Below are 56693 nucleotides of genomic sequence, written 5' to 3' on the forward strand. Positions count from 1 at the left end.
AGGATCTAAGATTTTGGGGTGAGTATATTCTCTTGCATGCTGTCTGATGGTTCTCCCAGCACTACTCTGAGCAGAGCCAACACCACAAGATCACAAACCCCCCCTGTAGGAGAGCAGGATTCTGCTATGGATTCATGACGTAGAAAAGGCCCTGTTTAAACTCCCGCACTTGTCCCATACTGTGTGCTGCTACAGATGGGTTTTCCCATTCCACGAGAGATGACAGATCCCAGCTACCAGGTAAGGATCTTCAGGTCTATCCACGAGGCTGGAAAGCAGAAAAGACTCTCATTAAATAGGGATTACGGCTCTGTCAGCCTGTTTAATTAGTCTGGTCTACTTGAAAAGCGGATGAGCGGCCGGTTATTTTCACAGCGTGTTTTCTGCTAGGCTGTGCTTTGCTGGTGCCGGGGAAATTCACTGGAACAACGTCTACAGTGCGGGTAGACACAGAGCGACCAGCGTGAGCCCTGGGACACTGAGGGGACATGTGAGAGCTGCGGGGACACGTAGAGCTGGGTACACTGAGGGGACATGTGGGAGACACGGGGACACTGAGGAGAAATGTGAGAGCCATGGGGACGCTGAAGGGACATACGAGAGCAACGGAGACCCTGAGGGGGACACCAAGGGGGGATGCACACACGAGCTGTGCAGACACCAAGGGGTGCACTGAGGGGACATGGTGGGGGAGCTCCAAGGGGGACTTCAACGGCAACACGGAGTGGTTGAGGGGCGCACGTGAAAGCAACGTAAGCATCAAAGAGAAGACTGAGGGAATTTGTGAGGGGGCTTTTAAGACGGCCCGGGGACGCTGAGGCAACATGAGCGCGTCACTGGGGGGCGGGACGGGGACGCGCTCGAACGAGGGCGGCCACAGCGCTGAGAAAAGCGGCGCTCCCGGCGCGGTGCAGCCGCTCAGCCCCGCCGTGCTCCTCCCGCCCCCCGCCCGAGCGCCGCCCTCCGAGGCCGGGCCTGGCCGAGCTCTGGCAGGTGGGGCCTGGCAGTAGGGGGTGGGCGGCTAGCGGGACGCAGGCGGGGAGCGAGCCGGCAGCATGGAGACGGCGGACAGCGTGGAGAAGGGGGACGGCGGGGAGAAGGCGGGCAACGGCCACGCGGAGGGCGCGGCGGCCGGCGGCGGAGGGCGGCTGCGGGGCTGCCGGGGCTTCCTGCGGCGCAACGCGCTGGTGCTGCTCACCGTGTCCGGGGTGGTGGCCGGCGTGGCGCTGGGGGCCGCGGTGCGCGGCGCGGCGCTCAGCCCGGCGCAGGTGGCCTACCTGGCCTTCCCCGGGGAGCTGCTGCTGCGCATGCTGCGCATGGTCATCCTGCCGCTGGTGGTCTGCAGCCTGGTGTCCGGGGCCGCCAGCCTGGACACGCGCTCGCTCGGCCGCCTGGGCGGCATCGCCATCGCCTACTTCCTAGGCACCACGCTTCTGGCCTCCGGCCTCGCCGTCGCTCTCGGCTTCATCATCCGACCCGGAGCCGGCGCCTCCGCCCTCAACGCGCCCGGCCTGGGGCTGCCGGGCGCCGTGCCGGCCACCAGCAAGAAGACGGTGGATTCCTTCCTCGACCTCGTCAGGTAGGGCCGCCCCGCTGCCTCCCGCCCTGGGAGGATGATGACAGAGCCGGCGGTGTTGCACGCTGCCGCGGGGGACAAACCTCCCCACCGCCTCCTTCCTGCTCCTCCCTCGCCTTTTGCCGGCTGCAGCGCTCTGTCCCCGCGGTGTCGGTTCCTGCGACTCGGGGGCTGCGATGCAGTGCGGGCTGTGGAAGGTGGCCGACGTGTGGGGAGCTGGATGGCTGTGGAGGAGGCAGGGTTAGGAGTGTAAGGCATCTGCGGTGTGCCAGCCCGGTGGGTAGGATCGTGCTCAGCAGAGAGTCAAACTAAGTGGGGGCTTTTTGCTTCGGAGCTTTGCTCTTTCAACTGAGAGACTTATTGGTGCATCTGGGTAAACTGATGTGACAACGAGGGTAGAAAGTCTTTCTAAAGAAGAAAAAAGTCTGTATTCAGAAGTCCAAGCTTATGCCCTTTTCACCCCATAGAGAAATAAGACCCACGGACCCATCCGGTCACCCATTGGCAGCTCTGTATTTCATATCCATACCCTACCTCTGTTACAGCTGAGCCTGACGATTCTCGACAGACCATGCTAAGAAGTGATAGCAGGACAGTGTGAGTAGGTGGCCTGGCTGCAAAGGTGACCTGGAGCAGATAAGCAGTGTAGGCAGGTGAATGTAAATGTCAAAAGGAGGAGTAAAAGCAATGGTGACAGCTAGGAAGAAGGTGACTGTGGCTGTCCCAGGTGTATCCTAATACAACTGCTGTAACTGGTAGCTCTTTTACCATCCTGCACAGAGTAGGGTAGGAAATGGGACAGGGATGCTCCAGTGACCCTCTGGGTGTGGTGAGTTTGCTTCTTGCTCTGGTCTGTAAATACAGATGGAGAAGTGTTCTGCTGGAGGTGGGGTTGCGCCCCAAAGGGACACTCAAAGTGATGAGACTTGGGTAAAGTGTTCAGGTTGTCCAGTGATTTCCTCTGAAAAGCTCAGGGCCAGGGGCCCTCCCCCAGTGCATGCATGGTGACCTTTGAATTCAGCTTTCTCTTGGAGCTTTAGGGATAGAGAGCCATCACCGTGCCATCAGCTCTAAAGCTTCTGTCTTAACACAAAGCTCTGATGGATCTGGGGATGGAATGAGCTGTGTGTCTTCTGGAAATAATACCTACCTCTCCCTTTAAATTCCTTCTTTCTTTTCTTTCTTTTTAACCTAATTGTTCTTGAAAAATGTGGGTAGTTTGGTTTGAGTGCTGATCTCGGTTCTTGCAGCCTTGTCTTCAGTTAAGGAGGCCTCAGCTCTGCAGGGCAGAGACGTTGCCGTCTGCACATGTGGATTGTGCAGCACCCTGCTCTTTGCTTTTCTGTTTTGCTTTTGTTCCTCAAGTTTCCTATCGGGCACAAGGAAACTGTTTTTGGTTGTGTCTGAGGCTCTCTGTGTCCTTTGAACCTTCACTGCTTTCAGATAAAAGACGGACTGACGGCACAGGTGGGCAATCTGAGTCCCACAGCCACACTGAAAACACGCTGGACTAAGTCTCAGCTGTGAGTAAGAGTTACCTTGGCTTCTGTAGAGGTGACACAGGTTGCCCTTTGCAGATGCTTTCTGCTTTCAGAAAGTTCAATAATGAACGACCAAAGCCATTGCTTTCCACTGTCACAGCGATGTCTGGAGGTCATTTGGATACTTGGCTGCTGCCGAGGTACTGGGGAGGGCACACCACCAGTCACCAGCTAACACATCGCACTTTATCAGAGGGCTGTGGAACAAGCAAGAGCAAATATTTTGCAAGAATCTGTACTGATTTGTCCACACTTCTGATGGGTACTTGTCAAGACTGCGTGTTTAAATAGGGTCAGAGTTTGGCTTTGGCTTCGATTTTTATTTGCTTATTCAATGAAATCAAACAGTTTTGGAGGAGCTTCTGGTTCTGTCGAAATTTCCAACAGCAGATGAGCCTGGCATTTCATCTTAGTGAGGTCAGTGTTTTGATGTAACTTCATACAAAGTCTCACTCATCAAAAAGGAACGTTTCAACAGACTATTTTACAACATTTTCAGTGGAAGAAAAGGTCTCAGACGGTGCCGTTCCTTGCCTTATTTTGGGATGAAAGCATGTTTTGAAACCATGGGATTGTCTTTGGGTTGGGAATTCTGTTTTTGTTTGTAACCTGACCCTAGCGGTAACGTTGTGAGAGGGATGGGTGTAGCATCATTTGCTTTTTATAGGTACGCGGAGGTCCAGATGCGTGCCTCCTGCAGTAATGTCAGTGTTTCTCAGGATGACAGATGAGTATGCAGCATTTGCTTTTTTACTGCTCCTTTTATTGCTCCTTCTTGCCCTTTCTGTCTCCCTGCCAGAGGTTACCAGCTGGGCTGCCAAAGGGAGTACCAACAGCGCTGTGAGCAAGCCCATGGATTACCTCCTAGTACCATCAGAGCCAGAGGGAAGGCACACAGGAACTTGAGCACAAGGAAAAGCAGCGGTTGTGTTCTGCTGGCTGGGCTGCAGAGCTGAGGGCCAGGATGGACTACAGGGAAGGTGGGCTCTTGTTCAGACACCAGTCACTCCAGTAGCGCTTGCTGCTTCAAATCATGGTTTATCAGTGACTCACCCAAAGCAGCATCTGCGAAGGCGGTCTCAGAGTATGCTCTGAAGTCCTGCTCTGGAAACAGAGCAAAACTGTACTGTTAGGAAAGGAGGGGGAGATGTCACCTTTGTAGTGATAACTAGAATTAAGTGGTGGCTGGGAGCAGCTCCAGTTACACAGAGACAGACTAACCACAGTACTGTAGCTGGATGGCTGAAACTCAGGGGTGCTTGTCCAGGACAAGCGTAGTACATCCACAAAGGTATGAAGAAAGCAGATGAGGAGAAAAAAAAATTATCATGTGGTAGTGAATGAAAATCCTGAGAAAGAAGGAAAAAGAGCCACTTAGTGGAGCAGTCCAGGCTGTGATGTGTTCTGGCAGATTTTCAGATGGCAGTGAAGTTACTGTCTGTGGGCACTAAAAAGGCTTCTTTGAAAAACAGGAGATAAAGCAGCTCAGAATATTTTCCTTATATTCACCTCATTTAGTCCAGACTTCCTCAGAAAAATGTTTTCCGACAGAAGACTTTTGGCCTTAAAAGTGGAACCTTTGTGTAAGAAGCAATAGAAGAGGAATGCATGTTATTGTAGGGTTTTGTTCTGCTTGCCTGGATTTCCCTTCGTGGTTTTGCTGCCAGAGCGAAGCTGTTTGCAGAGCTCTAGCAAAAGAAACATTTAGAAACAGTGGTTAATAATAATCCCTTATACATGCAACAAAGAAGTTCCTGTGCCAGCTTTACTCCACAAGGTAAGGAAGAGAGGAATTTGATTGTAACATCGAAGTTGATAAGGATGGAAGCTGCACTTGCACATTTGGGATGTGCTTTGTTGCAGAATGATAACCCCATTTGTCCTCTGTAAGAGCTCTGGCATGGCAAAATGTATCTGTCTTTAGCATTTATATGCTGCTCTTTACAGTAGCCAAACAAAATATGCAAATCCTGAAACTGCCGCAGCTGGTACTGTTGCTGTATGTGGTTCCTATTTTAAGTGGATTTGAGATGGTGCTTTCCTGTACTGGGCAGTGTGCAGGTACACGGAGATCTCGTTGTTCAGCCCAGCTGCTACTCCAGCCCGAGGATGCAGCTGTTTTCTATGACAGCTGTCTGGTGGTCTGTCTCTCTTTGTGGTTGTCTGCAGCTCAGAGAGGGGTGTGCAGTCTCCCTCTATCGTGTACCTCAGCATTAGGCTACGATGGCTGTTGGGTGTCTGTAGGTGGTGTGTAGTGCATTGGTGCAGCCGAGGTGCACACTGCCATGATGTCAAATCTTGCTACATTGCATCATTCTGCTGCACTCTTTGTGTCACAGCCCTGGGCTGCCTGATCCCAGACCCTGTGCAAGGTTCCTTAGCACACAGACTCAGGGTTGCTGTGTGGGTGTGCTCGTGCAATAGCACAAGTCTGCTTTGGAGAGCTGACCATATTCTTTAGCACGGGGCACGACGGTGGCAGGACTGTGAGAAACAAGCAGCAGTAGTCAGCAATCTCGTGATAGAACTATGCTGATTTCCAGTGTGAAACCTGAAGATTTGGTCTGTGCAAGAACACTGACTGGCAGATACCCGCGTTTAATTTGCATGCACAGTTACACACCCTATCTGCTTGCTGGTTAACCTGGCCAGGAGGGTGTTTGCACTTCCCCGTGCGACTCCTCAAACTCACCTGTGGCTGCTGACAATAGGGACAGAGGTCTGGTTTCCTGCGGTCCTTGAGCTTTGCTTGGCTGCACACACTTGGTGAAGCCTGCGGGCATAGACGAGCCCAGGCAGGTCAGCAGCCAGCTTTTGGCTCTCCCTGAAGCCAGCGGCATCCTGGCCTCTGTTTTTAGGCACTGGGGTGGTGTTCTTGAACAAACCCGTCTCAGGCAATGAAGCTGAAAACCTGCGGTCTGACTCACCCGTAATTAAGGCTTAATTTAATTTGCACACTAAGTGATCTTCGTGAGTGATGAGCATAGTCTGTGCAGGACTTGTGCCTCTGTGATAAGCTGTTTATTTGCTGATTGCCTTTTATGACCTGGAGCGCCTTCTTTGTTGAGCTTCAGGGTTTGAAACAAAGAGGAGCAAACTGTTTCTTTACACATCACTGTAAATGAGAAGTCAGGTGTGCTTAAATCTAGGCTGGACAGAACACACAATGCAAGGGAATCTTTGGGTCCTCCTGGGCTGCTGAACCAAAATCCAAATGTATGGCTTGATCAACTGTCAGAAATGCTTATTTCAGTTCTCAGAAACAAGTGCAGTGAGCAGTGCTCCAAGGATGGGGCAGAGTGACGGTGATACGCTCATGTTTGTATAGCACTGTGTGCTGCTCCGCGTTGGAAGAAGCAAGAACCTGCCCCTTGCTTTCATGTAGCGGGGTTGCTGGCATCACTCAGCGTGTGCCATAAGTATATGCTTGCTGTGCAGTCAGTGTTTAATTACTGGGGCCCGTGCCTGGCGTGCTGTGTAAATTGTGGGCTTTTTGGTTCCTCGGCCGCATGGAAGCCCTGGAGAAGCATATTGTTTAGGCTTTGGGGTTGCTTCTTGTGGTTTTGTTTTGTCGGGATGGAAATGCTGATTTTTTTAAAAAAGTAATTTGATTTCTGCTAGTTTTTCCATCTCTTTATTTTTTTGGTCATCTTTGCTCCTTCAAAAGCCAGACTGTTCTCATAGGGGAAAGCTGAAGGGCAGTGTTCTGATTGCTTTTTTTTCCTCTTGTTTTTTTATTTCCAACAACATATTTTCCTTTCCCTTTATTTTTCTTGGGGGGGATTAGCAGGACAGAGATTGAAGGGAACCTGAGCTTTCTTGGAGGCTGTTTTTATGCAGTGCGTGGAGCAAAGGGTGAGAAGAAGCTTCCCCAATTCTTTTTGCAACAGATGATAGGCTGTGGGTAAGCTCTTCTGTTTTCTTATCAGGAGGATTCACGTGACTCCTTATTGCACTCAGCTGGCAGTTCAGTTCCTACCCCCTGAATTCCTGCCCTTGCCACCTTGTCTCATCCGCCCAGAGGTGAGCTGCTTCCCTTCCCATTTTGCTTTCTGACCCAGCAAAACAAGATGCTGTTTGGCCAGGAGAACACATGCTCTTTACCCACTGCAGGGGGAGAAAGGAAGCGTAGCAGTAGAAAGAACTGGTGAACTATAAAATACAAGAAGCCAGCAACTTTTTTCCTTATGTGCCCCAGTTAATTATTTTTGTTTTTTCTGCCCGTGTTGCACCCAGTGTAAGCATTTGTCAGGTTGCACACTGTCCTCTGCACAGACCTGATGCTCTGTTTGTGTTTGTATGATGGCACTGCTGAATTCAGATGTTGCAGCTTTCCGTCTGAGCTGCCACTGCTTCCATCCATGCCATTTAACTGCTTCATTGCTTGCAGACGGCTCTGGCCCCTGTTCTGCTTTGGCCTGGTGTTCAGGGAGGCTGACCTTGTTGCGTTGAGGGCTTAAGCTGTTCTCTTAGTTGAATCGTGCTGATTGGATTGTCCTTTGTGGTCATGCTGTGGGCAAATGATAATCATGCGAGTAATGTTAAAAATCTGCCTGACCCTGGAGGCCGTAAGCTGTTGCTGCAGCTGGTGTGGCTAAGCCAGGTTGGGTAGCCACTGGTTGATGTGTTTAAATAGCATGGTGTCTGATTACCTCCGATTTCCAACCTAAACGGGGTTTGGAGACAAGTAGGGACTTCTTGTATGAGCAAGAGGAGATGTGGAGATCTCACAGTGCTGGAGAAGTGATGAGCTCCATGCTGCCAGACTGTACTTCACCAATGCCACTGTGCTTCTCTTCGCAAAAGGAGTTTTCTGAGTAAAGCAGCTCGAGGAATTCATTTTAGAAGCTCTACAAAAAAACATTTCATTCTCTTGTTTGTGTTTTACAGGAACCTGTTTCCTGCAAATCTTGTTGCTGCAGCTTTCCGAACGGTAAGGAATGCGTGTGAGTTTTGGATGTGTGAGGTACACTGCGGGCAGACCGAGTGACTTTTGCTATTAAAAAACCAAACCAAAATCATATAAAGATGGTGTAGAAAATATCAAAAGTCATACTACTTCTGGTGGCTGGGACTGTTAGAAGCACCTGACGTGGTAATACATAGCAATTCCACAGTGAATGGGGTGATTTTGAACAATACTCCTCAAAAAAAGGCATATTCATGGCCAGCGTTTTGTAGCTGCGCCAGAAATGTTCTGTAGGCTGTTCCACTTTGAGCTCTGCTTGGGACAGTGATGGCAACTCTCTGCTTTGCACCCAGTAGCTTACGCTATGCCGTGGCTCGCTGGCAGAGCCGTACGAGGCTGTGTTTTAATGTCTCTCTCACCATTTCTAATAGTGGAATAGTGCAAACACCACTTGCCTTCCACAGGAGGCAATGCAACAGCACGATGCGTGAGCAAGAACAGGGTAGAGGAAAGGGGAACCCCTTGGCTGCTGCCCAAACCTGGGAGATCAGTGGTCACAGGGCGCTTCTCTGTCCCCACACAGTGAAGGAACTTTATATGCCATCACTCTCCTTTCTTAAACAAAGCAGGTTCATTTTTTTCATGGTATGATCTCCAGCAGAAGTTCCTGATAATAACCTCCTTTTTGTGAAATGCTGGGTGATGCAGTTGCGTAATAATCTGATCAACAAACACTGAGGTGTTGTTTGTTTTCTTGCAGTATGCAACAGAGTATAAGATAGTGCTCAGAAACACTACCTCTGGAAATGTCACTCTGGAAAAGGTAAGGTCACTTCTTAGTGGTTTTTAGCCATAACATTTTACTACCTCACAATCTTAGCAAATACTTTTACTTGTCTGGAACTGAGACACAGCCACAAATCAGATGAGTTGCCTTCAGTCGCACAGGGAAGCAGTGATGGGTAAGAGAGTTGGACTCGACTGAGCTGGTGCTCAATATCTGATTTTTAGGCCATGTAGCCTGAAAATTAGATTCAGCCTCGCTTGATCTCAGTATTGATTAGTCCCTCTGCCTAGAATTTCCTAATAACTTTCTTTAGCCTTGAAATTAAGTAGCAATTAGGCTGACTGAATGTCACCTCACCTTTACACCTTACCCACCCTTAACAATTTGCAGACAATGATCTTTTTTTTCCCATTGAAGGCAAGGTAAGTTGAGAATTTTCTCTTGGTGCAGAAACTTCGTGTGTGTGATTTTGAATTAGTAACAAGTGGTCTGAAGGGATACGAGTTTTAGATAGAGCATCCAAAGTAAGCTGCTATTGCAGCGTGGTGAAAATTACACTGAATGGACAGGACAGGTGTTGCTGAGGCAGTGAGGATTGTGTTCTGTATGCACATATATATATATAGGTCTTGCAGCAGTCTGTTAATGGAATCTTTCCTGCAGCACAGGGCCATCAAGCATCTTTGTTATTGGCCAGAGCCAATATATTATAGATCCAGTAATAATTACATTCACCTTACAGACAGAGTGCTACAAAACTGACCCAGCATCTTGCCTGTAGTGTTTTACCTCACTCCAAATGGGCTTATGTAAGGTTTTGGGGAGACAGAGCTGTGATGGGAAATGACTTTTAAGGCTATTTTATATCTCTCAGATTCACTCTGACTGTGTGAGACACCAGATATACTGCTTTATTTATATCATGATTTGTAAGTCTAGGGCACGTCCTCTGTAGTGTTTGTATTTGTCATGTAGGGGTTCAGATGGGGCTTGCTCTCTGGTTCCACCAGTCTATGTAAAAGGCAATCTGTGCACATCCAGAGGGACTCTGGAGCCAGTCCATTGGTGCCGGATGTGCTGGCCTCATTACCTTCTCTCCACGCATGGTGTGTGAGCAGGCAGTGCAGAGCAGTGTGTTTCCAAACTCTGCTTTCAGCTCATGGGCTGAACTTCTCCCATTTCTGCAGCCAGGGTGGTAGGTGGCTTTGCTGGCACAACAAGAGCTGTGCAGGGGAAAATCAATCCTTGCTTAGAAGCCTATTATCGCATGGTGAGTAGTCTTACTGGGGAAAAAGGCAGCTGCATCTGCCCGGGTTCTGCCCATGCCTGTAAAATCATATTAACCCAGCTCTGCACGCACCCCCTCTGCCATGGGTATGTGGGAATGACTGCAGAGCAGCCATGTGACCCCCAAAAGCACACTTTCTCTTCTCATGCCATTAAACCCTCAGGCAGTACATGTCCATGCAGCCTTGTGCTGCTAAAGCTAATTCTGACATGAAAGGCTGTAACAACATGCACTTAGGCCAAGTGTGGTTGCTTACAGAGTGGAGTTATTGTTCGTTTAATCTGGAGCAAAGGAAAGGTGAATAAGACTCCTGTTCATCTTCAATGTCAACCGAAGATTAGGCAGAAGCTGTGCTCCTGCCAACCGAGCACAGACTGGGGCCAGCCATATCCATTGGGCACAGGCTCAGCTGTTGAGCATTTGTTAAATGCTTTGGAAAGTTGTAATTTTTCCTCAAGAGATAAGAATGTATTTTTTGGCAATTTAATAAAATGTGAGGTTTATTTATTTATTTATTTATTTATTTATTTCAGTTTCTTTCATTTTTTCATTTACCTGACTAGTTTGATGCAATACCACAAACGATGTTGTGACTTTCCCACGGGTGTCTGCCTGTGGTTATGATGTACATGTTATTTCCCCTATTACTTTTCCATAACTTTTTTTCATTTCTTGGAGCGGAACCGGATCTGAACTTCAGTTCCAGGTGCCCTCCTGTCTCCAGGGGAGAGTGGACTGAAAAAAGAAGCAGCATCTCAGTTCTGTTAGCTTCAGTACTGCTCTGACTGCCTTATTTATGGATAGATGAGAATTAAGTTTGGAAGGAAAGAGGATGGTTCTTGGATAATACATAGTTTAACTATCAGAGCCATAGAATTTGCGTTGCAGAGAAGCGAGATGGTGTTCCTGTCTAATGTTTCCTTTCATCAGCAGAGTATTTGATCAAAGAGGGGAAATGTTTACCCTTTTCCATACCAACAGTACATAACAAACTTTTCTATTGATTTTCCTTTTCTTTTTCTGTCTAATAGGCACTGCCTTCTGTTGCTGATGATATGAGTAGAAGGGCACGTAGATGTCTGCTAAGTCACATTCTTCTTGTTTTTTCACATGCTCCCTCATGTTTACCTAGCTTTTATGGCTACATCCTCTCACCGGGAGGCTGTGAGAGACACTGAGTTCCTCCTGTGGCTGTAGTACACAAACTACTGGTTGCTCTTCTTCCTCACATCACATGGCTACATTATCTTTTCAGCCACCTATTCCTGGGTTAGCTCGATGTCAGCAGTTGTTTCCTTAATGTGCATTTTGTTTTAAGATCTAAAAAAACAATCGAATCTTCAGAGGGATTCAAGGATCAGAAGAGGTCTGTCAGTCTTACTACCAGGACACATAATTCCAAGCAAACAATAGCGTGTTCTATAGTTTACCCAGCAACAAAGCTCTCATTAAAGCTGTTTTTGTTTGATGTCCACTATGCTGCTTGGTTTGGCAGCTCCTTTGGGGTGATGGACTCTTCTGTTAGAGTACAAAAGGGCTGTTCAGCATCTGCCAGTTTTAGAAGCTGGGATTGAGAGGATCTTCCGCTCAGGATTTACTGCTGGACTTTTTCCACATTTTGCTGCAAGGAGATGAAATTCCCTGAATGCAGTAGATTGCTCCTGAAAACTATGGCAGGTGGTGGGAAATACTGTGTGTTTCAAAGAAGTTGGCTCAAGAAGAAGAAAGCGATAGCACAACCTGAAGGTATCTTGGACACAATGACAGTGGATAAAGTGACCCAGAGTCCTTTCTCTTGTCACCAAGAACTCCTTGGTCCCCAGATTGAAAGAAATCAGCTTAAAGGGCTCATAAGTGTGAGAGCCTGGAGAAGAACAGTAGCAAAGATGGCAGTGCTGGATGGAGAGAGACATCTCTGAGGACAAGAGAGGACTAATCTCTGTGTTCTCGTTTTGGAGAGTGATGAGGTGAGGGAGTTTGAGATGGGTTGGCCAGTTCATGCACGGTAGGTCACTGTGAATGGTAAGATGTAAGGTGAGAAACCATGTCCTGGCTGTATCTGACTGGAGATTCTACTATTTCTCACCCTCCTCTAATTTTGAGACAAAATTTGGCAAGCCTTTGGCTTTGAAGAAAGTCAAGCAACCTATGCTTGTGGGAACTGAATGAGCCAGAAGAGCTCTGAACTGCTCTAATGAGGGAAATGGTGTTCCAAGCTGGGCACATGGAGCCCTAGCTCAGTCCTACTCTGTGTCCCTGTATGCCCTACACAGCTGGTGGGAAGCTGCCTGATCCTCTTGCAGATTCAGTGGCTATTTAGCCTTGTTCCTGAGACCAGAGCTTTGAGAAGCCCAAATGGTAGTGTGTTGCTAGGTTCCAGGCTCATGCTGCTGCATTTAATGAGCTGAGAAGAGCAGATCTCCAGCAGAAGGAATTTAGAGGGCAGAGATGCTTTGCAAAACGTTGGTGTCAGTGGTGTCATGAAATTTCCCACTCTGGGAACATCCCAGTCAGGATGCCTGGCACTTTCAGCAGCTTGAAACATTGTGTTTGTGTTCATAGCAGGGTTTGGATACTGATTATTTTTTTTTTAAACTTCTCAATGGGAACCAAAACAAAAAGACCATTCAGTGCTTTCTTCTTTTGTAAAAACATTATTTTTTTTTGAGGTGGAAAAAATTTGGACCTGTTATGGTGGCGTTTTATTCCTGGCTGGGGTTATATTAGGCTAATATCAAGTGAACCTGATATAGAACCAGTAAGGTTGGAAAAGACCACTAAGGTGGTTATATCTGACCCTAACCCATCCCCATCATGCCTGCTCAGCAGCAGTTTAACCCTCACACTGGTATGTTTTTGTGTGTAACTTATGTTTTATTCCCTTCCCTGCTGTTCCTTGTCTTCACCTGTCACTTAGAGACAGTCAAGTTCAGCAGTATATTTCCAGAGAAAGAATAATCTCAGGCACGTTACTCTGAGTTCTTTACTCAGTGTTCATTTTAAGCTTTTAGCAGAGAATGTGGTCTTCTTTCCTAGTGTTGAGTTAGTGTCTATTTTAACCAAAGTGCCAATGCTTGTCCATAAGCCTGATCTGTTTTAGGAACCCTTCCAAAAGCAACAGAAAATTGACAGGTAGAGTTTGTACTGCCAAGCTGGGGGGAAAAAGAGTGTTTGTCAAAGCTATTGTATTTTTATGAAACCATGAGAATGCTCGCTCAGTTCACAAGATACTGCTTTGCCAAACGAGTCCCAGTCCTTAAGAAGCAAGCTGTGAGGAGCAGCAGAGCAGACTCGAGTAGGCTAAATTTTACGGATAGGTGGATCCTCTTTGTTTATTCCCTTGCTTGTACCATATAGCTGTGTGATTTTGGAGAAGGAAAACACTATTTCTTCTGTTCTGTGTCTCCGTGGCTGACATAGATAGATGAATGAGCAGCTTTCCACACTTTCCTACCTTTCTCTGCCCTTTTTTCCCCCTCCTTCTCAGTTCTTAATGTTGACTGTTTTCTCTTGGTTTTCATCTTGGTGTGAATATTGCACCAAAGTAATGGAGCCAGCAGTTTTTTGAAAGCAGATTCCTGCTTTCGAAAAGGGAAATAATAAGGTATTTGGAGCCAGACCACTGAAAGCAGCTCTCGGGTACCATCTGTTCATGCAGCAGAATATCATAGTGCCTGCAACAAATGACAACTGGAATAAGCAGAGCTAGGAAGTCAGCACAGCCAATACCTGCCACCTGCACCCACAGTATCTCACAGACCCACCATCGTAGGGAAACTGAAGAAAGTTTCAGTCTTTTAACCATTGCCCCACTTTTACCCTCTATGTGTGTATATATTCTGGTACCTGTATTGTTTCACATCTGCAGTGGAACTTGTCCTGAGCAAAGCGTGAGGTTTTCTATTTGCCTCACTGAGAACACATGCATTGTATTAGAGTATAAGGGGAGGTTGTGGCAGGCCCTTTTCCTCTTCAGTAAATCCATGCCAGCTGGAACCAGGGAAGTTTGTACTAGGGCTAAATCCAGATCTTGTTTTGTTCCCTTCAACTGTGTAATGCATTTTCGTTCTGCAGTGCAGAGCTGTCTCGGGTAAAACGCTGTCCTTCCCAAAATAGGTTCTGCGTGTTGATTTTGGGTCAGCTAACAGAAACAAAACAAAGTGGCCCTTTTGTTGGGGTTTGTGCCAATCTCACACCTAACAAGCCTTCTTATTTAGCCTCTACAGATCCCCGTTGGTACTGAGATTGAAGGGATGAATATCCTGGGATTGGTGCTCTTTGCTCTGGTTTTAGGAGTGGCACTGAAAAAGCTTGGCCGGGAGGGAGAGGATCTCATTCGCTTCTTTAATTCGTTCAACGATGCAACTATGGTTTTGGTTACCTGGATTATGTGGTAAGTGTGGAACTGTATGTACATCAGTTATGCATAATTCAGGAATCTCACAGTTTATCCATCTCTCCAGCTTTTTCATATCAGATCCCTCACTACCACAACAGCAGAGGTTGTGCTGTTGCTCTGTAGGGTATTTTCTACTTGTTTCTGACCTGTAATTAAATAATCATGCCTAGCCAAAGTATCAGATAGCTGCTAAAAATTCTGTCCTGAACTCCATTTTTATTAATTAGAGTAAAGAAGACATTTTGTTTCAAAACAACATAAGCCTGTGGCTAGCTGGGGTTTTGGTGAATAAATGAGGTGTGAGCAAGGGAGGAATGTAGCCATGTAAAAGCCAGGGATGTGTGTGATTGAAGTGCATCTGCAGATGTGCAAGACGTGGTGCCAAACTACTTGTAGGTTCATGCCTTAATTCTTCTGTTGGTCAGATGGTTTCTTGTACTGACCCGAAACATACCCAACGAGATCAGAAGATAGCCCCACTCACTGTTAAGTACTTTGAGAAGATCTCTGCCAAATGCAGCAGTACAGAGTGCTATGTGTCCACTTGGATCACAGACTGACTGAGAATCTAAGTCTCTTTGCATAGAAGGGGAAGCAGCCTCACATTGGTCTCCATCCTGCTGAAACAGTAATGCTGGATATTGAGTGTCCATCATCGTTACCTGCGGATCTTTAAGTCTCTGTTCCTGTTCTAAGATTCTGTTTGCTCTTCTGGGTGAAGCAGGGACAAGAGATACTAGCAACCAACTGCTTGTTTCTTGCTTGTGCTTCTCTAAGGATGCTTCTCTCTTTCTCACTTCCAAGAGTAAGTCTTTACTAAGACTGTTTAATTTATTTTATTTTATTCCAGTAATTTTCCTCCCCCTGAGAAAGAAGCAGGAATGTTTTGAGGAAAAAACCAAACAAACTGATTTTGCACAGGCAGATCTGTGTTAATTGCTGTCCTACGGGTCTGAAAAATCGTAGTCTGAAAGTAGTTTACGTCTCCTACTCTTAAATGTAATTCCTTGGACAGTGAATACTGATAAGAGGCAGTTCTTGTATTCAGCTGATTATGGTGCTAATGCTTCAAGCCAATCAGTTGATATGTAATCCTTTACTTTGTGGATTACTGGGACCACAGCTTCCTCTCAACGCTGTAGTACACCATAGCCCTTACTACTTTCTTTCCTTAAGGCTCTTGTGTCTTTCTGATATTGATCCAAAATATGTCAAGCTGCATGTACTTCCCAAAGGATACTTTGGAATTGGTAAAATCATACCACCAAGAGGCGAGGCTGGTTGTGCTCTTTTGTAGTCCCATTCAACAGCCTTTCTTGTCCTTAGCAGCACTTTGGTCTTAACTGTCATCTTCTTCTTCAGCCTCCCTTTTCAAAGGGTAGGGTCTACCCACGCATCCAAGTTTAGTGTTAATGCTTGCAGACCTTGTGCAGGACTGGGGCTCAGACAGACCTGGCAGATCTGGCAGAGACTGAGTGAGTGAAGTTCAACAGGTCCTTACAGAGATTCAGCCAGTGGAAAACAGGGTAAGGATGCTCACATTGATCTGGGACACAGTGAGGTGCAGAACAGAGGAGTTACAGACCTGCTGAGGTAGAGGCAGGCTAAGAAGTAGTAGTTGAACTCAGCTCAGATATAGACTTTCTAAGTATGGCTTTGAAGGAAATGAAGTTGGACCTGGAGTGATTTCCATAGTTTGCTTAGTAGCTGTTGTGCTGCATATGCAAGAGCAGTTCCCAGCTGCACTGCTGGGACACAGGTGTGGCTGTGGCAAATGTGGCCCTTCCACCTGGAGCAGTTCCAAGCATTTCTGACAAAGGAAATGTCAAACAAATGCTGACGTCCTAAGACACTTCTAGATAGGAGAGGTGGAAAGGTGCATACGTGGCTGTTGACTTGAGGCAGGCACTGGAAGCCTGGTCACTGGGCTTAGTCTTGCAAATAGCCAAGTTACTTGCTTTCTTTGTCAAGTGCTTCAGCAGCCTTTAGCTGAGCTCTGCAGTATGGCTCACTATTATAGGCATAGCTTTTTCTTTCCTGCACAGAATGTCTTGGTAACCAGTATGCCCACTGCTTTAGTGACTTAACTTTGTACTTCTGCTGCTGGTCACAGACTGCATAATACCCCACTCTCCCACTCCTTTCTTTGCTCCAGCCACATGCTGCTTTTTCTTTTCTGACATCTGCATTCCCTTCAATAGCTACCTTAATTTTGGGTCTTTGACTGCCTTCCTCTGCAGTGCACTAAAAGACCACCTGAGAGTCTTGTTCCAGTAGTTTCAGCCAGCACTTCTACCTCTTGCCTGGTTTCCTTGCTTCATTTTCCCAGATGTCCCTTTGAGTGTCTGGGAGATTGTTTTTTCAGTTTGAATGCTTGTTTTTCACTAAGCAGATGTGTAAAAGAAGCCTTCTAAACTTGTATAATCTGAGTGTGTAGCAAGGTGCTGACCCTCAGTAGGAGTGGCGTATTCTTTAGAGGAGTGTTATCTCTAGAAGGGAGAACATGTTTTTCAAGGTTTTTTCTTCACACTTAATGACGGACCATATTTGTTTATGCAGGTACGTACCTATTGGTATTATGTTCCTTGTTGGGAGCAAGATTGTGGAAATGGAAGATATTGTGCTTCTGGTGACCAGTCTGGGAAAATACATCTTCGCCTCTATTCTGGGCCACTTCATCCATGGAGGGATCGTTCTGCCACTCATTTATTTTGCATCCACACGTCAAAATCCGTATCGTTTTCTCTTAGGACTTATCACACCATTTGCCACTGCTTTTGCCACTTGCTCCAGGTGGGTTTCTGTGCTTCTATGGGGAATATACACATCTGGGGATATGCATTGTAATTATCATTGTGAACTGCTTATACCTTAATGCCAGAACGTGTTTAGTTTTAGGTGAAAATAATGTTCCTGAAATTGCAAAAAGAGGCTTCTGAGCACAGGGAGTCTCACTGCTCTCAGCAGCCCGCTACTTGGGAAACACTTATAATTAGGTGTTGAAAACAATTCCTTAAGGTATTGGTAATGTGTAGCACGATGCTAAGTTTGAAATCTGGGAAGGAAAAGGTGAAAGCATTTGTCATAAGAAGATCTTTTGAGCTTTCAGTCTTAAGTGAAGCAAAATGCCAATAGCGAGGGACTTTGTCCTGAGAAGTTTAGTTATCCAAGTTCAGCAGAATCTGGAACAACTTTAGCCTGATTTTGTGGGAGCAAAGCGGGCTTATTTGCTAGCATAAAGTGACTTAGCATTCTTGATTTCAATGATCTGGCCTTATCAGCTTTTATTTGTTATAAACAAAGATTGCCAAATTATCAAGCATGTCATTCAACCTTTCCCCAAGAGGCTAACTCTGGACCAAAGATCACAAATATATAAAAGAATATATAAAAACATTTTGAGTCACTTCCAAAAGGAGCAGACGCTTGACTGTCCACAGGAGCAGAGTTCAACATGAAGTAGGAGAGGGTTTGTGAAGGAAGCCATACAATTTATAATGCAGGAAATAAATCCGGCAGTGCCGGTCCATTTGAGAAGGTAATAGTGCAACACCAAGAGATTACTGTTGCAACAGCTGTATTTATATTTGCATGTATTGCTGTGTTTTTTGTGTTTTGAGAGCTTATCATTCCACAGCTGTGTTACGCTGCATACTGTTAGGTCATGAGTTCTTGCATCTTGGAGATTAGAGTCCTTACAAGCTTTTTCTGTTTACAAGGAGATCGCTGAATACTGCTGCTCAAAGACAAGCAGGGAGGGACATCACTATCATGAGAGAGATGGACTACTAAGTGGCATCACCATCTTGACATGCTGTTGTGCAGCATGATAGAAGCATGAGAGTCATGAGACAGCGACTTGCCACTCAGCAGCCCTGGTGCTTTGTGTTTGACTTCTTCCTTGCTCTGTTTTTCTAGCTCAGCCACTCTCCCATCGATGATGAAGTGTATTGAGGAAAACAATGGAGTCGACAACAGGATCAGCAGGTTTATCCTTCCTATTGGTGCAACTGTGAACATGGATGGAGCTGCTATTTTTCAGTGCATGGCAGCCGTGTTTATTGCTCAGCTGAACAACGTCGACCTCAACGCTGGGCAAATCTTCACCATTCTGTAAGTTGCTTGTTATTATAACCACATCCTTCTGGCCCCCAGATGCATTAAAGCCTGTGGTCTCCCTGTTAATAGCTAGCAGTTTGCATTCCACGTCTCTGACTTAAAGCTTGCAAACTGTTATGAAGCATAATTATAGGGTGATTAAAGAATGGAGTCTTTCAGGCTTTATAAGGTTGACCAGAATCTCTATTTAATAAAAGGTGGAACCTGGGAGGAGTAACTAAATTATGAAACAGACTTTGAACTGTTTAAAGCTGTTCCTCACATCAAATTCCTCTCCTTGTTTAAGGATCTCCTCCCACTCCACTTGCCATTAAGCTGGGTAATTATGGCACATTGCACTACCCAGAAAGCTACCCTCTGGATGTCCTAAAGATCCTCCTGCCAGCTCCCTTTTGTATCAGTTTCAGACTCGAGACTCTGTTCCTGCATACCTCTCTGCCATTACTGCCACTTCATCACTGGTTTCCCAGGTCAGACCCATGACCATCCCCCTTCTGATCATTATGCTTTTCCCCATTATACTCTGCACTTCCTTAGTCCTGCTTCTTTCTCTGGGACTCTATGCCTCTCTATGCCTGGAACATCCTTCCAGGTCCAGTGGTATGTCATCCTCTTTGATTCACTGCCCAAAGTCCAGTAAGTGAGGATCTTACGAGGAGTTTTAATCCCGCACTGTGCCAAGAAGTCATGGTTTCTATCTACCATAAACCTCACATTTTCTACATTCCCTGCCCAGGTTTTATTTCCTTCCTTACTGCATTTCTCAGTGTATTGTTTGACTATTTAAGGCAGGGCTGCAACATTGTTTTCTTTACAGATAGCCAAATTAGCTTTTCATGTACCCATACTGAAACGAGTTTACATAAGCCTGAGAATTATCCAGTGATAGCCCAAGGAAAAAACAGTTGCAGACATCTTCACACATAAAGGTGTGTGATTCGTGTCCCTTGCTTGTGTACTGCTTGAGGGTCTGTTTGAATGCAGGTGAGACACAAAGAAGAGACAGTGCTATTAGTATGCATCTGAGGACAGCATATGTGGACTTTTGAGACTAGATCTTGAAGCACATCAGTCCTGCTCAGCACACAGGCTTTCATGCCTTGGGCAGAGCTTTAGCAGAGTCCTTGCTTGGCAGTGGGGTTGTGCTTCTCCCTGTTGTGAAGCTAGTCTGGGGTACTCTATCCTCTGTGCATGGCATGGTTCACCTTTATACATTTGAGGAGAGAAGAAAACATGTATTCAGCATCTTTGAACCAATGCATGACTTGGAAATGGATGTGGTATTAACATAGCGAGAAATAATTTGGGGTTTTTTATTTTGTTTTTTTCCTGTTCTGAAAGGGCAATCATGTTATTAAAGACGGAGCTGTTACCTTGGTAGCTGCTGTGGATTCCTGCTGAGCAACTGTACTCTATATCTATTACTGTGCCTCAGCAGGCAGGAAAGGGTTTGCATGGGAAGCAAATGATCTGTGCGCCCCTTGCTGTAGAGTTTGTTTACAATTCCTGAGGTGGGGAAATGTGTGACGTAAATGTGGAAGAGAAGTGCTGCGGGGCTCGTACTAACCAGAAACAAAATTGATTTGCAGTGTCACAGCAACTGCATCCAGTGTGGGTGCAGCTGGGGTTCCAGCCGGAGGAGTCCTCACCATCGCTATTATCTTGGAGGCCATTGGACTTCCAACCAACGATCTATCCTTGATACTAGCAGTGGACTGGATTGTGTAAGTACTTTAGACCACATGCACGTGCTGTTATGTGATATGTTCAGCTGGAAACACAATTCAGGGTAGTCAAAGTGTGGTATAAGTTAAAACAAACCTACTAGGTGTGGCTGTCTGCAAGATGGGAAACTCATGACAGGTGATGGAGAATGATGAATAAGATGGTCCCTGCTCAGTTAAGCAGTTGATGTGCTAAAATCCCTGTTCAGTATTTTTAGCTGAGCCTTTATTGAAACGTTTCTTTCTGGTTTCAATTCCCTCCAGAGGATTGTTAAGTTTGTTCAAAATATTGCTGGAAATTAGTTGGATACAAAGAAGGAAGGAAGAAAAGGAAAACTGAGCCTGAATAGTGATGGAAAACAGATGTGTGAAGCAACCTTCATCAGAAGCAGTTGCCAGCTGTTGTTTGAACTATAACAGCACGAGGCTAGTCACAGCACCAGCACAAGTGTCAGAGCAGGGCAGGTACACAGAGGGCTTGCAGAACTCATCACAACTGTGTTTGGTGTCCTGGCTGGGAGATGTTTCTGGGAATCATGAGTTCAGTACAAAATATTACCACCTTTCCTCACCCTCCTCTGTTCAACCCTGGAGCACACTAGTATTGCAGTGTAGGACTAAAGGAAGGAACAGATACTTGTAGAGAGAAACCCAGGGAATGCAGTCATTCTCTGTTTTTGGTAGGACACCTTAAATAGTTAAGATAATAGTTAAAAATAATAATAAGAGTTGAGTGCTATGAATTATCTTCTGGATAAGCCTAAGTGAAGTTCTAGCTCTGAACTTGTATTTGAAGTGTGCTGGGCTGGGTAACGAAGGATATCTGAGAAAGAGTAGTAACACTGCAGCAACCTGCTGGGAGACCAGATCCAGCTGATAGCAAGAGTTGGGATGGCTTGAACCAGTTCCAGTGTACAGTCTTAGTTCTGAAATGGGAATATTTGTGTAGAAAATACCTACAGGTAACAACATCTTCCTTCTCTAGATCTATTAGTATTGGTGGATCTGCAGGGAAGAATTTGGCTTCACTTATTGTGTTGTAACTCTCTTAAACTAAAAGGCCACTTTGTTTTGTTGTTTTTAATGTTAACCAGGGACCGAACTACCACGGTTGTGAATGTGGAAGGGGATGCCCTAGGAGCAGGTATCCTCAACTACCTGAATGAAAAAGAAAAGAGAGAAAAAGAGCAGGAGCTAAAAGAAGTCAACGTAGAAGCAGTTGCTAACAGCAAGTCTGAAGAGGAAACGTCGCCTTTGGTAACCCACAAAAACCAAGTCTCCAACACAACCAGTACAGCAGACCCTGACTCCAAGGAATCAGTATTGTGAACTAGAAGCTGTTGGTCAAACACGTCTTAGAGGTGGACCAGGGACTTGTTAATGCACCTAGACGTTTGCAGTGCTAGCAAGAGCTGGGCAGCTCTTGAGATTTTTCAGTTCCAGTCTGTTTTGAAATTTGCTGGCTTGGGGAAGAGAGGGAGGTGGGCTGGGGAGAAAAGGGGTGGTGAGAAAGAACACACACTTTGTAAAAGTATTTTGATAATTCATAGGTATACGTGTATATATGCGTAGCACGTACACACATATACATGTAGGTGAAAGCAATGCCAATTGGAACTTCTGGTTTTACAAGAGATCTGTTAGTAAAGGCTTATATGGGTTGGATATGGGGAAGCAGCCAACCCAGTACGTGCTTATGGTAGCGAGAAATTAGTAAGCTAATTGCTGCTGTTTGAATGGAGATACAGTTCAGAAACTCCACAGTTCCTGTCCTCAAAGCTCTTACTGACAATTACAATATGAAGCAACGTTTTTCTCCCATTCCCTTTCCTCTCCTGTTCTCTGATCACTCAATAACACCAAACATAACCTGGGAAGTAGGGTGTGGGTTTTGGTTTTAGTTTTTTTTTTTAGTGTCATATGTGAATAAGTCACAGAGAGGTCTTAATCTTGTTCCAGTCCCGTTCTGCATTGCAGCTTTCTTGCTTTTTGGTGAGTAATTCCCAAACTCTGGGACCAGACAAAGGAGATATTTGTGCAGATCAAGGGTTGGCTTTCTCCTCCCCTCTTAGCGAGCTGTTGAGAAGAAAAAATCCAGAGGAAACACAAATTTTTGTTAAAGTAATCCCTCTGGGGCTAAAAAAAAATGTGGAGTCTGGTCCAGTATAAATAGTTCTAAAAGAAGTTTGTCTGTGACAACATCAAGAAGTCAGTTCCCTTCATGAAAACACACATGCACGTTTGCTAGCACGCCATGTCCTGCTTATGTTTGTGTAATGGGTCAGTCCAAACAAATGAAGTCATACCCCTTTTCCAGCAAAATTGTACAGGGAGGGGGGGGAAAAAAGAATGTGAACACGCACATGGGAACTGACAACAGGCAAGTCTTATTGTTAGCTTGAAAGGGGGAAAAAAGGAGGTGAATTTCTAACCTGATGTAGTTCAGTGATTGCTGAGTATTGGGACAGCTGCATACCCATTCCTGTTAGGAATTTGGTCCTGCTACAAATGTCCTTTTGGCAGCAGTTTACATTTAATTCTAGGTGGTGCTGGGTGATGGTAGTGCTTAATGGCAGTTGGTAACCTTTGCTTGGGGCTGATCCAGATGCTTCTGGATTCTGATTCCACCTTTTTCCTCTACCACATGCTTCCTGAATTTGCACCCCCAGACTTGATCCAAGTCCAGCAAACATTGCAAAACTCCTGTTGATTTCTCTTGGCGTTTTGGTCAGCAGGTAGTTTCAAAGTGACGGCTGTGCATGTATGCTAAGATTTGCCCTGGCCTTGTGGCACTTTCCCTTGGCTGCTTTAACAAGGTGAGTGCAATATAGTCAGTCCTCCACACTGTTAACTCAGCAACATATACTTACACTTTGCTTTGGTATACAGTACTGATAAGTCTCCCCTTGTTTTTCACCCCTGTTGCTTCAGAGGAAGCTATCTTGAAAAGATATCTGGTTGCTGATGTTTCTGGTCATGGCACTAGGAAGAGGCAGCTCCAACTTTATAGCAGCAGCAGCCTTCATTTGCAAAGCATCTTTCCTGGTAAAGGGACTCCATGAATTTTGCTAAAAGATGCTCCAGAACAAGATGTGGCCAACATCTGTCTGAGGGACAACACAGTGAGTGTGTCATTACTGGCTGTTCAATTGTGTGTGGCAGCCCTGTGCTAACAAAGTAGGCGAGGGTTGGTCAGCCCACCGCAAAACTGCAGGTGGAGTTTCTTTTTGACCAGTTTATTTACAATCATGTCCACAAAATTTGATCGGTCCTCAGCTTGTTTTAATAATGGAAGGAGGCAGACGCTGCTCTCTAGGGCTGCCCTCTGCCTGGTGTTTAGTATTGTAGTTTTAGCAGGTCCAGATCTGCTGAAACTTTGCATTTCCTCCCATTAGAGTCATCCCAACTCCTTTCAACTCAGGAAACCAGAAGCAGGCTTTGTAGCTGGCAGTGAGAATCCTCAGATTAAAAGGTATTTTGGGAAAATAAAGAATATGTTGGAGGTTTAAAAATAAGTAAATAAATCAATCAGGGTTCTCATCAATCCTCTTTTTCAAAACAAATATTTAGTGTTTCATGGAAAACTTTGACTGCACCAGAACGCCAAATAATGTGGTTTTAAAACGGTACATGGATATCTGGGGAGAACTGAAAATCACAACTGTTCCCTGCAGGCTGGGTTCTGTAGCTGGATTATCATCTCCCATCAGACATTTAGCTCTTTTGATGCTCTCCCTCACCGTGACACATGCAGTTCAGTTGAGGACATGAGAGCAGGAAGCGCCCAAGTGAAGCGTCACGGCAAGATTTGAGAAGAGAATGTTTCTCCGTTTTGATTTTTCACCCCAAAGATGATGTTGCCAACAGATAAAAGTACTCATAAGGGGTATGTCCAAAGGCTGGGCTTCCTCACAGGCACTGCCTAGCTCAGCTGATATCCCTTCCCTGTGGGGCTGCCAATTGATTGTACCTTGTCCCTCTAGCAGCACGCTGTAGGCTGTGGGACGTTCCTTCTGACAGTAGTTCCTAGCAAATGATTAAATTAAGGCCAGTTATCTCAGACTTGTCTTAGTGTTTTTCACTAGCAATGCGGAAAGTAAACATCTCTGCTGAAGAATGCCTCTCCCAGTCCTTTTAGTGGATTGCCACGTTTTGCATCAGTGTGAGTGTGTAGACCCATGTAAGGCTTGTTAGAGCATTTGGGCCTAAGGTCAAGCATTCCAATAGCTGGAACTTCACAAAGGAATTTTAACACTCCTTCAGGAAACAGGTGCCATAGGGTCTATATGAGCCACTGAGTATTCAGGGCTAGTCTTTTTAACCTGCCACAAATCTTTAAGGTTACAGAAAGCTCTACTTTAGACTTAGAAAGCTGCCAATTCTTTAGTTGTTTGCATGCAGTGAGAGGAATCCCACGGTTCTCCATGGGAGCACAAATGCTGGGTAGTGACAGCTTTACACATTATCTTATTGCTCTTGTTTGTATCATCTGTGTCAGAAACTGCATTTCTTATTTTTCTATGCTGTTACGTTGCATTTGATGGCCGTGCCATGTCTTCTATGGCTCTCTGCTCGACTTCAGATTATTTCTTTATAAGGTACAAATGTAGAAGATCTATTATTGCACTCTCTTGGACTGTAGAAGAAAAGTGACATGTTCCAATAGCTGCCATTGTAACAACTTGAATCCTGATTGAAAGCCCAGTGAGACAGAAAGCTTACCATTTGCTTCCAGTGGTCAAGGTCTTCGGGTAAGGTCACTAGGAGAAAAATAGAAGGGCTGTTGAAGGTCGTGCATTTTTCTGTGCTATTTATTTGGATGCAGTCCTTGACCTGCTGCATTGCTCTGGAAGCTTCCTATTTCAGGTCCCCATGCAGCCTTATAACAAGAGGCTGTGGGCTGACCAAGAAGGTGCTCAGCAGCAGCACAGGTGCAGCTAATAACACCTGCTCTGTGCTTACCCCAGCATTCTGTGCATCTGGTGCCAATATGGTACTGAACTCCAACATCTGCTGACTAGGCATGTGTTTGAGTTCTCCCAACTCAACTGTACGATGGAGGATTTTAGTCAGTTGTTTTTGATTTCAGGAGGAGATCAATTCAATCTAAGTAACGCTGGTTTTCTTTTTTAGGCTTTAGTCTTTCTTTTGGAAAACACGAATCCTTTTAATCCCTTCTGCTATTTTCCTTAAGGTATCCACATCCCCTAAAGATAATGGGCTGCCATTGCCTTTCGCGTTGCAATTGGCAATCATTTCACTTTCAGATTTCTGTTGGGCATATGACTTGTGTCCAGGTGTTGTTTTTCCTTCTTGATAACTGTTTCTCATCGGAGGAGCTCCAGTCAACATTCTTTCAATGCAAGGGGACTACTGGAGGCATCTTATCCTGTATAATGTTGGCTACCATCATATAGGCCTTTGTGCTGTGCTGGTGAAATGGGACTGGGAAAGCAAATTCTAGTATTATTAGTAAGAATTGGTGGATATGCATACACAGCAGGCTGTGGTCAGAATAGCCTCTTCATCTTAAGAAAATAGGCTACAGTTTGTGTCTTATCCTCTAACACTGTGATTGCATTTGGGGAGAAAATTACAGGAATATGGAAAAGAAGGGTTTTGTAAGCCCTGGGCATGCCCAGTCCCATTTCGTCGCAGACCTTATTTCTTTTTTACCTTCTCTATTTCATTGAAGTGTCTTTGACTGTTTGGGACCATCTTGTCTTTCTTCTCTGGGACCAAATTTCCTCGCTGTAATTTATCAGTTACTGACTCATCTCCTTGCATTTCCTGCAGTGCTCGAAGACGTTTTTATGCGTCGATGCATCAGTGGACACAGTTTTGAGCTTCAGCTGATTCTCAGGACTGTATTTTGCCCTTACCTCAGCAAGGATTTGTGAGACCTGGTAACTCAAAGTGTTGCTTTGAGAGTGCTGAGCAGCATCTGTCATCCTGAGAAAGGTGTTTGTGCTGTGAGACCAGCTGTAGTGAGCAGTGAAGGGTGCCAGCACATGGCTACTGTTAGAATATTCTCAGTAGGCCCGTTATTCCCAGGAGCAGAGCTTTAGCTGAGCCCCTGCTGGCATGCTGGTAGTTGCGCCGCAAGGTGCAGCCATTGCAAAGGGCTTTACAGCTCTCTCGGGATGTCTCTTGCAAACTACAAACCAGGGTCAAACACGGGGCTTTTCCTGCAGCGACGTGACAATCAGAGCTGTGTCCCTTAGGCATAACAGAAACGGGGAGCCAGCCAGAGTACAGGAGCAGCTGGTAAAACAACTTCTGCTTTGTCTTTGCTGGGCAGCCGCGTTACAACCGAAGAGGCCGTGCTTTGAGCAGGGGGCAGTGGGAGGTTGTCAGGATAGGTTTTGTACATGGTTTTTCTGTTCCCATACTCTTACTGTGGCTGTGTAAGAGATGGGCGTGATACAGTGGTGACCATTCTTAGGTTGCTTCTCTTGTGTGTGAAAGCGGACGTTTAGGCAGTTTGTTGCAAAGAGAGTTTCTGCTTTTAGTCAAGTGAGAAGCCCTGGTATCTGTGTGACTCTCCACTCTGCATATGTTGCAGGTTGCTTCCTTGAGGGCTTGCCTAATGTCCAAAACCGCTGCTTCTTTCTGCAGAGATCTGTAGCTCTGATCAGTGCTCCAGGATTGGGTTATTGGATAATAATGAACTTATCAAAAACTGAAAGGAATCAAGTAATTGAAGTATGCATCATTAAGTCAGAGTCACATTGTGCTGGTGTGGATGTCTGGGTGACCAGAGGTCTGTGTATGCATTTGCAGGGGGAAGAGTGGGAGCTGATGTCCCTCAGTTGCTCTGCTTTGGCTGCCTCCTTCTGGGATGGCATAGAAGTCCAGGCGTAGGTAAAATAACAGACATCACTGTGGATTCCGCACCTCAATGGGGAGCCTTATTAGTTTAGTTTCTGCCTAGTTTCAGTGGAAGAGCTTTTCAACTAACAAAACAAGTCATCTTGGAGGCAGCATGAGGAAAAAGTGGAGGGAAATGAGAACGGCGGGCAGATCAGACAGGATAGGCTATAATTACATGGATAAAGCAGCTATGGCTTTGAAGGAAGCATCTTTCCCTTGGTGTTTTGATACGGATATCATCAAAAAGACTGCAGGCACTTGTCCTGCATGGATTAGAGACAATGCAAATCCCCACCTGCTAACTGGCCAGTGGTTACAAAGAGAGGCAGAGATCGAGTTCAGGTGTTGCTGAAGTGCGCTGTCACTGAGCAACAAGTCAGCATCAGCACGGGGCTCTGATAAGCTGCTCTTGGCTGCTGGCCATGACCACAGAGAAATAAGCAGCACGGCTCTGGATCAGGATTTGACCCACATTCCTCCTTGCAGTGTAGCTCAGTGTGTGCTCCTCGGATAGCCATTATTCTGTGAGGACAAAGAAGACCTTGTTATCTCGATGGGCGCATCAGCAAAAGCCATGTTCGCTTGCTGCTTCAGTTTCAGGGAGCAGGAGAAAGGATAAGGCAAATGGTCTTAAACTTTATCCAAACATTGAGTAATACACTGTGACAGTTGCCACTAAATATTTTAAGTCAGATGAAAAGTGATTAAAAGCCTTATTATCTCTAAGGTCCCTTCCAACTCGCACGATACTATGATGATATTTGGATTTCATAGCTCCCTGTTGTCGCATCTGAGCGCTGTCTTGGGAAGTTAATGTTAGCAGGCTGTTTATTCCCTTCCTGGGGTCTCACGTTTTTAACTGACAGGCACTATTTCACAGCTCCAGCAGTGAGTGCAGGCAGAAAAAGGGAAAGGATGCTTCCTTGAGTCATCAGGCAGTCTCAAAGCAGACCTCAAATCCTGAAGCCAAGGCCATTGTTAGCTAACAGCCATCTCCCCTGTAAAGGTTCATGTTTAGAGGCTTATAAATGCGTTTGGGTATTGATATTGTAGTATTAATAGCATGCTAGTGCAGGACTGTGAGTCATCTTTTGGTGGGATGGAAGGAGAGAGCTGTCGGAGAGTTATCTTCTCTCTAGGATGAGGTTTTTTAGTAGTAAAAGGAAAAAGCAAACTTCTTTTCCGTTCAAGAGCTCGTGGTATGGTTACTTCTCAAAGAGCCTCAGCAGGTACATCATCCTCGACAGCTATGAAATCTGATTTGGATTTAAGCACTGATCTCAAAGGCAACAGGAGGTGATGATAGCTCTGAACGTTTCAGCAGGCCAGCTGCTCTTTCTTGAAGTCCTGCTGCAGAGACGTTTATACTTGTCTTCCCCCAGCCCACAAGTTCCCCAAAGGCAAGGCAGACAGACACACTGACAGGAACTGCTGTGAGGAACTGAACTTTGAACCAGCCCTGTTGCAATGCAGGCTTAATGGGGTGCTTTTAAGACACGGAGAGAGCAGAGAAATTCGGTATGAGATGTTCCTTATGGTAGCTCTCACTTGGTCCTTCTGTTGACAGCACTGAAGTAATACACTTCTTTGCAGGTGTGCATTGAGTAGCTGAAGTTAAACTGTGTAGGCTATGTCGGTACAGCTTAATTCCTGTTACACATAGTAGAAGGGAGTCTTTAGGAAACAGTGCCTGAATCCCCTGGTGCTCCCACAGAAATAATTGTACTTAGCCATAAAAGTACCCCGAGTATTAACTGGTACGCATTGGAGCTCTTTAGGAACCCAAAGGAATCCCACTAAATGGGACTGAGGACACAGACCATTTCACCTCCTTTTATGGGGGGGGTGAAGACAATTTTAACTTTGGAGGAAGAGCTGGACTGGAAATAAACCTACTTCAAGGCAATACCTTAATGGCATTTTATATCTAATCAGTCCAATAGCTGTGACCAAACTGCCAAGCTAACCTCGACTGCCTCCTTGCTCTGCCCCACAATAGATGCACTGTTGGCATTACTTCCCCTAGGCCCAATGTGGAAGTATTGTGTTCCCCATCCCCAAATGTTCCCGTCTTTTAAGAACATGGTCTGATCAGACTTTCTCTGTTACTCTCCTGCCTGCTGTGGATCTTTCCTGTATTGCTGCTTCTTTATGGCACACTGAGACCCACTCACTCACTCTAATGACAATTCTGATGAGCCTCTGGATTCAGACGCCAGACACAAGGTGTCTCCTGCTGCAGAGATACAGGATCTGCCTTACTACCCTTCAAGGTGCCTTGTTTGGCTTTTCAATATAACTATGCACCAAAGGCAAGAGACTCCGTTATCCCTGCAGACAGGAGGGAGAACAAGGATGACGAGGTATAAAACAGAGACAGGGAAAGTGAGTTTCTTTTCTTTATCCTCTGAGTTTTCTGTCTGCAATCCTGCCTCTGATGCTCTTATGCGTATGTGCTTTTATTTCTACCAGAGCATAAATCCCTCTAATTAGGAGGGAGGATTCTTGTATTTTTATAGGCTGAGCCATTTGGTTGATGAATAGAAGTGACGCACAGATGAACTCTGAAATTCACTGCCATCTGCTGCTCCAGTACAATCCAGTATTACTGATACAAAGGTACCTACCTTCAGATCGAACCTGGTGCTGAAAGCACTGAGAGGAACCACTCCATTGGACGAATACTTATTGCCGTGCGGCTGTGTTGATGCTCGTGAACTTCTGTAACCGTTCCTGCTTTAAAGCGATGGGTCTGATCTGTGTGACTATCAGCTTTTCTCATGTCTCCAGAGACCAGATGTGCGTGCATATATGTATGCAAAAAAGGACCATATTGCTGTGGCTGGGGCTGTGTGACCCTGAGCTAGATTCATATTACAGATGTTTACTGCATAGCACGCTGCTCTTTGGTGGCAAAGTTCTCCTTGTCTGCCTGGGGAGAAGGCAGTCCTGTGGCTCAGGCTGAGGCCGTTTGTTGCATTAGGAGGGTGAGAAAACAGGGAGCTCTTTCTCTCTCTCTTTTTTCCCTTCTATCGTGGCAATGTCCATTTGTTCTTTCTTTCTGTAGCTTCTCAATCCGAAATAAAAATCACCCCCAAATAGAATTCGTGTTTCGCCTTTTGTTTGGTGATCACCTGCAATTGTAGCTGCCCTGGGTGGCCGGGTGCTTTACTGGGCTTTGTACTGATACTGTCCCCCATGCAAACCCTGTAACTCCTTTGGAAATGCCCCTGAATGAGAACTATGCAACTTGGGCTTTGGGTCTGCTTTGCCATCATGCCGATGTCACCAATTAACTGCATATCGCTCCTTTTCCACCATAGCCCTGAAGCTCAGGCCATCATACGCTGGGTAATGTTTCATTAAGCCCTGTGCAAAGATACCCACCTCTAAAGGGGCTGAAGTGGAGCACAGAATGGTGTGTATTTCTCGGAGTTGTGCGTTACAGTGGAGTTCAAGGGCTGACAGCACCTTCTGCCAAAGACTGTGCTTTGGAGGGGGTTCAGAAGTGGAAGAAATCAAGTTGAGATACGCTGGTGAGTTTAAGGTAAGTTTGCTTTTGACATGCATGGTCAGTCTGAGCGGTGTTAGAGGTTCAGCTTTGGACACAGAGATGGCTGCTGCCTGAAACAAGCAGGTTTACTGAGGTAAGTGCTGTCAGAACCACAGTGCCACACCATCTGAAAGACACCGTGCTTTACCAGAGCTGTGGGAAGGTGTGGATTGATTGCCTTATCTCTAATGAGAGCTGGGTCAAGCACTAGACCGAGTCTCTGTTGACTCAATCTATAGGCATCATTAGAGCTTGCTAGGTGTTGTTATTGACATCAAACAAGAGAGATGAAGTGTTGCACGGTACTGCCTGCCAATCTCAGCACATCCGTGCTTCTACATTTCAGGTAGAAACAGGTAGGGAAGCGCTTTGTGAGTCAGTTAACTGGAAGACAAAAGCATGTTGTTCTGCTGTCAGGTGGATGGCTTGGGTTGCGTGGGATCGCTGCTTTAAGAGTCAGGTTATCTTACAGACACATAGACTGAAGTTAGGTTATTGAAAATCAAATCTCTGCTGCCTTCCCATTAGGAGCATTCAAACGGACATACGGGTTTGCTGTGCCCCATGGGAGTTCTGTGGGCTGGGATCTGCATGGAGAGAGCTTGGCAAGTTTGTAGCTTTGCTGCTCTTGCAAGTTCTCACCCCTTGGATGTTAGAGCCACCACCCTAAGGAGGATAGCTGTGCTTTTGGACTGGGCAGACAGCCTGGAAACTGGAATTTACATCCACGTGTTGGGAGTTATTGTCATGGTATCGATGCTGAACACATTTGTCACCAGATGAATTACAAGCTGGTAATGAAGCCCAGCACCAGAGAGGCAGCACGGAGTCACACCAGAAGATCTCCCTGGAAGATGCTCTTTGTTGTGGTCTGCTACAGCCATAAGGAGGTGGAGGAGCTTAAGCCTACGAGAGTTTGAGGAAGGTCTACGAGCATTCCTAAGTCTTGCAAACTGAGCAGGTTCCAGCCGATGGTGGAAGTCGTCAAGGCGACGCTTTGCTTCCCTGCATTATCTCACATTAATGCTGCTCGCTGCTTTGGAGGTGGATGCCAACAGGGAGTACCTGCCCTTTGTGGCTGTGCCTCCCAGCGCTGGCAATCCGGCTGTGGTGTTGGCGGTGCGATGGGTACATCGTGTGGCCAGAAAGGAGAAGTGCAATTTCTATCGGATCCCTTTCCTGGGCTAAATCCTGCCGCCTCACAGCTGGGCCGAAATGACTCAGCTGCCTGGGGTTCGTTTTTCTGGCCGTCAGCGTTGACCCTAAAATCGGTAAGGCTGATTTTCCTCTGTTCTCGCACGTTCCATTCACCAGCTGCTTAGGATGCCCCGAAGTTCTATGTTCGGGAGCTCCTCCGAGATCAGGAAGGGGAAGGAGCAGCTGCCATTTGTAGGAACGACGTACTAAGGCTGCAGTAGTAGTGGCTGCGATGAGCTGGATGAGCTGTACGGCTGCAGGGAGTTCTGTAGGCTCTTGGAAAGCTTTTCATGCCTTTATGGAGCTAAAGCAACACAGCAGCGAGTTGCTCTAACGGGCTCCGCCACCCGCCCGCACCCCGAGCAGCTCCGCCCGCCGGGGGAGGGTCGGGCCGAGCGCCTCGCTGCGCCCCCATTGGCCGCGGGGCACCGAGAGGAGCGTGGCGGCGGGGCTGGGCTGCGTGGGGCGCCGCTACTCGGTACGTGCGGGCCGGACCGGGAGGGGTGGAGGGGGCTGAGGGGTTTTGCGGGCGGTCCGGGGGGAGCCGAGCAGTGAAAGCGCGGGGATGGCTGCGGGATCAGACGTGGGGAAGAACGGCGAGAGAATTGCCGGGCAAACGGGATAGGTTTGCCGAGGCGGGCAGCTCTGGGCTCGGAGCGGCCGAAGGTGCCGGTCCTGTGCCTCCCCGCTTCCTTAGGGTGAGCCCCGGGGTGCCACGCGGCTCTCGGTGAGCGGAAGGAAGCGTGAAGAGCTGCAATGAGTGTCTGAGGGGCTGCGGGGGCTGGGAAGGCGGTCATTGAAGCCCGTGCGGGGGGAGGGCGGATGCTCGATGACGGCATGGGGAAGGCACGGCGGGCACGTGGGCTGAGACGGGCTGCGGGATGGGACGCGTTGTACCGTCGGGTTTGTCGCCTGGTGGTTTGTTTGTGCACGTGAGGTCACCCGGGGGTGGAAGAAGGAACCCAACCACCCGTGTCGCTCCTCCCCGCTGCCAGCACACGGATCTGAGAGGACAGGCTGCGCCTTTAAATCACCCGTAGGTCGGGTCTGACCTTCTGGCATTGGGCCTGACCTGCGAGCCAGGCGGCTGAACGGCGATCCCATAAAGCCGACAGGTGTGGCCAGCTGGTAAAGCTGACCCGCAGCACAGCGGGGGTTCGGCCCCTGTCATCCCAGAGGCAAAAAGCAGAGGGTTGAGCGGGTCCGGGGAGAGCCGTCCCGGTGGAACAGGCCTTTGTCTGTTGCTGCCGTGCTGAATTTAGCTGCCTCACAGCCACAGCAGCGATCGGGTTCCCAGCCTGAAGGAGGTTGGAAACACAAAGGCCCCCCAGCCGGCCTCTGTGCTCCCAAAGCCCTCCTTGTTCCCTGCCACTTCCCCGGAGGGAGGAGTGTTGCTGCCTGAAGTTATGATCTTCCTGAGTTCTCTCAGACCCAGCTGAACTCATTAGTGAGCAGTGAAAGCCTGCCGCTATTTCAGTGTCAGCACTGAACTCCTGGGAAGTCATAGAATCTTATGGAGCTGGAAGGGCCCTCTGAAGGCCGTCTAGTCCAGCTCCCCTGCAATGAACAGGGGCATCCACCTCTCCCTCTAATTTTTCTACATGCCGTTCACTTCTGTGTGGTTTCCATCTCAAGGCTTTTGCATTTGTCCCTTAAAAGCCTCAGCTTTCCCCCCCAGCACACTTCAGGGCTCAGCCAAGCTAATACATGCTCTGTGTTCTGATGTGTGCCCAGTGATGGCACGCAACCTGGTTTTGAGCTGGGCTGTGAGGTGAGGACCAAGCCATGGTGCAGAACGCAGGTTTGCTCTCGGGGCTGTAAGTGCTTTGGTTGCATTGTACCTGTGTGCCATGCCCAGAAGGCAGGCATTGCTGCTCAGACTGAAGGCCAGTTTGCTCTTCTCTGGGTTGCGCTTTGATGCACCGAAGTGTGTTGAATCACAGAATCATTAAGGTTGGAAAAGACCTCCAAGATCACCAAGCTCAACCCCTCCCCCATCCCCACCACGTCCCTCAGTGCCACATGTTGCACGGTTCTTGAGCACCTCCCAGAATGGTGACCCCACCTGCTCCCTGGGCAGCCTGTGCTGATAGAAGCCAGGACACCCTTGGCCTTCTTGGCCCCCTGGGCACGCTGCTGGCTTTGCTATAAAACACACCCAACGTTTTCACTGTGCTGGGAGGTGAGGGGAGGTGGAGAGCATCTCTTGTTGCGTGTTTCAGAGAGCCTGGGACGCAGCGGCATCACTCAGAAGTCGTTCTACGCTGATGGCCCTGGATGTGGCAAAGTCACACTCTGAAGCCTCGCTGAGCCAGAAGGCCAAATGCTACGGAAGGTGGGACTGCATGGACAGACAGACGGACCAGCTGGAGCTGGTCAGCGATGTGCACCAGCTTTTGGGTGCAGAGGAAGCCACAGCTGCCCAGAACAGCACAGAGAGCCTGGCAGTGAGTGGTGATCTGGACACTGATGTTACAGCACCTGCATCCAGGTTGCCTGGAATGAAAACAGACCGCTTGGAGAGACGGCCGCTGACCTATGGAGCCGACCGCAGTGGCGTGACCTACGGAGCCGATTCATCTTGTTACCTTGGGCACTGGTCTTTCCTGGAACAGCAGCAGGTGAGAGGGGTGTGCTGGCCTCTGTATTGCCAATGGGTCCTGGTGAGATGGGGTCTGTGCTGGGGAGCTTTCACCTCAAGGGGAAGGAGAGGTCTGGAGGCAAAGGATCTTGTCTGATGTGACACAAAATCGTGCAGCACAGAGCACTGCATCTCCTGACCCCACATCAGCTGTTGTGCACTCGAAATCGGGCTGAGATGAACCCAAAACACCAGGAAAGAGAAGCCCTTGGGTTTTAAGTAGTGACGCTGTTGGTGCTTAACCATGTGGGGGTGGTGGGTGCTGACGGGGGGGGGCAGCTCCCCTTCTCCTCTGTTGGTGCGTTGGGTGCCGGCACACAAACTGTTGCCTTGGTTCCTGTGTTGCTGGCCGTGGAGCTGGAAGCTGCTCAAAATGGAGCTCCTTAAGTAAGTGCATCTGGCTGCCAAGTGACTCACGCAGCCTTCCAAGTCCTCGAGATGCCTTTCCTTAAAAACAAGCCCTGCTGAGGCCTGAGGAGCAGCGTGCAGGCGCACTGCTGGAACAGAGTTCATGTCCGTGCCTCCTTTTGGGGCGGAGCTGGGGCTGGGCTTTTATCTCGGTAGCCTGGCTGCACAAAGGGGCTTTCTGTCCGGGCACAAAGCACGAGTATTATGTAGCGTTCCCTGAGCAGCAGAAGTGTTTCTCCTGGTTCTTTTTACTGGGATTTCCTGGCGGTGCGGGAGGCTTGTAACATGGCCGGGGCTGTGAACTGAGCAAGCACGTGAATTAGCTTCACCTTAAGCCTCTTTTTTTCCTTCCCTGGGTCCCTGCAGGACTCTACAGAGGAAAGCGGCACTGCTGACATCCATCACATCACTTCCAGGCACTGGAGCCAGGCGCCTTGGTCCCCATCCTCCTCCCCACCAGAGTCGTTGCCTCAGCAAACCCTGCCAAGCCCCAAGAGCCCCGCGCAGAGCCGCTCCAGATCAAGCTTCTCCACTCTCTCTATAGAAGAAAACAGCGTCTCTGAGCAGCAGGAAGGGAGGAGGTCCCACAGCTCACCAACCAGCCTGGACACACCTTCTGCAGCCACCTGGGAGCTGTGCCGCCAGCCAGGTGTGACGGGAGGCAGGACAACAGGAGGCAGGACAACAGGAGGCAGGACACCACGGGCACGCAAGGCCCTCAGCCCCCTGCTGCGTGACTGTGACACCACTGAGCGCGTCAGGAAGATGTCCTCCTATCAGGCTGATTACTGGGCATGCGCCATACCTGATTCGTTGCCCCCATCCCCGGACCGTCAGTCCCCCCACTGGAACCCCAATAAAGAGTACGAGGACTTGCTGGACTATACGTACCCGCTGAAGCCAAAGTACAAGCTTGGGAAGGCACTGGAGCCTTTCTTCCATGACTCAGGAGTAGACCTGGACAGCTTCTCTCTGTCTCCAGAGGGCACTTTCAGATCCACCAGCATCTATGGTCTAAGTTGGCAGGATCAGGGAAGGAGAGAAAATCAGCATCATGGGGCTGTGGCCTCTGTGAGGAGATACTCCACCCCGGTGGCTGGACAAGCAGGCGGTGCTGGAGCTGCCTCTCACTATGAACCTTCTCCCATTGCAAAAGCATCCTTGGCAAGGAGCTCTTCCTCCGCTGGCACAGCAGGTCCCGCTGGAGGTTTTGCTAAGGGTTTAACGTTATCCGGGTTAGCGGGGCTGAGTTCATTTGATTGCCCTGATGCAGATGGGGGAAGCCGGTGTACCGGGAATCCCTTTATTACCAGTCACAAAGGAAAGGTGAGAAGCACTGAGAGGTTTCTGCCTACAACGCGAGTCCTCCCCTTGAGAAGGGAGTGGGACGGTGATGAAGAATTCCTTTCCCTGCCTCCTCGGCTCCGGGAGCTGGAAACGTTGTCTCAGATTTTATCTGATCTTTCCTTAACTATAAGGACACCCAGGCAAAGCTGCTGGGACCCTCCGCCTCGCAGCGACCACCCAGAGACCCTCTCGTCCGAACAGGCTCCTGTTGGAGAAGAAGTGGGCAGCAGGGACCAAAGGGAGAGAATTGGAGGCAGTGCTGGGCTGTGTCACCCCTATGGCTGGGACAGCACTCAGCCGAGCAGCGGAATCAGCAGAGACCCTCTACACAGACCCCATCTCCCTGCCAGCAGCAGGGCTGTGCTGCAGGGGACACACCTGAGCAGTGGGTCTGAGTCCCTCGCCCAGTGCGTTAAGGTAAGCGGAAACCAGGGGCTGAAGCTTGTTGTGGGAAGGTTTTGCATACAGTGTAGAAATATAGGATCATTACTGTTGGAAACACCTCATAGCAAACCTGACCCCTCCCCTGGTGGGAGTCAGCTCCTGAGCAGGGCTGGAGGCTTTGGAGGGAGCTGAGGCCCCCAGGCTTTATACAGCATCCTACAAAAATAACCCGTCACCGAGACGCTTTAAAAGATAAATGAAGGTACTCCATTGAATGAGACGATCCCTCGGGGAGGAGCAGCTGCAGATGAACTCCGTGGATCTGGGTCGCTGTGAGGAGGAGGGCAGGGAGCTGGCGGAGCTGCAGCTGTGATTTGTTACGCAGGTGTTTTGCCACCAGCTGGAGGAGCTCATCTGTTGGCTGTATGATGTGGCGGACACGGCGGACGGCTGGGTGCCCCCCATGCCTGATGCTGCCAGCGTGAGGGCAGCGCTGCACCGTTACCTGGTGGGTATGGCCTGGAGTGTACGGCCACGCTGGGGTGGGTGCTGCCCAACACGCTGCTAAACAGAGCTCCCCTTCTGCCCCCAGGAGTTCAGGAAGGACATAGCCGACCACCGGAGCCTGACTGAGAGCGTGCTGCAGCGTGGAGCCGCTCTGCTCGAGTGCATGGCCTCCAATTCGCCAGGTGAGCAGGAGCTGCTGGTGGCTGCATGTGGGTACAGCCGGCCCCCCAGGATCCCTGGCAGCTGTTGCTGTGAGAATGGAGGCGGCTGTAAGGAAAGGACTGATGTACCTGGCTGCCCCGTGCCTTGACCTTGCTCTGTGCCGTGCCGTCTATCACGGTGCTTGCTGCCTGCATGGCTGATGGATACGTGCATGTCTGTGGCCAGAAAGCCTTCATCTGCAGCCACCAAAAGGGTTTTAATGGTCTACTTCTGCACTTTGCATAGAGGATTCTTTTGGGAGCCCCTATTTCTGTACTTTCAGTCTTACTCTGTATCCTCCTATGCCACATCCTGCTGCCTTTGTAACGTTGCATTGCAGCTTGGAAGGGGCAGACATGGACTTGCTCGGTGAGATCTGACAGTCGGTTTCCTTCCGAAGCCTGTGTGGGGCAGGTGGAGCTCTCTTTGTTCTTACAGCCCCCCCCCCGGCAGCCACGCCAATAACTCCATCCACGCCAATAACTCCATCCACACCTTCTGTTTTCCAGCCTTAAAGGACACGCTGGGATTGATCGAGAAGCAGTCAGAGGAGCTGGAGAACCACGCAGAGCGCCTGTACCAGTCGGTCCTGGCTGCTGTGGGTCCCGTGCAGGGGGAGGGCGGCAGCAGTGCACAGCAGGCAGCAGCTCAGGCCCAGTGGGTGAGCAGGGTAAGGGGAGAGGGAATATCATTTATTCAAGTGGTGAAGGGGAAATAAATATTGCTTTAGAAGATGGTAATGCTGTATTACAAAGCTTTTTCGCTCTAATTCTTACAAGACACGCTGCGTGCTCTTAAGAGCATGTGTGGAGGTGATCGATCGAGGCACAGTGTGGGGTTGGTTTGGGTTTGGGTTGCAGCCAGTGCCCAAGATGAAGCTTTCTGTTTCATTGCAGGTGCCGAGCTTTGTTAGCCAGGCTCAGGAGGGCTGAGCAGAGCACAGCGCTGACAGCACTGCAGGGATACCATCGCTGCATCAGCCAACGTGGGCCCATTCGGTTTGGTTTTGACTGTAGCTGCAGCAGGGCAAGCTGTGCAGCCGTTGTTTGGCTCCTGGTATTGCTAAGCTGGGGAGCTCTGGGAGTGAGGAACGAACAGCTCTCCGCCTCCTTTTCTTCTCTTATTGGAATGTAGCTTTCTCTTGTATTACAGCGCTCCGTTCCTCGTGGCAGGAGCGCGTCTTTTGGACTGAGTGACCCATAGTGTGCACTGCAACTCACACCCAAGTAAAGCTGTGTGATTCTAATAGCAGCGTTCTCAGTTTGTGTCTGTGCCCTTCAAAACCAGCTGCTGGAAGCCAAGCACCGGCTGCTCCTTCTGGTTCTCAGGAGCCAGCCCTTCTTTATAATCATCCTTCAGCTCCCACTTAGCTGTTTGGTTATGCACAAATGCAAGGAGCTGATAACTCTCAGTGACCCCTGATAAACCAACAAGCAGGTTTGTGCTGAGCTGTGCATGAGCTGCTGCACCACGCTGCTCCCCCTCACAGCTCCCCTTCATCAGAAAGGGGCTCCAGGGCCTTTCTGCAGTGGAAAAAGTTGCAGCCTGGAGTAACTCCATAAGGTAAGTAGCCAAACAAGGAACGTTACAGACTGTTGGTACTTGCCAATTCTCTTGCAGAATACATCGTTTCCTCCCATTCTTACAAACAGGACAGATAGAGCCCATGCAGTGCTCAAGTGGAAGGCAGAAAGTACAGTTACAGCAGAGCAGCCAGGAGTTCTAAATAACACCTTGGCCTTTTTGGTTTAATACTTTCCCAAGTTCCACCTCCTCCTCTCAGCACTCAAGTGCAGTTCCTGTAACAGCATCACCCCAGCACTGATGGAGGGAAAGGCAGGTTAAACCTGCTCTACCCTCCACCTGGCCATAGAACAGTGCCACCATGTGAAGTCAGGACTTCAAAATGAGAAATAAAACAACAAAAAAACCACCAAACAACTGGTGTAGGCCAAGTTGGTTTTGCAATGCTTTTATTACTGTATATATTAACATTGTTTTGGATATCATGTAGCAGGCATCTCAACATTTAAGTTCATTTGTGCAGTTCTCTGAAGGGAAGATGTTTGGCCCTCAGTACACCTTCTGGGTCACTTCCTGATCACTACTCCCATGGCTCCTGCCCTCAAGGAGGAACCACTCACATTATAATGAATTATACCAACAAGCACATCTCTAATAGAAAGCACATCACTTTATTGTGAAGGACTCAAGTGGAAGAGAGTTCAACTTAACCATGACAATACTTTTTATGTATTACAATTGCCTGTTGATTGATGCAACTATGTTGAAGAAAGCTGTTAGCCAAAGTTCCACCCTTCCCCTCCCACCCACCCCCCCCCCAAAAAAAAAATGATCAGAGGATATTTGCACCAGTTTTAGTTTATACCTCACAACATACCTAGGCTATATTCCTACTACCACAAGGTGTATTTACTACTAGGGGAATGTTACATGGTCTTTCAAACATGAGACTATTTACAGAATAGGCTGAACCTTTTGAGTTTAGATAAAGCTGAACAATTGTACATGTATAGGAAGTGTTATAGGCTAGCTTCCCTGTGGCTTTTAGCTAGACATCAGGCACTAATGACTTGATTAGCTCTGTACAACGAATCACACGCTGCCAAACCTCCCGGCTGCTGGTTAGTTCCACATTGGGTGAAATAGCGCCGCCTAGCGGAGCGACAGCCTGGGATGGGGCTGCCCCGTCCCCACTGCGTCCTCCTGCTGCCTCTACACATAACAGAAGAGAAACTATGCTGCTGCGTGAAGATGAGTATTAATTAAAGAGGATGGGGTTAACAGTATATAGAAAAGACATAATATACTGGTAGAAAGTTACACCGCCTCAAGGTTACGCTGAAGTCGCTCACGTTAGGGAAATACTGCTCCTCTCCCCTCACACAAAGCAGGCAGATGCCCTACGTGGAGTCCTTGAGAAATAAATTAAGTTCTGAGACTAAGTCAGGGAACTGCGGTACATTCAGAGTGCGCGATGCCTCCACCAACACCGGGCTGCTCCTGCTACAGCGTGTGCGCCTTCAGCACCGCCACTGCTCAGGCTTATTGGGGCACAACAGCACTACGTTTGTTGCAGGGAAGGTCTCTGCTCTACTACAAGGTCTGAGAGCCATGGCTGCACCAAGATATGTTTTGTGCACAACGCAAGCCTGATCTCCCCTTTAGCCAATACAAATTAAGACAATATTTATCACCATACAGTTGGATATTACTTCCAATAAGTACAATATTTATTAAACATTTCTTCAGGTTTGTTACATATTGTGCAACAAATTACAATATTCCGCAGCCACAAATTATATGCAGAGAGTATGAAGAAACTATTAATCAGAGATAGTGTGTGATCTTTCCATTTAGAATTCTACAAGAAGGAACTAGCAAATCAGATCTTACATACAGCTTACTAAATTTTATGCATGGAAACCGACAGACACTGGTTGTGCTGTTTGATACAAAATGGCTAAACTTCATCTTCAGAAGACTAAACCTGACATCTAAACATGCCAAGAGAAACATCGAAACAAAAATACATCCTAACCAACCACAGGAAAACAGTCTGGTATCAGGAAAAGCAACGAGGATTACACGTTTATAAACCAGCACACAAAAGGTTTAAAACAGTTCTGAAAATGAAGTTAGCTGTCTTGAGTCAAGGGAATAAAAAAAGTCAGTATTGACCATTTACAATCTCTGACCTTTGTGGAGACGGTAAGAATCTGTTGTAGTGCAGCTACATACAGTACAATTCAGGCAATATTTTTTTTTTTTGTTTTGTTTTTTTTGTTTTTTGTTTGTTTTTTTACTTGGGTTCAGATTGCAAATTCATTGTTGTGAGACAAAAGGGGGGGGAGGCAAGTTTTAGCAGCAACCTCCGCTAGACTGCTTGACTGGAGTGCTCTGAATTTTAACATTGGACTTCTCCGCACCACCAGCAGTCGCTCCGGGACCCATCCGTTTTTTAATCTCAGCAGCCATGGTCATGAAAGACTGTTCTACATTTGTGGCGTTCTTTGCACTGGTTTCCAAAAAGGGAATTCCAAGAGAATCTGCAAATTCCTGCAAATTGAGAAACAGTGCACAGTGAGCTCGTGTACAGATTCATACCTCACTTTGCTTCCCTGCAAATGAGCTGCAAGCTTTCAGACCACAACCCCACTCCCGAGCCCCAGCCTGCTGTGCACCTAAGCTCCCTGCACTCGTGGCATGCTGCCATCTTGGTACCGAGGTGCTCCCAGGCCCTACTCAGCTGCATTTGCAACACCCAGGGCAGCGCTCAGCCATGCAAGTATATTATCAACATACCTTTGCTGTTGTATAGTCTACTACTTTCTTTGTGGTCAGATCACATTTGTTCCCCACCAACAACTTGTTGACGTTTTCACTGGCATAACGGTCTATCTCCTGCAGCCACTGTTTTACATTATTGAAAGACTCCTAGGAGACAAGAGAACTGTAAGCAAGAGCCCTCACCGTGAGCACAGGTCAGCACTACTTGGTAATAACTGGAAAAAGATGAAGACGAGCATACTTAGCGTGCTTCACAACCACAAGGGACAGAACAATAATGCTGCTGTATTTATCCACAACATGGCACTTCCCTGATTATCTCAGGACAAGGAAGTCAACACCGGATCTAGAAACTCTAGAATTCATTGCTCCAAGCCCTGCACAATCACCCTTCCTCCACTGCTGCATTTCCCCCTCCACCCCTTTGTATTTCCCTGCTGAATGGCCAACATACACCACCAGGGACTCCTCCTCCTCTTCCTCTAGCAGAGAGAAAAGGCATACAGCTGAAAGCAGAACCACCCCAGGTATTAAGAGCACTAGCTATGAGGTGCAAACCACGTTGTCGTGGAGATAATGGAACAGTCTTTGACTCCAGAAATACAGAGCTGCCACACTGAACTGACGTTCAGGTTAGTACCTAACCCAACTGTTCCTTTCCTATTAGCTCAGGAAGCTCAGTGCTTCCAAAGAGCCCTTCAGGCAGCACAAACAGCACCAGTAATCTTCAGAGATGCACAGAAAACACTGGCTCAGTTGTACATTGTGCACACACTGTTTCAAATTCCAGTCTTCAGTGCAGACCAAAGTTCAAGTACATTCAGAAATCTTTCAACAGCTTCATCAGTAACTCAAAGTTCCTGCTGCCAAAGGCAGGCTGAGAAATATCCACACAACACAGTCAGTTACCTGCCCAGCAGATCTTAGCTTAAGCCCAGCGTACCACTGCTTTACATCCACATATCCCCAAACCCCTTTTATTTCCACGTTAAGCCCTGAACCAGACACTAACACACGTTCAGCTTGATGAATGTTAACACAGTCAGAAGAACATGCCACTTGGATACTTACGAAAGGCCAAGTTATTAAAATCCTGTGTAGTGTAAAAAGCATCAGATTGCATTTAATCACATACCAGCCTAGTGCAGTCCATGTGGGAAAACACTGTGCACAGATTCACCCCTTACCTGATCTGTAACATCATACACAACTATGATGCCATGAGCTCCTCTATAGTAACTGGAAGTGATAGTTCGAAACCTCTCCTGTCCCGCTGTGTCCCACTGCAAGACAAACAGGACCAGTTACTGCACTGTACCAGTGTTACACAACCTTGTGGAAATGTGGCTTGGCTGAGCAGTCACCCAGCTGCAGGCATAGCCAAGACACAGCTACAGAGACAGAAACAAACAGGACTGAAGATAATCAACATTTTAACTGAGAAACACACTTCAGTAGGTGCTTTCCTAGAACTCCCAGTTTGTTTGGTTTTTGGACAAGTGCACTAAAGGTATCTCAATGAAGAACACATTTCACATCATTTGGACCTCAACAGAAGTTACAGTGCAGTGGTAAGGTAAACAAACATACAAGCCAGGGCTTTAAAACCTGCAAAGATCAGACAGGTGTGGGCATCTTTTAACATTACCAATCCCTTCAGCTTCCATGGTACAGGAGCTGCAAAGGCAACACCACCTTTGCTAAGGAAGGATATGCAGTTCTTGACTTTTTCCCTTGCCAGGGCAGGTACAGCACTCACCCAAACACCGCTGTGCCCTGGGTCACATTGTGAGCAGGGTTAAGCACATATTAAAAATAGCCAGACTCAGAGACAGATTTCAGTACTGACAGCATTCCTGGCTCTGGAGGTCTGCAGGCTCAACCACAGAGGTTTCTGGCCGTGAACTGGACTGCTGCTCCACAACACGGCCTGAAATCCCTGAGTCACTGCCTTCCCATCCTGAGTGCCTCTGCTTGAGCTGGAAGCAATGGCTGACAGGGATTGTGTGACCTTGCACAGATATTAGATTTCGTTACACAAGTCACTGTTCTGGAGTGCTTCAAGATTAGAGGGAAAAGCTGCCAAGCCTCTTCCCCTGCTTCCTCTAAGGGAAAGGCCAAACAACCACAAGACAGCCAATGCTAAGTTGGACAAGTCAATTAACAAGCATTTGTGTCACCTTCTCCTTTCAGATGCATGAGAACACACTTCCAGCACTAAACAGTGCAGACAGCTGTTAACAGCTGCTGCAGAAACTGAGCATCTGGGGCAGTAGTGTGATGTCCTTGTGCAAATCCTTGCCAACTACTGCAGAATGAGCCCGGTTTTGATGAGAACACACCAGTACAGGATCCTACCCCCCTTCAACTCATGGCCCATGGTGCCTTGTAACACTTCAGCTTTCTTTTCTTCCCAGAGGAAGAGAAAAATAACAGCTCATTTCCCCCTTTGGGCCAGCAGGCTTCATCAGCATCCTTCTTCAGAAACAGGCAATGGGAAGTCCCATAACAATCCTCTCGGTACAGGGAAGACACCATTTTAATCATTAAAATATAATAAAGTATAAGTACTGGTAATCACGAAGGTAACCATGTTTTAACAGACCGAGGTAGCCAGGAGTTAAGAGATACTACTTACTATCTGAAGCTTGATTGTTTTCCCATCTAGTTCTATAGTTCTGATTTTGAAGTCCACACCAATTGTGCTGATGTAACTTTCTGTGTACGTGTCATCCTAGGAAAAAGTGAACAGAAGTCAAGCCAGCTGCCCTTCTGCAGTCACCTACTTAATTATGCAACAGACAGACACCATGCAAACAAAGCTACTTAGCTCTCCAGAAAAAAAGTGGTCTGACCGTCCATTACAAAGTCCAATGGTTACCTGCACCTCTTCGATCAATATTTACTCTTCAGAAATTTATCAGAAGTCAAAAGCATGGCATAAACCAAGCTTTATGTGCCACGACTAGGCAGTAAAACTCATTTTGAAAACCACTACAACATTTGTGCCCTCTCAAACCATCGCTTAAAAGACAGCCTTTGTTCAAGTTGGCAACTGAGGAGCTATTTAGAATAACCATGATGGTCATTAAAATGCTTCAAATTTTTATCTTCCTTGGAGATTCCTTTATCTGTTACACAGCAGCTATCACCAAGAAGGTAAAGGCTTTGCCTCAGTCACACTCATCTGAATTTCAGATCCTTTGGTTGCTAAGGCAGTTTAGAGTTACAGCTCGGGCTCCCATGTTGAAGTCCCCTGCTGCAGTCTGAGTAAACACAGGAAGCCAATGGCAGCACTGGTTTAACAGCACACACAGCTGCTCTGAGCTTCCAGCCGGCCTTAGGGAGCACAGAACTGCTATGTTCTAGTGACCATGAGCCTACCGGCATAAAGGAGCTTACATCCCTGAAGCACCAGCAGGATAGAACTTGGGGTAAAATATGCCACATACATAACCAGCAGCTGGCACAAAAGCATGGGATTTCCTTGGGTTGTGAATGAAAAATACCTCAGCTAATACAACTGCCTGAAGGAGCAGAATGTAAAAATAAAGCATTAAACCTTTCAGAATGTGACATTTATGTCCTTAACATTTCAACACTCAGAAAGATGTGCTTGAAATGCCTGCTGCTGCCTAACCTACGGCAGGAGCATGTGTAAGTGAATGCCACAATAACTTCATATATCAAGTTAAAAAACAAAAAAAAAACTCAGCTAGGAAGTCAAATTTCCACAGGCAAAAGCTACTTAAAGAAACATCATGTAAGTGAGCACAAACTCGAGCTGGTTACCAAAAATGAAAGTTGAGACAATTCACATGAAGACAAAATGTATTTGAAAGCATCTGCAGGAAAAGCAGGCTAGACTGACGTGGGAGTAATCCTACAGCCCTCGTGTCACTTCCAATCCACCAACTCCAGCTCTAAGAGCAGAGCAGGTTAAATCAAGTGTTCATGCTGCTTTACACATTACCCTGTCCTACAAAAGCAGCACAGTGCACCCTGATAGTTTCCACCTGTGTGATGCTGCTGGTGCACGGCACACCACCACTTCCTGCAGGTAACATGCAGCACTGCAGGCTCCTCCCACAGCAGCTGTTTGGGCAAGAACTGCCACCACCATCTGCTATAGTATCAAAAGCTACTATTAGGATATTCTCCCTCATGTGAGAGAGTGACAATGAAACTTAACTGCACATCCTCTATACCTGTCCTTACTTGTTGAGGATCCATCAGCTGGAAACAAGGTTAGAAGACAGGAGGGGCTTTGGAATACTTTGATTACGGCTTGGTATTACCACTTCACAGACATCAGTCCTTTCAAGCAGTTCTTACAGCAAATAAATTCTCCTTAAGTAACCAGCAGGTTTTTGTTTTTCAATAAAGTTTAAGCACAATCACTTACTGCAAACCTAAGTAGAAGGCAAGATTTCCCAACACCGGAGTCTCCAATCAGAAGTAGCTTGAATAAATAGTCACTGCAAGAAGAAAAAAAAAAACACTTAATGAAAAATGCCACTGACAGACAAGTTTGTTAAAGCAGTATATTATATTTGACTGGATAAATTAATTCACTGCTGGAGAACAGGCACCTACAGCTCCAAACTCCTCTTACCCAGTTCAGACACTTTCAGAAGTCAATTTGCTTTGTAAGGGAAGTGTGAGGTGCATGTTCTGCATGCAGCACTTTTGGATAGAAGCATTTCTTCCTAGGAAGTTGCACTGAAGACACTGGCCTATCAGCAAGGCAAGAGAGCCCTGCTTCAGCCCTTTGTGGTCTAAAGCTGAAACCACACTTCCCAGTTAAGTGCAAGCCTTGCTCTTTGATTGAGCAACTGCAGCAACAGATGGCAGAAGTAATAGTGCTGGTGGTCAGCAAGCTTTCTCCACACCATTTTTAAGTCATAGGCCCAATGCCACTGTGCAACTCCACGAACAGCTGGTAAAAGCAAACGGTTCTTCTCTCAGCTTAAATTACCCAAACTTAATTTCAGCAGAAACCAACAGAATACACAGTGTTAATACATTGTACACCTAAATCAAGTTTAATGAACTGCTAACAGGAAATGAACACTTGCCCTCTGCTGCAGACTTTACAGCAGAATGGCCACATACTCTACTTGTCTTCCAGAAAGGAAAGAAAAAGCCATTGCCAAATGGGAATGTATTTACGCTCAGGTGTGATACCAGCACACATCTGTGCTCAGGAAGACAGTGGGATGATGTGAACCACTGCCTGCAGCAAGCAGGTAACCTGTGTTAGACTAACCCATGCTAGGCTTGTAGCATTTCAGCCCCATGATGTCCAGAATAACATCCTATATGCATTTAGCCACAAGTTTAGAGCAGGCACACTTCCATGCCACTTAACCAAATGAAGACTCATCCAAATGCCTAAAGCCACTTTCCCCTACCTACTGCTCCCTACCACTGCAGCGACTCCAGCTGACAGGAGCTTGCATGCATCCTCAGCTGGTAGCAGCCAAACAGCTGGTCAGCTGCCAGCCATCACCACTACTCTGCTCACAGGCCTGGGTGACTTGTCTTTCCAGCTGGTCCCAGGCTGAAGGAACTTGTTCAGCTGAGGCTTGTTCAGCTCCCCTTCATAGTGCTTCTGGCTCGTGCCTAGCCTTGAGAGAAGTGGTAAATACAACAACTAATAAGCTATCTTTCAAAAGAAAATGTGTTTCCTACACAAAATGAAGTAAAAAGCACTCAACATATTCCAAAAATCAAAGTCACCTAAAGGATATTTAGCAGTTAATGGCCACCAGAACTCACTACTGTCAAGTCACATACTAACACGAAGCAAGACTGTCTCAGCAAAATGACAGTTACTAACCCAAATAGTTCAGGAGAGATAAGTTTGATTGCACACACACAACCCACTTATCTCAACAGCTTCAAGACAGATGAAGAGCTACTACTTACCAGGGGGACTATTACTGCCAGTGGCTCACACTGGTGATCACTGCCCAGGACAGCACCAACATGCCACTCACAAAGCTCAGGCCCATCTGTGAGCTGACCCAGCAGCACCTTGGTGAAGCAGCTCCATATGCCTTGTGGGCCAACCTGCAGAAGCTGCCACAGCAATGAGGCGGCAGCTGAGGATGCCCTACTGCACTCCATCACAAGATGAGCTCTAAGCCTGATGGTGAGCCAGCAGGACTGCATGGCCAGCCTTACAGCTACCTGAGCACTCCCCCAGCCAACCCCTCCACCCAGGATCTGAGGCAGGATCTACCCCCAAGCAACTGCAGCCAGGCACTGAAGTCTTACCCACCACCAAGGATTTACTGCCCTGGGAGCAAAAGAGAAGAGTGACATAGGCTGAAGGGTGAGGGCAAGGCACACAGCTCTCAGACCTGGCCTGCAGTTCAACCAACTCCTCCATGATCACACACTGATGCTACAGCTGCCTTACCTTTCAAGTTTCACAGTACATTTCGGTTGTTAAGTTCCTGGCAAAGCTTAAGTTTCCTGCAAGACTAAATTATTACTTCTGGAAAGCATTAATACACTTGAAAGTATGAGAGCCTGCAGCACATTTGTAATCTCCTTAAGAACAGTATCACATGAATATTACCACTGTTCTCACTAAAACATTGCTGCTAATGTTGGGAGAAAAGCATTAATTCCTTCTTAGTGTAGATAAGGCTCAGTGTGGAGCTTGCCATCAGGAAGATGCAGGTATCCTCAGCCCCCAGGCACCACGTGGCCTGTCCTCCCCTCCTCCTGGAGCTCAAGGCAGCCACCAGCCACCTCTACCCTGTTATTACAGTCTTCCATTTCACATGCAAGCAGTTACTGTCCAGAAGCAAAGAAGGGCTGTCACAGCTTATCCAGCACTACTGCTAAATTAAAGCAACAGGGATCCCAAAGCCTTAAAGAATACTGCTTTTGACACCTTTACCACTAAGGCCTTCCTGACTTCACTCTATTTCAGAAGCAACCCAGAGCTCGGAGCAGCTCCAGCTCCGTTCTGGCCCTGGCACAAGGCAGTGGCCTTTATCAAGAGGCTCCCACCCCAAAAAAGGGCGCTGTGTCATAACCCTACTTTCACCAGATGAGCATGACTGAAGCTTAGACCTGCATGAACTCAAGGATAACTGAAAGTGGAACCTTGCTGTTTGGGCTCTCAAAAACAAAGGTTACTGCATGCATAATATCCAAGTGCATGCTGCATTTCTAGGTACAGTTGCTTTGGGAGTCTTTAAAACTCAAGGTGCCTATGTACAGACCTTGGGAACCAGATGAACAGTGCTACACAGGGCATGATGTTATGTTTCTAACAGTTTAAATCCAACAGAAATGAAAACAAGCTACAAAGCTTTACTGAAGTCTATTTCCAGACTGAACTCAGCTGATGGAATAAACAGCTTCCACTGCTCTCATGTGTCCAAGTCACAGAGGTTAATTTTGGTGTTGGCTCCAAAGCGCAACAACCATTTTTAAAGCTACTGAGTTTTGCTTTTCAGGGCCAAGGAGTTTGGTTGCTGGCTCTTAGAGCACAGAAAGCCTTGGTAAAGCAGGCTGAGCACAAGCTCTGCACTACAGCTTCCCCACACCGCTTTGAGGTGGCATGAATTCACACTGATCATTCAGCCATCTCTCATTATGTATACAAGCAGGCATACTTAGCACCCATACAAGACAGCACACTGGAGGAGGATGCACAGCAAGTGCAAGGGAGGCTCTTCCATTCTCCTTGTCAGGAGAAGGGTTGGATAATACTAAGTTCAATTGCCTCTTGCAAAAGATGAGATCACCAAAGAGCACTCTCACATCTGAGCAGGGAGCAGCACTATCAGATCCTCCGTGCCACAAACAGGAAGAAGAGTTCAGGACAGATGAGGCCAAAGCCACACAGAATGAGGGATCTGCATGCATACAGTACTGCTGTTCACACAGGTGAAAGTGGCCTTTTCCAGTACCAGGAAGGCTTTATCCCAAGACAGATGAGGTAGACATCCATCCCCTACAGGGAGTTGCTGGAATCAGCTTTCATCACTCATGTCAGCTGCGGGGTTATTGCAAACAGACACAGCAGCCTCTAATTTTCTGTCTTTGTTCTACTACCCAAGAAATGCTGAAGAGGGGCATAACTGCCACTGATTACACCCTGCTTGTGGAAGCAAACAGAATCAGAAGACAACGCCACCCTGCAACGCACACTGTGGTTTAGAAAGGTTAGAACACGTGACTCCAGATGTCCCCAGCAACCCAAAGCTGTCACTCAATCACCATGCACCGAGTTCCACCATACAAGATGAAAAGCCCGCACGGGTATTTGGTAACACCTCGGAATACTAGAAGCAAATGTATTCCAAAAACATTTCCTCATTCCCCTTACAGCTCCCCAGCATGAAATCCAGACATGACATAGCACTCAGCACGATGAACTCCCAGCACTGCTGACCTGCTCACCCTGCGGCGTTCACAGCGAGCAGCCTGCTGCACACAGCTTGCACAACAGGTAGGAAGCACCCAACCTGGCAAGACCTTGACATTGAAGTCAAGATCGACGCTTTGCTTACTTAAACACCACAGCGGGGGAGGAACACAAAGGAACGCAACCCAGCACTGGCCAGACAGATGTTTTGAGAACGTGGCTTCACAAACAGCACACTGACATCTCAGCCAGACCTTCTTCACTCGGAGGGAGCTGCAGGCTCATTATCCCACCGAGCTGTCTTGGAGCACTGGAATCCCAAGGAAGCTCTCAGAAGCACGCAGTCCCTACAAGCTCTGACACCGTGCTTCTCATCTAGTGACTTTTTAAACAAACCAAGTGAAGAATGCAAGTCTTTTCCTACTAAAACAATTACCTGACCTGCTGAGGCCTGATGGAACCCAGGCATCCCAGGACAAGAGGGTGTGGGGCCGTGTTAAGGAAATAAACACACATTACAGGCAAAGCACTGCTAGAAAGACAAATGGACACCTGCACCTGTAACAGATGAACTAAAAAGAAGAAGGTGTCAGCCCCACCAGTCCGTCTTCTGGTTTAACACTGATCAAAATATACTACAGGGAAAGCAACTATCTGTCAATCTCACTGCACTCTTCCCATCTCTCATCCGGCAGAGACGGATGTCAGGAAGTGACACTTTAATATCACGAGTTAATCTTAAACTACAGCCTTTCCTCTTCAAACCAAGAGCCCAACAGGCCTCACCATCAGAAACAAACGTACTCTGCGGAGAGCGAGTCTCCCACAGAATGTGCTCCACAGCACTTGTTGGTCACTCACCCACTGACTGCATCCCACTGCTGCTTTCACGTTTCCTGAACCCACACCAACAGGCTCGTTATGTAACCTTGCCAAGATGTAATCTGAGTTGCTGGCTGTACCTCTTGGCTTTCACAAGCTATCTCCAACTAGACGATGATTACTTTGCCTTCTGTTTCTGTTCGCTCTTCAGGTGATTTAATGAGCACAGAGTGCTCGCAGTCAGGCTGCCGTGTGCCGGGAGCACAAAGGCACAGCCACGCAAGCCAGCGCTGTGAGAAACAAATAAGCTCAAAGGACATAAGTTGGTTGAGTGTCATCTGGAGCAGCAATGCCATCCAGTGCACGCAGCTCAACACCACAACCACTCCGGTTACAGCAGAGGGCACAGCAGCTTTGTCATCCCAAACCGGAGTGCTGGCAAAGCCGACATAAAGAACCCTAAAAACACTCCAGCTGGTTTTGAAACGTTTTTTAGCTCTTCTCAAGTCTCTCCTCTTATTCTTCATACGAAGAACCACGAGCAGAGCTACGCCGACCGTCCCTGACGGCCCTACGGGTATGGCGGGGGGGGGGGGGGGGTCACAGAAGCCACTCTCAGTGCTGCCAGGCTATGGCAGCCCCCGGCCCGGGGCTCAACCCCGCTCCCAGCGGCTGAGATGGGAGACGGCACAGACACGCTGCGAGCTCCAACAACCCCCCGAAAAGCCGGGCCGCCCTCGGGCTGTGAGAGAAGCCGCCGCTCGGGCTGACAACGGCCCCTCGGAGCGCTTCGCTCCCGAGCCCCGGCGTTGCAAAACCCACAGAGGCTCGAGGTGTTTTGCAAGAGCCATGTGACACACACATGACTCGCAGCTAAGCGAAGGGTGGACCTCCGCCTGCCGAGCCGCCGGCCCGGATCGGCTTTCACGAAGCGCGTTCCCCCGCGGCCCTCCGAAGCCCGGATGGGGCCGGCCCCGCGCAACGCCCGGGACGGCCGCGGCGTTTCACCGCCGCCCTTCAGCCCCGCGGCCGCGCCCCGTCACCCGGCTCCGCAGGGAGGCCGCCGCCCGGCAGGCCCCGCGGCCCGCAGCCGTCCCGCCGCGGCCCTCCCGTCCTCCGTCCCTCCCGCCGCCCGCCGCCGCGGCCCGCACTCACTATTCGGGGTTCATGCTGGACATGTCCGTGGGGCCCGCGGCCCGAGGGACGGCGAGCGCGCTGTGAGGGGTGGCGGTCGCGGCCTGGCACCTCCCGCCGCCGAGGCGGGCGCTCCGCGGATGCAGGCGTCCAACGGCTCCCGCCTTCTCTCGGCGCTCGGCTCGGCCTGCCCCTCCGCCGGCGCCCTGCCCGCTCCGCGGCCTCCGCGCTCGCTCCTCAGCCCAAAATGGCCGCCGGAGCCCAACCAGGAAACGGGGCGGCGTCTCGCCGAGCGGCGCTTACATGGCCGGGGGGCGGCCGCGGGGCACGCCGGGAAAGCGAGTCCGCGCCCCGCCCTCCGCCCCGCGCCGACGGGCGGTAGCGCGCGGGGACAGAAGACTCGCTTTCCCGGCGACCCCCGCGGAGGCGGCGGCGCATGCGCGCGGGCAGGCCTTTCTTCCCTCGGCCCCGTCGGCGCGGCGCGGCGGGCGGCGCTGCGCATTGGCCGCGGAGGAGCCGGGCGGGGTGACGTCGGCGGGCAGACGTGGCAGCCCGGGCGAGACGGCGGGGCGGGGCCTGATGGGGCGGGGCCGCGGCCCGCTGAGGCCTGTCCGGCGTTGTGGCGGTGCTGGGGCGGTGTGTATGGGGCCTGTTGGCAACGAAGCGATATCACGGTGCTGCCACAGGGGTTCCCGCCGAGGCTCTGCCCCTCCTGACCGAACGCGTCGCTGAGGCGTCGTGCTGGGATGGCGGGTACTCAGCCCCGCGTGTCCCAGCAGCACCCCGTAATCACCTGGGGAATGTAAATCCCCACCGGCACGTTATCTGGCATCCCTTGGTTACAATGTCCCTTGGTTACAAAGGGCACCGTGTAACGCGTTGGCCAAAGTTTATCTTCCAGGTGGCTCGAAGGATCAACCCGCAAACAGGCCTCAGGACAGTGTGCTGCTGCCTGCATCCCATGGAAGCATTGCTATGACGGCAGAGCTCAGCTCTGAGGTGTTTCCTCACAATAAGACGAGCTGTGCTCCACACATCTCCACCTCCATAGTATGGATACGTTAATGTTCCATAAAGGAAGTCAACAAGCAGTGCCAACTGATATTGGAAATGTCCATTTGGTTTTAAAAGCTCTGAGTCTGCTCTCTTGTGTTGGTTGGTTCATAAGAATGTGGGGTGCTGCTTCATCGCAGAGAAATAATAGCTTCCGTATCTCAGAAAAGCATATTTAATCTGTACGACCGAAGCGGTGGCACAGCAGGCACGGTAACCTGTCACTGCAGGCTGTGTATCTGCTCTGGGAGGGCAGAACTAGAGGGTGTCTGTTGGGAGGTGCAGGCTGAGGTCATCTGTTGCTGTCACAGTTCCGTACCTGTTATACTGGATGAGCAGGCTGGGACCACTGCCTGCTTTCCAGCTGGGATGGGAGCAATGATTTATTATCTATGTGTCACAGTGTATCCTGTTCTTCCTCCTTCATTAAGTGGATATCACTGTATGTCCTGAACACCACGAACCACTGGATAGTCCAAGAGGCCCTCCTTGTCCCTTACTAAAAGGAGCACAGCACAAGCAGCAATATCATGTGCTGGTTGGGGAGACATCATTCATATACCTTCAGGGCTGAATTCTGCCTGTGCTGGTAGGGCTGATTTTATCCTGTTAGTGAAATCAGCTGCAGAATTTCCTTTGGCTCCAGCTACACTATGCTACCAGAGCAGCCTAGGAAAAGATATGAGCGTAGATTGCCTTGAATTGTAATTGCCCTCCCTGTTTCTGCGTGACTTGGGTCACTAATTTGACCCAGCAACTCCTGTTTTTGAGGTTGAACTCTTCTGGTTCTGACTGCTGTCCCAACTTGGGTGACAAGCTGGGACCTGCCTCCCCCATTTCTCACCTCTCTCCTTCCTAGACCACAAAAAGTGCCCGTGGCAGCTGCTGTCAGAGGATGCTCTGGGAAATGGGGGTGGAAAAGGGACAGTGCACAGCCTGGAGGGTGGGGAGGAGAGAAAGAGCAATCTGTGATGGCTGCAGGCAGATGTAAGAGGGGAGAGGAAGGAGGCAAAGCACAAATTGATGGTGGAAGAAAGCTATAGCTGCATATCACAGATGTTACATTGCAGTATGGAGCCCATGTGCTGGCTCTGCTGCGGTGCTGTCAGTGGGACTATGAGGGTATCACCCCTACAGACTGCAGCCTGCAGAGAGCTGTGTGGGGTTCACTCCTCCTTCCTCTATGCCCTCCTTTCATACAAAACAATGTTCACTATCTTTTTAGCTATATCATCATTGCCACAAAGGACAAGGACCAGCTCCAGGTCTGCTGTCTACCTTGAACCAGAGGTAGGAAGAATCGGGCCTCTGACTCAAATACTGCCTTCCCACAAAGCTGCCATGCTAGCACAGCGGTTTCCAGATATCATTTGGCCTCTGCCAGTGTCCTTTTCCCCAGACCTTGTGTAAAATGAAAATAAAAAATAATATTATTCCTCCACCTGTCTTCCTCTGCTCTTCCTTCTCCCTCCCCTGCTCAGTGTCTGGTACGTGCTGTGGGAAGGTCACAGGCTAACAGATGCATAACAACCAGACTGAGAAGGTCAGCTACCACGAATACACAGCAGCGAGCTGAGATGCTGCAAAATGGCTGTTTTGATACCGGGTGTCCTGGGGAACAAACAAACACTGATTTGGGCTTATCAATAGCAGCTCGCCTCTCCTGTACTGCTCACAATCCTCCCATGTGTCTAATCTCTCTGCAGTGCTTTTCAGATGCCAATGTTTTTCTAACAATACAACCAGTCCGTTTCAGGTGTGCTAGCAGCACACTGGAAGTGGTGTTGGCCCATTCTCCTTCTCCTTGTGAATTCTTGATTTAGGAAATAAAGGTCAAGGGAGAAGCTTATAGCTGATGGACCCATGGGTGCCACTGAGAAGGAAGGAGTCAGTGAACCCATACTCAGGTGTAGTCTGATGACAGAACACAACTGGGGGGGGAAATAGTATTCTGGAACCTTTCAAAAGGAATGTTCTGCTTTCACACGTTGCTTCTCAAAGGAGATGGGTAACTATATGGTGTGAGGAGACATACTGGTCTGTGGATCACCTGTCCAGCCCTACCTCTTGTTTCTGCCTGGTATGGCCTGTGCTTCTTCATCCTGCAGCAAGGGGAATGGGCCAGAGGTTTCACCTCGGTTCTGGTTGCAGTCAGAAGTGAAGCAGGTACAGGTAGGATCAAGTGTCAAGAGCAATTCAGGGGATGAGAGGGGCATTCTCCCAAGAGAGCAGACATCTATCTCTGCTGGGAAACACCTGGAAGGAGTCCTAGCACCTTGTTCTGGCTCCTTTCTTCAGAACACAGGCCTCATTTTGCTTCAGTACTGTGGTGAGCTCGTAGGAGTTTTGGGTGTAACTGCCATGTAGAGTGGAAAGAGCAGATTATTTTAAAGGGAATACCTATTAACTTTTATACCTTTCTTTACGTTGTTCTTGAGTTTGCACTGTTGGCACAATTCAGATCTCGATTTCCCAACCTTCTGCAAAACTGACATGACCACATTTTGCATTGCGTGAGCTGCCTCGGAGGAAGCCATTTGGTTGTTGGAGCTTTAGCTGCACAAGGCCTACTGGAAGCAGCTGAACACAGCCAGCTCAGGGCAGGAATTGAATGCACCTGCTATGATCATAGAAAAAATAAGATTGGAAGAGACACCAGGAGAAAACTGAGTTGTATCCTCTGCCTAAACTGTATCTATTTCAAACCAAATCTTCAGTGCCACAAGAGATAAAGAGGAAAGAGCTCAAACTGACGTGTACGGTGTCTGTGGCTCTGCGCCATCCAAGGATGGGTTCTGTATCTTGTGTTTGTCATGGCAGCTCAGCCTGTGGACCACAGCTGTGTGACAAGAGGTTGGACCCTGAGGCACACCATGCCCTGCACACAGCCCTGGTTCCCTTCCCGGAAATGGACTCTTCCTTACTAATGCAGACTTCAGCTGATTGCCACATAAACACCAGGGCAGAGTACTGCTAGAAAGCACGCTTGAAAAGGGCCCAGGAACATCAAGAAGTAAAACCATACTGGTTTGCTTAGTGGGGATCATAGTACTCTTCACAGATAATGCCAAGGGCTATCTCCTGCCTCTGACTCATGCATTTTGCAACCCGGTGGAGATAACAGGGTAGTGCACGATGGAATTTGGTCACTGTGCTCTTTGCCTAGGTATCTATTTGCACAAAAGTTTCCTTCATCACACTAGTTATCATCTAAATGCTTTGGCTTGTATTCATCCAACAGGACTAGCATCTCCCTGCTTGGCACAGATGTTATTTAACACTGACATTGATTTAACACCAAAGGTGGTTTAATTGGGTTTTGATGCCAGGGCTCTGGAGGAGAGCTTCACCCTGTTAGGCTGACAGGCTGCAATTTTCTTATACATTTGTATGGCATCCAGAAGTGGACAAAAAGATACATTTCTAGCAAACAATGACAAATCATCCCTTGTCTTCAATATCAGCTTTTTGGGCCATCATTCTCCCTAACTCATCGCTAGCTAACTTCACTTCACTTGGTTTGG

The 56693-nt window shown here is 48.2% G+C and overlaps 3 protein-coding genes across 9 annotated transcripts; 2 read left to right on the forward strand and 1 right to left on the reverse strand.

Annotated features, from left to right (window-relative positions):
- Positions 1 to 333: 333 nt before the first annotated feature.
- On the forward strand, positions 334 to 30310 carry SLC1A4 (solute carrier family 1 member 4). 4 transcript variants are annotated; one of them, XM_072330988.1, is made up of 8 exons: positions 334 to 1579; positions 8008 to 8050; positions 8787 to 8849; positions 14319 to 14494; positions 17060 to 17293; positions 18419 to 18613; positions 20209 to 20343; positions 21438 to 30310. In XM_072330988.1, the coding sequence occupies exons 1-8, from the start codon at positions 1056 to 1058 to the stop codon at positions 21670 to 21672; spliced, it is 1605 nt and encodes a 534-aa protein (XP_072187089.1). In that variant the 5' UTR covers positions 334 to 1055; the 3' UTR covers positions 21673 to 30310. The 4 variants fall into 4 exon arrangements, with proteins under 4 accessions (XP_072187089.1, XP_072187090.1, XP_072187092.1 ...); XM_072330989.1 differs by having other exon boundaries at positions 14328 to 14494; XM_072330991.1 differs by lacking the exon at positions 334 to 1579 and adding an exon at positions 3287 to 3534 and having other exon boundaries at positions 14328 to 14494.
- A 1643-nt stretch (positions 30311 to 31953) lies between these two features.
- CEP68 (centrosomal protein 68) lies at positions 31954 to 38700 on the forward strand. Of its 4 annotated transcripts, none has more exons than XM_072331996.1 (7): positions 31954 to 32040; positions 34189 to 34587; positions 35382 to 36779; positions 37132 to 37254; positions 37339 to 37435; positions 37964 to 38124; positions 38351 to 38700. In XM_072331996.1, exons 2-7 carry the CDS (start codon positions 34234 to 34236, stop codon positions 38384 to 38386), a joined length of 2169 nt encoding a protein of 722 aa, XP_072188097.1. In that variant the 5' UTR covers positions 31954 to 32040; positions 34189 to 34233; the 3' UTR covers positions 38387 to 38700. The 4 variants fall into 4 exon arrangements, with proteins under 4 accessions (XP_072188097.1, XP_072188096.1, XP_072188100.1 ...); XM_072331995.1 differs by lacking the exon at positions 31954 to 32040 and adding an exon at positions 32311 to 32444; XM_072331999.1 differs by lacking the exon at positions 31954 to 32040 and adding an exon at positions 32311 to 32444 and having other exon boundaries at positions 37964 to 38115.
- A 930-nt stretch (positions 38701 to 39630) lies between these two features.
- On the reverse strand, positions 39631 to 52354 carry RAB1A (RAB1A, member RAS oncogene family). Its single transcript, XM_072332472.1, has 6 exons — positions 52138 to 52354; positions 46171 to 46243; positions 44404 to 44499; positions 42953 to 43048; positions 41781 to 41912; positions 39631 to 41534 (listed from the first exon to the last, which is right to left on the reverse strand). The coding sequence occupies exons 1-6, from the start codon at positions 52158 to 52160 to the stop codon at positions 41337 to 41339; spliced, it is 618 nt and encodes a 205-aa protein (XP_072188573.1). The 5' UTR covers positions 52161 to 52354; the 3' UTR covers positions 39631 to 41336.
- Positions 52355 to 56693: the final 4339 nt, after the last annotated feature.

This window comes from Excalfactoria chinensis, chromosome 3 (assembly GCF_039878825.1).
Source record: "Excalfactoria chinensis isolate bCotChi1 chromosome 3, bCotChi1.hap2, whole genome shotgun sequence".
NCBI lineage: Eukaryota > Metazoa > Chordata > Aves > Galliformes > Phasianidae > Excalfactoria > Excalfactoria chinensis.

Excerpts from the sequence above, each read along its gene's own strand:
- SLC1A4 (XM_072330988.1), top strand. The coding sequence starts at position 1,056 with ATGGAGACGGCGGACAGCGTGGAGAAGGGGGACGGCGGGGAGAAGGCG. Across the intron at positions 8,051-8,786 it reads TTGCTGCAGCTTTCCGAACG|TATGCAACAGAGTATAAGAT; the intron begins GTAAGGAATGCG and ends GTTTTCTTGCAG. Across the intron at positions 18,614-20,208 it reads GGGCAAATCTTCACCATTCT|TGTCACAGCAACTGCATCCA; the intron begins GTAAGTTGCTTG and ends ATTGATTTGCAG.
- CEP68 (XM_072331996.1), top strand. The coding sequence starts at position 34,234 with ATGGCCCTGGATGTGGCAAAGTCACACTCTGAAGCCTCGCTGAGCCAG. Across the intron at positions 34,588-35,381 it reads CTTTCCTGGAACAGCAGCAG|GACTCTACAGAGGAAAGCGG; the intron begins GTGAGAGGGGTG and ends GGGTCCCTGCAG. Across the intron at positions 37,436-37,963 it reads CATGGCCTCCAATTCGCCAG|CCTTAAAGGACACGCTGGGA; the intron begins GTGAGCAGGAGC and ends TCTGTTTTCCAG.
- RAB1A (XM_072332472.1), bottom strand. The coding sequence starts at position 52,160 with ATGTCCAGCATGAACCCCGAATA. Across the intron at positions 46,244-52,137 it reads TCCAGCATGAACCCCGAATA|TGACTATTTATTCAAGCTAC; the intron begins GTGAGTGCGGGC and ends TTCTTCTTGCAG. Across the intron at positions 41,913-42,952 it reads TGTATGATGTTACAGATCAG|GAGTCTTTCAATAATGTAAA; the intron begins GTAAGGGGTGAA and ends CTTGTCTCCTAG.